Source organism: Girardinichthys multiradiatus, chromosome 15, assembly GCF_021462225.1.
Source record: "Girardinichthys multiradiatus isolate DD_20200921_A chromosome 15, DD_fGirMul_XY1, whole genome shotgun sequence".
NCBI lineage: Eukaryota > Metazoa > Chordata > Actinopteri > Cyprinodontiformes > Goodeidae > Girardinichthys > Girardinichthys multiradiatus.
This window is the reverse complement of record NC_061808.1, coordinates 8,286,438-8,358,526: the sequence shown is the minus strand read 5'-3', so window position 1 is coordinate 8,358,526 and position 72,089 is coordinate 8,286,438. Positions and strand designations below refer to the sequence as shown.

Here is a 72,089-nt window from a genome sequence, read left to right as displayed (position 1 = left end):
CTTGTGCCCACTACCAAGTACAGTGGAGGATCTTTGAGCGTGTGATGCTGTGGGCCAAAAGCCCTGGAAACACCTTAGAGTGCATGGCGTCATTTTTAAAAAAAACATGACATTTTAGATAAAAATCTGCAACAAGCTTTCATCTGGGCAATGTTCAAAAACATATCAAATCAAAACAGAAAAAGTTTATCAGCCACAACATCAACTTTGTTTCATGGCCAGCTCAGTCCTCAGACCTAAATCCCATAGAAAACATGTGGAGTGAAATGAAGAAAGAAGAGCATAAGAGGGGACACTCTGGACAGATAGTGCAAAGAAGAATGGCCAAAAATCCTTCTTTCTTTATGCCTTAGCATTGCACATTGTTGTAGAAGAAGACTATGCTCTCTGATTGGTAAATATGTTTTTTTGTGCTACTGCATTAAAAGATTATTGCATTTCAAGGGTTTTAGAACCTGATCAGGGGTACCAATGTGTGTGGATGGTAATGTAAATGTTTAGTTCATACCAAGAGAAGCTTTGCTGGTATAAATATTCATCTTGTCCTTCATGCTTTGGAGAGCATCAATCAGACTCAAGTGCAAGCCTTGGTGCTCTACTGTTTCCTGCAATTCCATCAAACAGATTAAAATTGACTTGTTTTTCAGAAACGAATAGAGAATCTGATGAGCTGTAGGATGTTATTATTTTACAAATAGATACATCTTAATAATCTAGTTATAACTATTAGAAAAAAATTGCATTTAAAGTTTTGCATTTTGCTTTATCAGATTAAAACTCACATGCCAGTCGAGCAGAAGAGCCTGCACAGACTCCTGAGATCTGTACGGACCTTTCCAGGATTGGACCTTTGTCCTGACTTTTCTCAGAAGATCCAGGACCGTGTGATGGGATTCCTCGTATTCCAGCTTTATTATTTCATATTTTGCAGTGATTCGGATGCCAGTCAGACTGTTTTTAAATGAGAAAAATTTTACATATTAATGTTAGCACAGTTTTTTTGTTCCATATGAGACAATTACGAACAATTATTTCACACACCGGTTCTTTATGTCATCAAGCTTTTCAGGAGGCACTGTTATGTTCCCTGATTCATCGACATTGTGGTAAGTATCGGTGAGCTTCACATAATGATTCATCTCCTCACCTAATGTCTGAAAAATAACATCAGATTTTGATTAGATAAAAAACATAAAAAATGTATGAGTCTAATAAATGTTAAGGGTTTTGTAATGATTCCAGTGATAATTTGCAGTATGCTTAATATCATTTCCTCCTGCTTTAACAGGAAAAACTACCTTTAGCTGATCTTGTTTTGCTCTTGTGTGTTTGGCAGCCACTGCATGATCTTTTGTTGTCCCTCCCTCCTCTTTTAACGCTGCCTCTCCTCTCTGCAACCACAACATGACGGAGTCCAGAGGAGGAGGAAGACTCTGCTCAAGGTCTGCTTCACACCTCTGGAGCTGAAGAATGACAAATTCACTGGGAAATTAAAACCTTCTGAACACATACAGAGAATGTTTTCTTTGTTATCACCGTTAAGCATCAATGATGTCGCAATACGAATGTTCTAACAGCAAAAACATTCTGCACATCTAGTATGGCTATAATGCAATAGAAGGCTTGGTCAAATTTTGTTGTTTAAAGAAAATAAAATTCAATTTCAGGGCAAAACTGTATTAGCTTTTTAGCATCTTGGTAGAAAAGTTTCAGTTTGTCTTTAAAATAACTCTGTGAATGGAGAAATGACTTCGCTCAGACGGAAATTTAGATTTCCTAAAATGTGTACATATTTTAAAACATTTTAACTATTTGTTAATTTGCTAAGAAATAAAAATGAACTTGTTTCAGTCCCAACCAGACGATACAGAAATAAATAAAAAATGGTGGCACCACTGAGTGTTAAAGAATAAGATACTCTGTAATAAGATACTCTGATCAAATATAAATGCAAAAAATGATTCAGTTACATTTATTTAAATTGATTTTGAAAGTTATAATACTTATTACCACAGAAGTACCAGTTGGAATAACTGTGCCACTGGTAACTGTTAAAAACAATAATCTCTTGTTTTTCCCCACTGACAAACTCATATTCAAATCAAAGGTTGGATAATTTTTGTAGTAATTTTCTAATAATTTTGGGATAATGTTACTGCAATTAAAGACTATTTAACACGTATTTATCACAGTTGCAAATTAATGCTGTACCTATGGAGGAAAACAAATATTATATTTTAAAACCCACTTGCTTGTGGTTTTGTGGTTCTGTTTGTGCACTGTGCCCAAATCTCAGAATGTACAACAAGAAATTTGGAAAAACTCTCAGGTTTCGCAAGCAGCTCCACAGTTTGGTATGAAATGAAATTTAATTGAAGAAATTAGGCAGGAGTGGTTAAAAGTTTGAGCTCTACCAGTGCTTTACCTCTTCCTCCAGCTGATCCCATGCCATCCTTAGAGCCTTATGTTCTTGATTTAGTTCTGGGCAGCGTTTTATGGCTGTGAGGAGGCCCATAAGTGATCTTCTCTGCTCGGCGAAGGAAGCAGTGAGCCTCTCATATACCTATAACAAAACCAGCAACTGTTGTTACCCAGCAATATAAAATAAATACATTTTATAAGTTGTATTCTTTACTTTACTTTATATTTTTCTGCGTATTTTTCTGTGGCTGTCCATGTTTCTGAGAGCTCCTGAGAGGCCTGCTGCAGCCAACAAGTCACATCCTTTGCTCGCACATTTGGTGACACCTACAATTTCATACTTAAAGTTGTTACAATGAGCATTACAGTGTTGACTAAGGTAAAATACAGCATTACAGCTGCACAATCACAACTGCAGTTTACAATTAATGGGGAAATGAAAGGCAAAAGATGGTGGAGGAGCATGTACCTGGTGTAATGATGAGATAGCAACTGCTGGAGCGAAGTGAGCATGCAAATTCTCAGGGGAGAAAATTGAAGGCTGTTCCAAAGGAAACAGCTATACCATCACCAGTTCAGAGAAAGAAAGATAGGTCAGAAGGAAGAGAAGATGAGTTTAAAACCTGCAGTTTCAGGTGGGATGTTTTAGAGGTTCAAAATGGGGAGAAACAACTGCTAAATTTCTCACATTTTATCAACTGACAATATAAGGCAGTGATTAAATCTAATTTAATTTGTAAAATCAGTGACATCAATAAAAAGTGTTATTGGTTACACAAAAAAAGCACATAGAAACAAATAATTATCTCCTAGGACCCAATTTAATTGGAAAAGCATATAAAGTTGATGTGTTACCCTTTAAACAAATTTAATGAGAATTAATAAGTAAAGTGACAAAATATGATAAAGATACGAACCTATAAAGCTAGAGTAAAAATCTAATAGAATCTTATTTTAAATCTGAAAGTCAGAGGAACTGAAATGAACTGAATGTTAAACTGAGGTTATGTTGTGCTTGCTAACCTGCAGGTGGTCATCAGGCGATGGCATGTCATTGGAGTACTGCAGAAACTGGGCCACATAAGTCATAATGGACTTTTCATCAGGATCCTGAACATCAACATCTGAGGTGAAACAAGAAAGATCTCTTGCCATCAGTGTATTTCTTTTCTCTCTCTACATTATTTTTGAAGTTTACAGAAAATTGGGGCGGGACATAAAATTACAAATACGTGAAATTAGACACACTTCATATTACAGCACAGAAATTAACCATGAACTACCTGCCTATTAACAAACTCCCTGCATATAAGTGGCATATTAAGTCTTAATTAGTTATCACTAAGCACTCTTTATTATTAAAATTGACATTCAATTGAATTAATCATTTCCTTTAGGGACCAATCAGGAGGTCCCTAAAGGCACTGGCATCTATATTGATTGCTACCTAGTTTTTGTAACATGTTATTAAAGCATATTAAGAGTAACCAACAGCACCTTGAGGCTCCAGGAGACGAGGAATATGGAGTTCCCTCTCAGCCAGGTGAAAGGCTTCTTCCAGGTTCTCCTGATTGCTTCTGTTCTGGACCCGTGAAAGATCCACCAGTTCAGGTCTGAGAGCCAACAGGATGGCCAGGAAAGCCTCCCCACTTCTCCAGCTTGTCTTAAAGTCTTTCACATTAACAGTGCAATGAACCCTGCAAGGAATCACAAGCCAAAAATCTATTACTGACATGTTACAGTATAACACATAGAAGAAAAACTGATAAAATGTAATCACTGAGAGCATAAACCAGTCTGTATTTGATAAAACAATAGAATAATCAAGGTTATTCAGTCCCCTGCTGAGAAACAAAAATCACAGTAAACTAGCTACAAGTTACAGAATTGAAACCAAAAATGCATATATTTGGACCCATTCAGACAATCTCAGTAAAAAATGAAAATAAAAGTGTGTATTTGTATTGAACATACTTTTTGCATTGGTCTCTGACCCACATGAGCAGGGCCTTTTTGGCGGAAACACGAAAGCGTCTATGGAGAGGTGATATTCGACCTGCAGGGACTGGACTAGCTGGGATGGGGCTGCCGGACCAAGAGTCCAGGCTCGCTACAGAGTCAAGGGAGGAATGACGGGAGCTAAAGGACAGAGCACTGGCCAGCTCCTCAATCTGAAACATGTAGGAGGTATGAAAAAGCTTTTAAATTACATAACATCTGGAATCAGAGCTCACTTTTGGGAGCAATTTTACATTGAACTGGAATTATGCTCACGTGACAGCGGAGAATGATGGTCCATACAAGGCCCAGAATGATGGATGGACGTCCGTCTATGATGTCTGGGATGTTTATGTTCACCAGCTTGATCTATGCATATAACAATTCCACTTAGCATGTACGCTTTGGGAGCATTTAACTAACCTCCTGAAGTTTTTTTTATTATTTTTAAATTGCAGTTTATGTGTACGTGATCTGCAAATTCCATGTTTGCATCTGGCAGAGGTTGTCAGATACTGCCAAATCAACTTTAAACATTTTAGTCAGCTGTTGCCAGCTGTTGCAATGTTTTTTGTAAAAGTAAACTTTAATAAACTTACTGATTTTTTCTTGAGAAAGTTCAGCGCCGTCTCAATGTTGGCCCTCTGCTGGAAAACTCCTCGACCTCTTTGTCTTTTCTGGGAAAACATTTTAGCAGTTGTAATGCATTTTTGCTAGGTTTTTTCTAGCATTACATCCCTAACAATGAGCACTAAATATTGTAATTTAGGCATCTTGGAGGGATTTAGAATCTATCCTCACCATTGATAGACCGCTCATCACTTCCAGCAGGTCCAGGAGCCGTGAACCATCTCTGAGGTCCAAAAATAGGTCTGACACATATGAAGGTGGGCATCTCTGAAACCATTAACAATCTAAATTTAGTAAAACATACTACACAAATAAGGGGGAGAGATGGGTGTAATTAATGACCTTTATTTTTCTCTTCCAGTTATATCAATTGTAGATGACCCTTAGTCATAAAAAACTGTTGTATATGCCTGAAGTGTAACACTAATGAAAGATTATCTTTCTTTAAAATCTGGTCATTTCACCTATGACCTACAATAGTATTTATTACATTTACAACCTTGTCAGACTGAGCAGATGAAGACGATTATGCCCAAATAACTCTACATTAGTTATTGTACTAACAGATCCTTCCAAATGTATTCACACCCCCTTGAACCTTTTTACATTTTATACAATTCCACCACAAACTTCAATGTATTTTATTGAGATGTTGTGTAATAGACCAACAGAAGTTGCTTAAATCTGGCCTCTCTGGAGAGAATGTCATTGTTGAAAGAAAGTCACAAGAAGTCTGCGTTTAAAGTTTGCCACAAGCCATGCAGGAGCATAGCCAACATGTGGAAGAGGGTTCTCAGGTCAAATAAGACCAAAACTTAACATTTTGTCCTACATACAAAACACTATGTGTGACAAAAGGGAAGGCAAGTCAATTTTATTTATAAAGCAGAAGCCATACACAAGACAATCCAAAGTGATTTAAAGAGGATATATCATTCAAAATTCTCTTTTTTAGCCCTTAAATACATTTTGTTGTGTACTTGGAGTCTGAAGGAGTGCAAAAAGTTGAATTTAGTCTCTCCAGGTGCTGCATAGATATTTTTATATTCTGTTTGGGTCATATTTTTCTATCTGTCCAGCTTCTATATTTTCCGTTATGTTTTTTGAACTGTTACATCACAGTATTGGCTGCAGAACTGCTAAACGAGGTCTTTGACTTCCGGCTAACCAATTTCGCAAGTCTAATATTTTTATTTCTCACTCTGATTTTGTAGTCCAAGCTCAAGTATGCCGAAGCTGCAAGTGGATAGGTCTAAATGTTCGGTTGTTGGGTGTATTAGCCCACACATTTCGTTACATTGTCCCCCAGCATCAGAACCTGTACGAAGTGCCTCAATAGTATTTACAGAGACCGCATCAAAATGAGTTGCTTTCAGATGCACCTCAGAGCAGGGGTAAAAGAGGAGCCGGTGGAGCTACAATAACAAAGAATTCAGACCAAAGCTTTGCAGTTCCGCTTCATATAGACCACAACTGAATGATTTCAGTGTGCAAAGGAAGGATTTAAAAACATGATATGTCCCCTTTAAAGGACATCAAAGGACAATAAAATAACAAAATATATAACACTGTGTATGACCCTAAAGACTCCTTTCTATCAAGAAACATTGTGGTCGTGGTAGCATCATGGTAAGCAAATGCTTTTTTTTTTTATAAGGGCTGGACGCCTGATCAAATTTGAACCTTTAAGAGGCTGCAATGCAAACAGGCAAAGGTTCCCCTTCCAACTGGACATTGACCCCAAACATAGAGCCAGAGACACAGCCGATAGGCTTGAATAAAAACATGTTCATGTATAAGAAATTTTCAAATCACAGACATACATCCAACTGAGAATTAGTGGCAAGACTTCAAAATTGCTGTTCACAGATGCTCTTCATTTGATCCGAGGAGATGTTTCTAGATGTGCAACGCAGGTAGAGACACACCCTAAACAACATGCATCAGTAACTGCAGTGAAAGGTGGTTCTACAAAGACTTTATTCAGGGATACTGAATTTAAAGGCACACCACACTTTTCTAATTTGTAATTGTAGAAAAAAAGAAAAACTTTTATCGTTGTCCTTTCACTTCACAATTATGGGCAACTTTATGTCACTCTATCACATAAAATCACAATAAATTACATGGCAGTTTGTGGTTCACAGGACAAAATGTAGATATTTCTACAGGTTTATGGTTTATGGGGTATAAATCTTTTTAAAACACACTGTACAGTGAAATATTATAAACCATTTTAACTGGGTACTTGGTGGGATTATCTCATTCATAATACATTAGACATCTAATGTCACCTTGGTTCACCTTTAAGGAAAAATACTAAGGAGAAAAGAAACTGATTTTGTACTTAATTGTGTCACATGGTAGAAGAAGTGAAAAGCCAGTGAAAGCATAACTATTATCTGAAGGGCATCAAGAAAACCCTAAAACATAAATGGTTACTGGATAATGGCACTGTTCTTTCAGCCTTTTGTATTGTCACCACACTAAACATTATGCTACGGAAAGAAAGAAAAAGCTTCCAGTTTCTGAAGTTCACAACGGGCTGCGGGTCATGAGTGCAGTCAATGTTACATGAAGCTATGAAGAGGCTGGGTTCAAATTACATGCTGTTCTGCTCCACTGAAGCGCTATTTATACTCTAGTTCCATGTCAGCAGCTCAGTTGCTCTGTCCAAAGGGAGCCGGCACGAGTTGCTTCCCTGATTTCTGACTAGTGAGTCAGCATGTTGAGCTCCAAACATAGCTTTGTACAACTTACAGCTGAGAAGCAGAATGATGTCATGCACATCTGCAATTGCTTTGTTCTTAAGTGAAGGTTAACACTGTATGTAATGCTTTATTCTTATTTGGAAATAACCTGATTGTTGATGACACAAATTGACAACTGAGCTGGTTTTTGCTACAGATAGCAAATATATTTTACATTTTTTGAATGCAAGGAAGATCTAGAGTTTGGAAGAGAAATGCAGTGCAGATAGAAACGGATTTTCCTCTTACACAGATATTTCAGGATCAAAATGTAATAAAAGCTCTGCAGACTTGGTTATTTGAAGCACCTTTTCCCTTAAAATCATTACTGCTCTACCTACTACATCAATGGGAAGCCTATGTGCTTTCTTGCTCTGACACAGAAAGGTAATCGTGATTTTCCAACAAACCTTGGCAAGCTGAGCATTTATCCAGTTGGTAAATGTCCTTTTCTGGATCTGTTCATGCTCCACTGTTAAAAAAAAGAAAGAAATAAAATTTTATTCACAGGCTTTCTGATTTCTGGAATTACTATGATGCACAGTTTTTCAACTTTTTTATAAATAGTTTGTTTTTCTCATGCATTTTCAAAACACCCTACTCAGTTCCACATTTCATCAATCAGAGTATGCGCAGTATTTCTTTTTTATGTGTTGTAATTTTTTTCCTTTACTCTCTTTTTGATAGTGTAGGTTTTTTTTGTTAGTTTTTTTAGCTTTTGTGTGTACCTGTATGGTGGCATTTGCCTTTTACTTCGCTGCTGACACAGCTAAATGTCTACCCTGCGGGACAACAAAGGGTATTTCCATTCTATTCTAAATAACACTATGACGCAACAGGTGATAGAATAACTTGAGCGGAGCACAAAATACACTAATGTGCTGTGATTTTACAGCTCTGTAAACCAACAATGTCTACTTAAGCCCAAGTGAAAATCGTTATCCAAACATCCTAGTTTATGCCTCATTGTACATTTATGAATATGTTTTACATTCATTTCACAATAATTCTCAATGCAAAATTAAAAACAGAAGTTTTGAACAATAAACTGAAATCTTGAAATGAATTGTAAAGGTACAAGAACATCAATCACTCACCCACTTCAGAGAAATGGACCTTTCTAAACTCCATGTTTATAATCTTTAGTTAATTTTGCCCATGAATTATGACAACAAAAAGGATCCATTTGAAACTGTGTAAAATGTATTCTATCCCACTGGAGCAGCTGCAGACCGGTTAGCTTCTTCATTTGGCTAAAGTAAATGCAAGACGGGATCGCCTCCTGACAGAGACAGACATGGATATGGAGAAAAACACACACTCATACACACTGTCAACAAGCTCACTCCCGGATATAAGGAAACCCCAGACAGACAGACAGACAGACAGACAGACAGACAGAGACAGACAGACAGACAGACAGACAGACAGACAGACAGACAGACAGACAGACAGACAGACAGACAGACAGACAGACAGAGACAGACAGACAGAGACAGACAGACAGACAGAGACAGACAGACAGACAGAGACAGACAGACAGACAGACAGACAGACAGACAGACACAGACAGACAGACAGACAGACAGACAGACAGACAGACAGACAGACAGACAGACAGACAGAGACAGACAGACAGAGACAGACAGACAGAGACAGACAGACAGACAGACAGACAGACAGACAGACAGACAGACAGACAGACAGAGACAGACAGACAGAGACAGACAGACAGACAGACAGAGACAGACAGACAGACAGAGACAGACAGACAGACAGACAGACAGACAGACAGACAGACAGACAGAGACAGACAGACAGACAGAGACAGACAGAAGACAGACAGACAGACAGACAGAGACAGACAGACAGAGACAGACAGACAGACAGAGACAGACAGACAGAGACAGACAGACAGACAGACAGACAGACAGACAGACAGACAGACAGACAGACAGAGACAGACAGACAGAGACAGACAGACAGAGACAGACAGACAGACAGAGACAGACAGACAGACAGAGACAGACAGACAGACAGAGACAGACAGACAGAGACAGACAGACAGACAGACAGACAGACAGACAGACAGACAGACAGACAGACAGACAGATATACAGACAGACAGACAGAGACAGACAGACAGAGACAGACAGACAGACAGACAGAGACAGACAGACAGACAGAGACAGACAGACAGACAGACAGACAGACAGACAGACAGACAGACAGACAGACAGAGACAGACAGACAGACAGACAGACAGACAGAGACAGACAGACAGAGACAGACAGACAGACAGACAGACAGACAGACAGACAGACAGACAGACAGACAGACAGACAGACAGACAGACAGACAGAGACAGACAGACAGACAGACAGAGACAGACAGAGACAGACAGAGACAGACAGACAGACAGACAGACAGACAGACAGACAGACAGACAGACAGAGACAGAGACAGACAGACAGACAGAAGACTACTACATCACACTAATTTCCTTTTTTCCAGCAAAACCTGAATTTTAAAATGGGCCTGATTCTGATTGTGTGAGAAGCTTTGCTGTTTGTTTAAGAGCCTGTTAAGGCAGATACCTCTAATCGGTGTAATTGCTTAACTCCACCCTGTTCACATAGCATTTGTGGACCAAATAATAGGAAATGTGGCACTTGTGTAACTATTTTCTTCGCTCAGTGTAAGCAAACGTTTAAATATGTTTTGTGGTGACAAATTTTGGAACTGAGGGTCTGTGCTAGCATCTTCAGTAGAGAAATACTTTAAGCCTTATGTGTCTCTCAATGCTTTATGTTATTTTTGTGGTAGCTCCTTTTATGGGATATTACACCTTCATAGGGCAGAAAGATGTCTGTGCTGAGTTTAAACCGTGAAACGTTGTTTTATGAAATCCTCTCCTAAAAGCCAAGAGCTTCTCTCTGTTAGAAAGAGATAGAGCGGGACAGTGTTATTTCAAGTTTAAGCCCACATCATCACTCCTCCACCACAAAACTGATGCTGTGAAGTGACTAAGGTGTGTATTTTCACCAAAGGTCAAAGCTTTCTGCTTTGATCTGTTATTGTCAAAGGAAATTTAGTAGAGATTGAGTGGTTTTTCCAGCTGCAAATCCAAGCCACACAAACTTGAGTTTTCTCCCACGATAAGTGAAAAAGGGAATTTTCTGTCACTTTTAGGGGCGGTCTATCAAGTGTCAAAAGTATCCCATTCAGTAAGTCGAAAAAAGAGAAGTCACTATGCAAAATGATTTATTCTGATGCTTAGATACTTTTAAATTGTTTGACAGATCAAATGTTTTGTGAAACATCCATAATTCAGATAATGTGTGATGGAATAACTTGTACTAAAAAAGTTCAAAGCAAACAATTAAATGTTAAAAAATGTAGATTGCTTTTTAGACCGGCACTTCTTAGTTTCTATACAATTTTACATTCAACATTAACAGTAACATGAAAAAACATTCCCCGTGTTTCAGATTTCTTTTGTTTGTCGTGATTTTTTTACTCACACTTAAATGTTTCAGATCATCATACAATTTTCATATGTGACAAAGATAACCTGAGTAAATATGAAATCAGCTATCAAATGATGATATCATTAATTAAGGGGAAAAATGCTATCCAAACCAACCTGGTCCTGTGAGAAAAAGTAATTGCTCCGTAAACCTATTAACTAATTGTGTCACACTTGGCAGCAACAACTGCCATCAAGTGTTGCGATAACCAGCAAATAGTTTTTTACATCAATGTGGTAGAAGTTTGGTCCACCCTTTTGTACAATTATCTTAATCCAGTCACATTGAACAGCCTGCTTAGGGTCATGCTACAGTACCTCAGTCGCCTTCTAGCCCAGAGTTTGACTAGGCCATTCCAAAATATAGATTTTGCTCTTCGAACCATTCAGAGGTGGACATCCAGAGCCATGTTAGACTGTCGTTATGATTACCTTTTTATCAAATACTGTGTTTATTTTACATCAGAAGCACACATTGCAAAAACGTTCTATGTTAGTCTAATCAGTCTATAGAATATTTTCCATAAAGTCCTGTGGATGTTTGTTGGTAAATTCAAAACATGCCTTTGTGTTGCTTCTGGTCAGCAGTGGTTTTCACCTTGGAACTATAGCCTTAGTTTGTGACCATTTCTAGAGTAAAATATTTGAATTACCTTTTAGCCTTCTTCATGTTGTCAGTAAAGTTCTATTCAAGTAATTTCTTGATTCTACAGATCAGGACGTAATCAGGTCTGGGTGGGGCTACTGAAACTGAACTAAAGAAAATTGGTTAATAACAGTTAATCTATGAATTATGTTTTCACATAGGGCCTAAATAAATGAAATCATCCTGGAAAACAGCATTTTGTATTTTCACAGGTTGTTTTTGACTGATATTAAAATGTGTTTTAATATCAGTGTGAAATGTGAAAAGTCTTTTTCAAGACATTGGATTTAAGAGTACACATGTTCATGAATATGTTCTTATTAGAAATTACTTCAGTAGTTAAAGAATTATCTTAGCTCTCTTTGCCATTTGAAACGATCAACTGTTGTTATTTTTCATTTGTCATGAAATAGTTGCTGGAACTAACTAGGGCTCCAACTGGAAAATACATTAAGTCCTCAATAAGCAAGTAGACTTTTTCACTTCTGGAAATACAATGTATTTTCCTGAATTATGAAAATGTCTGTTGGTCTCATCACATGACGAACAGAGAGCAAAAGACCAAAGAGAAATGAAAACTGACAGTAATCAGCAGCAATTATCAGTGTGTCCAGTGCAGATTATTGGTAGAAATCAAAACAACAACAAGGAATCACAGAGATTTATGGATGTTTTTATGAATAGAAATCCAAAGTCCTTTCAGACCATCTCGCTGTTGTTTTTATCACTGACCTCCATGTGAGACATAATGAATAATAAAAGCTCCATGGAAGCAGTGCCCAAGCCTAAGCTGGCCAAGAAGGTGACTCTTCACCATAGCACATCATGTCAAAACATCCACAGAAGAACAGAAATAATCTGACCTTGAAGGAGCATGTGCACATTATCAATGTCCAGGGGAATGCTTCCATCATCTCCCGCTGATCCTGAAGCCATGCTGTCGCTGTCTGCAACACAGTGAACCTCAGAAAGGTCTTGGATACAGTGCCTCGTTAATCATCTATCTAGGAATTGTTTACAGCAACACTAAAAAAACTGAACATTTTCAAAGAATGAGTTGCAGTCTACTGCTTGATTGGTCATGTCAGGAACACACCTAAGCTCACACACGCCCTCAATGTTACCGCAGACACACTGATACAAGCACACACATGCAAACACTTCAATAAAGAACCCAATAGCTTCTAAAATCCAGCTCCACATTTCCATAATATGGGTGTAGGAAAAATAACCTAATAACACCCCTTCAACATACCTGAAGCTGGGTGGAAGTCACTGCAGGCAGCTACGGTTCAGCATATTACAATGTTAAATCCATTTGAATGTGAAGATTGTTAAATAACTTTCCTCAGCTGTTGTCCTCTTCAAATGGCAGAGCTCGGCTTTGATCCACATTCATGAACGCCTTCAAACAGGACGTGGCCTTTAGGTGCTCATAACTGAACAAGGTGCCTCTTGCCCATTGGAGCACGGTGACATAAAAGAACAGAAAGTCCCACCTTTTTTGCTGCAAGTCCAAATGACCTGAGAGCTCTCACACAGACTTCATAACCCTTGGGCAAAAAGCAGTCACATACTTGCAAATCGCAGGCCTATTTGTCTCTGAAAGCAAAAGTATCACTAGCCTTGTGGGGATGTCTTATTTAGAAATGCAGTAATAGTGAAAACAGGGAAGCAGTTGAAAGTTGAAAACAGGGAAAGTGATAAAGACATTTGGTTTGAAGCATATATTAGAATCTAGTTCGGGTTCCTCTTAAATGTAAGAGCAAATCCAGTGTCTTGTATTTTTGATAGGCTTCTTATTGAAAAAAAGGACATTTAACAGAATGGTCATTCAGGTTTTGTCAGTCTTATTCATTTTAATTTCCTCTCACCTGACAAAAACAAGGCTGCATTAAATTTGTAGGTGGTTACACAGTGTCATATTTACCCTTGAGAGCTGTGCCAGAGTTTTATTTATTCCTTCACTATGGTGACCAGACAGAGCTTGTGGGGAATCTGTTTGCCATGCAGCAGCTGTAAACTGTAAGCATTGGTCATTGTAGTGGGAGAAAAAGAGAAACTGAACACCAGAACAGCAGGTTCTAAACTTGCTGATTTGTTTCTTTTAGGTCCAAGGAGTTATTGTGAGTGAATGAACTTGAGAGAAAAGAAAGTTACTGTGGGGCAGTATAGCTGTGTTCAGAGCACACTCATTACAGGTGCATCTCAATAAATTAGATTATCATTGAAAATGTAATTTATTTCTGTAATTCAGTTCAAAAACTGAAACTTATATGCTATATGATATAGGTTCATTAGACAAAAAAAAAAAAAAATACAATTCAAGTGTTTTCTCTTTATTTTGTTGATTATGCCTTACAGTTAAAAAAAACCCAACTTTCAGTTTCCTAGAAAATCACATATGACCAATAAAAAGGGATTTTGAATACAGAGATATTATGCTATGACCATGCTATGGGCTAAACAATCAGATAGTCAGTGATACCCTCCACAAGGAAGATAAGCTGCAAAAGGTTCTTGCTAAAGAAGCTGTTCAAGGAACTGTATCCAAACATATTAATGGAAAGTTGAGTGGAAGGAAAAAGTATGATAGGAAAAGGTGCACCAGCAGAAGGCATAATCTCAGCCATGATAGGAGTGTGAAGCAAAGCCCATTCAAGAATTTGGGGAAGATTCACAAGAGGTGGGCTTCAGCTGGAGTCAGCGCTTTAAGAGACACCACAAACAGATATATTCAGGACATGGACTACAACTGTTGCATTCTTTCTGCTGAGCCACTCCTGGACTAGAGGAAACATAAAGAACATCTTACCTGAACTAAGGAAAAAAGGACTAGACTGCAGCTTAGTGATCTAAAGTCCTACATGAAACAAAATTCTGTATTTATTTTAGAGATCAAGGTTCCAGAATCTGAAGGAAGATTTTCAAAAACTGTGACCCATAATCATTCAAATTAAATAAATGCTTGAAATATATCATGCTGTATATAATGAATCTATATGAGTTTTACTTTTTCAACTGAAATGCTGAAATAAAGTAACTAATTTATTGAGATGCTCTGCATATCCTCCCCTTATTTTGCGTAAATATGATTTTCTATTGCAAGATTATTTAATTTGATGAACCTTTGACAGGTTTAAGTAAGAATAATCTCTTAAATTACTCAAAAATTACACTACTATCTAATGACATTTTGTTTTTACTTTGGCACAACCACAAATGTTTAAGAAGTCAAGGAGAAATTACCAAAGACAAGCTACTAAATTATTGGTTTCAAAGATTATCCACAAGGTGGAGCCAAACGATCACCGCATTAAACCTTCTTCACCACTTGAGGGCGCAACAAGCCAAAAGGCAACTACAGCACCACACAACTGAGGGAAGAAGAAGCATTCCCCCACGACTTTGACGTTTAGCTAAAGCGGCTGTCTTGACCTTCCACTTGCAGCGAGACAAACTTAAAATGTGAGTAAATGTCTGCATTTACTTTTCTAAGAGATTATGATGAAGATTGTACAACACTTGTCGACTTAAATTATTGATTTTAAATGAATAAGTCGCTCTGTTATATGTTTGAATTGACCGCTCATGCAGCTATATGTAGCTAGTAGCTTAGCGTAATGCTGAAGCTGAGGTTAGCCAATGATGGCAAAGAAGTTTACTTATTAGCGGATTGATTCCTTCAAATATAATCGAGATAAGGTAGGGTCGTTTGTCCTTATGTATTCCTAAGTCTTTATGATCGGACTGTTATTCATTTAAAGATGACCAAGTAGAATATAGGAGTTGGGAATTTGGCATCAGTATCTTCGTAGCGTTACGGTTAGCACACAAAACAGAGGTTGAAAACAACACTATTATTTTCTGCCCCAGAAGGTCGTAAGAGGGCTAACAATTTAGAATGTATCTTCTTCCATCTTTACTGAGCGACATAGCAGCCATGTGTTCATGCTTTATGTTAAATAGTAACATTTCAAGCTTAGTTAGGAGTCATGCAAGCTAACATTTTTACAACATGGAATCAAGTTTAGTGAGGTCCTTAAACCAGACTGGGTTTCCAGCCTTGTCTAAATAGAAAATAGTTAATCAGAGGTTTATGGTAGCCTAACTGAATACATTGTTTTTTGTTGTTGTTTTTTGCCACAGATGGCTGGACGAGCCTTTGCTAAATGGTGGTCCACAGTGAGCCCATATTACACGAAGGCGTACCAGGAGATGTGGGTTGGACTGGGCATCATGACATACCTCTATTACAAAGTTTCCTACGGCGGTAAGTTGAAGAACTAGAGATCTGTTGTGGAAATGAGATAAACTTGAATCGAATGAGGTTTGATGTGACTGAGATTTACTTTATTCTAGCTTAAATGGTCTGTAATAAATCAATTTCCCATAGTGCTTTTCAAGTACACATTAAATATGTCACAGCCTGTGTAAGGTTTTAGACATGTTTATCAGTGTAACTGTTCATTTTTGTGTTAATGTAATTTAAATGTTTCTCTATTCTAGGAAAGAAGGCAGTGACGAATAGTAAGTCAATCAATATTTTTTAACTTATGATGTATAATTCTATTTAAGCAATATGATCGTTTGTGGGTGTAGGTTTTACCATAGTTTACTATCTCTGTATAGGGGGGCGCTACATTTAATAACCCCCAGGTCCTAACCTGAAAACATTTTTAATTTAAAATTACAAAATGAGGAGAGTTCTACAGAGCACTGGAAACTTTGTTGGGACCCTCTGTGGTCCAGTAGTTAGAGCAGACACTCCATCTCTTCGACATAACAGGCCACAGGTTTGCCTCCCAGCCCAGTCTGGTCTATCCTTTTACTCCTTTCTACCTCCCTATAGGCCGAACAAGACTTTAAAAATAATAAGGGCACTAGTGAAGGCTGCATGATATTTGGAGAACATGCAATAATGATAGGGCCTGAGATAAATAAACAAATAATTTTAAACTGTATTTGTTGTTCCGCTTTGGGTTCATGGCAAACTTAGACCCCAGATAAAAAGTAATCTGTCCAGCTTCTGTAAAAAATGTATTTAATTTATTTTTTTCATCTTAACAACAAGGCCAATACCTGCTGCTGTGACGTTGAAACAATGTAGTAGTTGTAGTTTCTTAATGACTTAACATTAACACCTCCTTTCCTTCTAAAACACTTTATACTGCATTAATCAACTAGTGTCACCAAATAGTTTACAGGCACAGAAACCCTGAATGCATGAAGCTTAAATAAATTACGGCCATGTATTGCACTCCACGCAGTTGTTTGAGGTATGGATACTGGATACAGTGGTCTTTCAATAACAATATATTTGCGATACATTGTGCAGCCCTGCCACTGGTGCTGCATAAAGTCTTGAAAAATGTCTGTTTATTAATTATTCAATTATTGAACTACTTAAATAGCCATGTTTTGAATATGTATTTACCAGTTTACAATGTGTGCATTCACTAGGGCTGCATAATATTTGGACAACATGTAATTATGATTTTATTAATTATTGCAATCAGCCGATTGGATGTGATTAGCCCACATTTTCCTTGATGATTTTTATTTTCATCATCACATTCCCCCGCAAAAGTAATAGTGCTTGCATTACTTAAAAAACAATTAAATAGGTAAATTAAAAAAAACTGTAATAGTTTACCTGTTAACCCTTAAGAGGTTCTTTAAAATCACACCCTATTTATCAGTAAGGGAATAAAAAAAACCTGCTGTGTTTTTCTTTCCCCTTTAAACATGTCTGTCTTTAAAACTACTTCAGCCTGCAATATTCATATCCTACAGTGCCTTGCGAAGGTATACGGCCCTCTTGAACTTTTCAACCTCTTGCCACATTTCAGGCTTCAAACATAAAGATATAAAATTAAATTTTTTTGTGAAGAATCAACAACAAGTGGGACACAATCGTGAAGTGGAATGAAATTTATTGGATGTGTCAAACTTGTTTAACAAATAAAAAACTGAAAAGTGGGGCGTGCAATATTATTCAGCCCCTTTACTTTCAGTGCAGCAAACTCACTCCAGAAGTTCAGTGAGGATCTCTGAATGATCCAATGTTGTCCCAAATGACTGATGATGATAGAATCCACCTGTGTGTAATCAAGTCTCCGTATAAATGCACCTGCTCTGTGATAGTCTCAGGGTTCTGTTCAAAGCGCAGAGAGCATCATGAAGACCAAGGAACACACCAGGCAAGTCCGAGATACTGTTGTGGAGACGTTTAAAGCTGGATTTGGATACAAAAAGATTTCCCAAGCTTTAAACATCCCAAGGAGCACTGTGCAAGCAATCATATTGAAATGGAAGGTGTATCAGACCACTGCAAATCTACCAAGACCCGGCCGTCCCTCTAAACTTTCATCTCGAACAAGGAGAAGACTGATCAGAGATGCAGCCAAGAGGCCCATGATCACTCTGGATGAACTGCAGAGATCTACAGCTGAGGTGGGAGAGTCTGTCCATAGGACAACAATCAGTCGTACACTGCACAAATCTGGCCTTTATGGAAGAGTTGCAAGAAGAAAGTCATTTCTCAAAGATATCCATAAAAAGTCTCGTTTAAAGTTTGCCACAAGCCACCTGGGAGACACACCAAACATGTGGAAGAAGGTGCTCTGGTCAGATGAAACCAAAATCAAACTGATTGGCCACGATGCAAAATGATATGTTTGGCGTAAAAGCAACGCAGCTCATCACCCTGAACACACCATCCCCACTGTCAAACATGGTGGTGGCAGCATCATGGTTTGGGCCTGCTTTTCACCAGCAGGGACAGAGAAGATGGTCAAAATTGATGGGAAGATGGATGGGGCCAAATACAGGACCATTCTGGAAGAAAACCTGTTGGAGTCTGCAAGAGACCTGAGACTGGGACGGAGATTTATCTTCTAACAAGACAATGATCCAAAACATGAAGCCAAATCTACAATGGAATGGTTCACAAATAAACGTATCCAGGTGTTGGAATGGCCAAGTCAAAGTCCAGACCTGAATCCAATCGAGAATCTGTGGAAAGAGCTGAAGACTGCTGTTCACGAACGCTCTCCATCCAACCTCACTGAGCTCGAACTGTTCTGCAAGGAAGAATGGGCAAGAATTCAGTCTCTCAATGTGCAAAACTGATAGAGACAAACCCCAAGTGACTTGCAGCTGTAATTGCAGCAAAAGGTGGCGCTACAAAGTATTAACACAAGGGGGCCGAATAATATTGAACACCCCACTTTTCAGTTTTTTATTTGTTAAAAAAGTTTGACACATCCAATAAATTTCATTCCACTTCATGATCGTGTCCCACTTGTTGATTCTTCACAAAAAATTTGAATTTTATATCTTTATGTTTGAAGCCTGAAATGTGGCAAGAGGTTGAAAAGTTCAAGGGGGCTGAATACTTACTTACTATCTATCTATCTATCTATCTATCTATCTATCTATCTATCTATCTATCTATCTATCTATCTATCTATCTATCTATCTATCTATCTATCTATCTATCTATCTATCTATCTATCTATCTATCTATCTATCTATCTATCTATCATACATCTCCATGAAGTTTTAACTTTGTGTTAATACTAGATTTACCTTATTGGTTATATGCACATTTATTATTATTTTTCCTGGCTAATAAATTTAATGTGAAATAAATAATTTACCCTCATCTTGTTTCACTTTTTGCAGAGCCTGCTCACTGAGTGTCCAACCATGCCGAAAATCTGTTCACCTGTGATATAAAGCTGTCTCATCGATACTGAAGTACTGCTTCATATTTGAATTTTTGTTAATATGAATCAAATAAAATTAAAGTGATCAACTTTGGTTGTTTTGTTGACTTTTTTTTTTTTTTGCCACCAAATACTCCAGATATTTTGTTTGCATTGATACAGAGATGGTTGACTAGATATTCTCTACAACTGCTGTAAATTACTAAACGTTCGTACAAAGTAAACCTGCGTTTCATATGGTAGTATCAACTAACTACTGATTTTTTTCTAGATAATCGATACATCTTCCAGAGACCATCTCTGGATTTTACACATAGGCTGGAAGTGAAAATGGAAGAAGGGAAATATGTTACTTTTAAACATGCAAGCATTTAGAGCTTGCTTGATTCAAATTGATTCTGGTCCTTTTAGACAGTTCTGTGCTTGTGTTTCAGTGTTCGTTCCATTTCGTGAATGAGTGAGCTATTTATAGCCAATGAATCACACTTTGGGTTTGCATTTTAACTAATTGAACAGAGAATAAACTTTGTATATCCTATTTGGTGCTGAGTGGGTGTTTTATGTGGTTAGTGATTCCAGGAAACTTTTTTTTTTTAGGCTCGATGCTGCTTGAGGAAGATAAATTAAAATCCCATCTAGTTTTTTTGAATCCATTTACCTGCTTTGATTAATAACGATGGATAAAACTTATCTTGGTTACATAATTCTGCCGAAGTCCTTACTCTGCATTACAGTCCAATGGATTTAGCTTCACAACTGCCTCACTGATGAAAATCAACGTTGTTTCTGAGAACAGTGCTTTGAACAGTCCTGCTTGGGGCCACAAATTCAAAGCTGTGGAAAATATTGATTTACACATAAACATACATATAGATGGCACTGCTTCGCTTAATATGGTGAAGTAAAAGGTCATGGGCTTTCCTGGATACTGACTGCTGAGGTCCTTACTAAAAGTCAGAACATATAATTCTGTCTCGGCGTGTTTGGAAAGTTCTTTTAAGGCTGAGATTAAAACATGACATTTGAGTGAAGAGGTGCTAGTCTGCCATGCAAGCAATTTTTCCACAGAAATGCTACGTCATATTGTATGGTCCATGTGCCTGAGGGGAAAATATTAATGCACAATTTTCCAGATTTTAACAAATCTGGGATGGAAAATCTGAAAAGTGTGGAGTGCATATTCAGGTCCCCTCAATGAATACATTCGAACCACATTTGGTTGTGATTACAGCTGCGAGTCCCTTCAACTGTTTCCACAAGTTGGCTCAGAAATCTGTTAGTGTAAGATGGTGTGAAGACTGGCAGCAAGTGTCCGAGAGGAACCGACCCAACCCGACTTCAGTTGCAGTCAAATGTGTTTGAATTTTTACGGTCGGATCTGGACCCGGTCGATCACTGACTCAACGGCAAATGTGTACTGCTGATAGAGGCTGGGACACTGCAACAAATGTGAGACAACTTTCTTTCTTTTTTTACTTTATTCGTAAAGATACAACAATATGAACATAAATGTCAAACAGTATATCGTTCAGAGTATCACCTAAATAATTACAATCAGATATTCTGATATTTAAGACTAATACATGGTAAATAATAAAGGGCCTTATTAAAACAAAACAAACAATATTGTACTGGAAAGTAATGGGACTTTATTTAATGACTTGGCCTTTCAGAATAAAATATTTTCCTAACAGAATAAATCTATTTATCATCCATTCTTACTGTTTATCTGCGCGACCCAACCCAACACATTATATTGTTGCGTTAGGATAGAAATAGTAGCAATGTCGGATTACAGCATGAAAATCATTCCAAAACCCACAAACAACCTCACATGTTCCAATCTTTCCACTTGAGTAAAACAAAGAATACAGTCAACACTAACCAGATCATATTTATTTGTGTGGTAAAGTTAACATATTTTAAATTGCATCTCACTCTCTTTATGGGTGAGTTGCACCGAACTGTAACCCGGCTGTATTCTGTGAATATCTTCTATTACCACCACCAACTGGTATGAAACGAGTTTTCATAAGAGTTTGATACGTTCAGTTTTTTTTGTTTGTTTTTTTTTCAGTCCTGGCATTGGGTTAACACATATTTATATGTTTCCGTGGAACTGCTTGAACTCTTAACCCCTTACCGAATATTGTGTAGCAATCGTTGCTCTTCTAAGGTCATTGCTGTTATCTTTCCATCCTGGCATTGTGTCAACGCTTGCCTGTATGTTCTGGAAAAGCAAACTGCTCAAACTTCTGTCAACGGAGGTAGTCATACTTCTGGTGATCAGTTAATTAGGTGCGTTTAATTAGCAACACCTGGCTGCATCAAGGGTGTACTTACTTTACTACTCTGCCGAAAGTCATGAAAACGTCTTGTTTTAATCACTGTATGCAAGAAGTCCAACTATTTGCACCACATGGTGCAAACTCGTTAGTGTTACAAAACACTGGCTACATTAAATGTTTGACTTGATTTTTACGCTCACTTGCATGTGTGGGGGCGGCAGCAAGCAGAAACCGGCTGACGGAGAGGGGGAGCGAAGCGCTCCCTCCCTCTCTCCCTCCTCTCTGTGCGCTCCGAGCGAGACTCCGCTCCTCTCTCCTACATTATTCAAACATGGCGAAAGTCTTTGCCATTATACCACCTCGATCACCGTGCTCTGCTTCATCGGTTCCGTCACAAATACAGTCACCATCTTTACCGTCACCGCTACCCTTATCTCCGGCACCGTGATGACCCGGGAGGATGGAGAAGTTGTCGGCGACCCTGTCGGAGATCACTTGGAGCCCCTTGGCGCTGCCGCTGGACGCAGTGGTCAGCAAGTACCGCCTGCCCACTCTGGTCCGCTTGGCCCACGGTAAGAGACAACCTGTTCCCGTGGGTGCTTCTTCCGCTCACCGTTTAAAACTTTTCGCTATTTGTCTACTGCTTGCTTACTTTGACTTTTTACCGCCTGGTTATAGTAATGACGCCAAAAAAAAATAAAAATAACCGTAACTCTAATTTTGCTGTTAGCGAACGAGAAAAGAAGTTAGGAAATCGGCGAAAAGAAAAAAAAATAAAATCTTTGCGTGAGTTTGTATAATTACAAAGCTGAAACATTAGATAACAATTGTAGAAATGTAATTGGAAAAATTTAGACTTTAATGAATTATCAAGTTCATCGATAGAAAATGATCGCTTCCGGTTAAAACTTTCAAAATAAATTCAAAAACCTCTTGTAGCCAAAAGTGTTTAGAAGAAACATTAAAAAAGGTCCTGTTTGAAAGAGACACGAAAAATAAATTACACATTAGTTCTTCCTAAAAAAAAAAAAAAAAAAAAAAAAAAAAAAAAAAAAAGTCAGATGTCAGAAAAAAAGTATTTTGTGGAAGCATTAAAGCATAAATTTAACTACTGTTAGCTGTAAAATGTTGTTTTTAGTAGTAAAAAAATACTTTTTACGGTTGGTTGGGTTGCCATGTGGTGTCATTGGTAAATTTTCTCTAAAAAAGGCTGAAAACATTAGGTCTTTCCCCTGTTGCTCAGTTTAGTTTGAAAAACAATGGCCATGACAGGCCATATTCAGGCAGCAAACTAGACAGGTCCTGGCAGTTTTACAAAGATAAAGATGAAAACAAAGCAAACTGGGCAAAGGGGAACCACGAAAACGAAACACTGACACACAAAAGAATAATAATCATTGTAATTAAAATGGGCCTATAGTTGGTAGCACTGTTTCCTTGCAGCAAGAAGGTCCTGGGTTTGACTCCCGGCCAGGGGTCTTTCTACATGGAGTTTGCATGTTCTCTGCATGCGTGGGTTCTCTCCAGGTACTCCGGCTTCCTCCCACAGTCCAAAGACATGCTTGTTAGGTTAATTGGTCTCTCTAGATTGCCCTTAGGTGTGTGCATGGTTGTTTGTGTGTTGCCCTGCGATGGACTGGCGGAGATAGGCACCAGCTCCCCTGCGACCCACTATGAAAGAAGCAGTATAGAAAATGACTCAGTGACTATAATTATAGTGATAATAAACTTTGGAAACAGGTTTTTGATCGTCTTTCTTTATCAGACATCTTTATCCTGCATTATTTAGGTTCCAGTTACAATTGTCCAAATAATGCTTTTAGGTTGATTTGAGTAACCCTTTTTTTCCTCTAAAGTACAGTTGTTATGCTTACTAAATTAAATGTGTTTAAATAATTTTTTTTAACTTAATTACAGAGATTAGACAGTTTTCACCTAAATAACAATATTTAAAATAATAAAGAGTAGCCCATAAAAATTCCCAATGGCTCAAAACAAAACACACCCTCTTTTTTTCAGAAAAGTGCAATATGTTTTGGAGTGGTGATGTTTACTGATTTATTTTATATCATCATTAAAATCATGTACACAGTAAATATGCTTCATTTTTATAATTCTTACATTTTTGATTTTTTTTTTCTAATGTTTGATGGGGAACAACATTTCATTCAGATGTGAACTAATTGGTGTATTTTAATGATGAAATGAAATTGCTTTTCTATTCTTATCGGTGACTGTAATAACTCATTAAGTGCAACAAATAAGTGAATTGGTCACTGATTTGATAAATTATTGGTGTCCTGCTCAATATTATATTATTTTTTTAAATCCTTTTTATTAACTATTAGATTACATACTCAACAATAATACTGACTAATGGTACTGTTAACGTCCACTCTTATGTTGAAATCAGTTGAGGTGGATTTCCGTTACCTTTTAGTTAAACTGGTTACTTTGTTGCCTTCGATTAATTTCTAGCAGGGCAGCGACTTCGGATGGCTTTCATATCAATCCACTGACTCGCCCTGGGAGGTGTCAACGAAACATTTTGATCGCGCAAACTGTTTGTTCGACACATGCTCTGTTGCCCGCACATTTCCCCTCTAACCGCAGATTTGCTGTGTTCACTATGGGAACGGGCGATGGGTGTCGCGGCCAAGTTGTTCCAGTCCAGGAGGCCCAGAGTGCCACAAAGTGTCTGTTGTGCTGCTGAAGTGCGACTCAATCCTATTCATATGTAAATGCTGTAATCTGTCGACGAATGGGGAGAATACTAACGAGGAGAGACGGCGAGGCAAACCTTCAACTTTTCTCCGTGGACAGAAGCGCGCACCTGAAAGTGCGGCGTGCTCCAGGAAAATTGCGCACCTCGCTTCTTGGAGGCGCACGTTTTGTTTTGGCCGCAACGCCGGTTGGTGTTTATTAACTGCGCCGTAGTTACCCCACAGACCCCTCCTTGTTTGCACTGCCAGCCAACCCACATGGCAGTTATGTACAACAGGGCAGGATGACAACTTTCTCAAGTCAACATCAACAAACAACAGGGTGATTCTCTGTATGTAGAAACTGCAGTGCGGTTGCGTGAGTGCGTAAGGATCTAATGTGATGGGGAATTTCCTGCAACATTATGAATGCTCCAGATTGCACGATATTAAATTATCTAGAAGCCTAACTGATTGCGTGGTAGCAAATACACTTGGCTTTACAAAGGATATCCTCAAACATCTGTTATGCCACAACAGGGAAGTTAGGTAATCTCTGGTTATCACAAGCAGTGGGGAAAAAAATCCTAAAAAAAGTACTGATCATTCCCAATGATTCATACTAGAAAATATGCAGATAAATAATGATGCAAAAAAAAAAAGAGAATATGTGGTTACAGACTTATATTAAGTATCAGATTTCATTCTAAAGAAAATCCCTATAAATATATTTTGTCTTCTTTTGGTTTCAAGACTTGATGAGGACCCACAGTTTAATTTCAGAACTGAGGTGAAGGTCTTTAGAAGTCTTTATAAGTGTCTGTTTAACTAAAACATTTTATGTTTCCACTTGTCTTGTTTCTGTATTGTTACACAGTGCTGTCACGTTACAGCCTTCTGCTTCATGAAATATTTTATCACGATTTTCTGCTATCACAAACCAGTTTGTAATTCTAAAGCGGAGAGAAAATGATACAGGGCTTTCAAGTTAATTTAAAATTTCAAAAGTGTGCTGTACATATGTATTTAGCTTGCCAGAGTTAATAAGTTGTAAATCCACCTTTCACTGTAATTAAACTTGAGAGTGTGTCTCTACCAGCTTTTCACGTCTACAGAATTATATTTTTGTCAATTCTTCCCTAAAAACCAGGTCAATCATAATCAGATTGGATGGAGAACATCTTTGAAAAACAGTTTTCAAGCCTTGTCATAAAAGATTGTTTTCAACTATTTCACTGTAGCTCTGGTTGTATGTTTAGGGTTATTATTTGCTGGAAGGTGAACCTCCACACCAGTCTCAAGTGTTTTGCAGCCTCTAACAGGTTTTCTTCCAAGATCGCACTTTATTGAGCTCTAACTATCTTCCCATCAAATCTAACTAGCTTCCCATCAGAAGAAAGGCATTCCCATAGCATAATGCTGCCACCTTTGTGTTTTATCTTAATCTGGATGGCATGACACCTGTAACCTGCAACTATATGTGTTACATTAACGCTCAGCTTGGACTAATGCTTTACTTGCACTGCCATACTTGCACAATGATCACCTGCACTGTTCACCGCTCTGGCATCCTATACTGCTCTATATTTACTCTCACTCACTTAAAACTGTGCACATATATTTATATTATATTGTAGATATGTTTATACTGTTTAATTTGAGTACTGTATTGCACCGACTACTCCAAAACAAATTCCTTGTATGTCCAAAAACGTACTTGGCAATAAAGCTTTTCTGATTCTGATTCTGATGATCAGGAATATGTGCAATGTTAGTTTTGTACCTCAAGTAGAGTTTTGAATGTGTTCCAAAATGTTGAACCTTCTTCTACATGTTTGCTGTGTCCCCTACATCGCTTGTTAGAAACTGCAGTCAAAACCTCTTGCATCTTTCTTTTAACAATGGCTTTCTTTTTGCCACGCTTGCATAAAGGCCAGATTTGTGGAGTACACAACTCCTGACCTGTATATCTGTGCAGCTGCTCACAAATTGACTTTATTTGCTAATTAGGTGACTCTGAATGCAGGTGGCAACTTTTATGCTTCTAAAAAAAGTTTGAAAACCATGTATCATTTATCCTTCCACTTTATATTTCTGCTGTTTGTGTTTGTCCATCACAAGAAACATCCTAATAAAATGCATTGAAGTTTGTGGCTGTAGTGAAACAAAATGTGAAAAAGTTCACTGCCCTCAAAAGCATGTGAACACCAACTGCACGTGTGTTTCTCTGATTGAATTGTACCACTGTGCTATCAGCTGAGATCAATGCAGTTGTGCAGTTGTGTATGTGTGCATAGGGAGGGGGTGGGGGGTTTAATAGTAGGATGCCAACTGCATAACAGGGTCCTGATAAAAAGCGGTTAGGGTTGGTGAAGCGTCACTGATGGTGGTAATTATCAACACTGAACCCTGAGTGCGTGTGTGTGGGCATATGAGGGTCTTTCAGCATTTTCCATCCCTTATCTCCTAAGAGAGACCATGAAAGTGAAATGTAATTTTTCCATCTCTGAGTTCTTATTTATCCCCACTTTGATTTTCTGCATTTCAGGCGAATGCGTGGAAGGGCTGTCAGAGGACGACGTGGTGCTCCTGCACTCCTGCCGTCAGTGGACCACTGTGACTGCCCACAGCTTAGAGGAGGGACACTACGTCATCGGGCCCAAGATTGACATTCCGCTGCAGTACCAGGGTAAGCATGGATGCTTAAACACACATGTTTCATCATGTTTCACTATTGCATATTGGTTGCTCATAACAATGGTGCCCATAGACAAAGAAATCACCAAGTAAAGTCGGTCAAAAGTTTAACCAGAATCTAAAAATACCCATTGTTTGCAAAATGTCCCATTCTCTCTGGGGGCAAAAAAATACTCATTTTATTTTCCTTAAAGGTCATCCTATTCCACTTGTTCTATTTCTACAGGGTACTGTTTGTTCCTTTTTAAAGCAGGCAAGATAATGTCAAAGGAAATTGATTTGCCTAGGAGCTAACACTGTTTCTGTGTTAAAAGCTGGTTTTAATTCATTGCTTAATTAATTCCATTAAAAATCTCTGGGTGATCCCATCTTAAATATCAGGACTGGTCACGTTTCTCTTAGTTTACACTCCAGAGGTGCAGTTAAGCTATAAGAAAGTTAAAGCCCATGTCCTGATGCTCAGTGTTTGTTGGAAAAAAAACACCCAAAACCTGAGTTTCATTTCTGGTTTAAGTGTGAATCCATGTTGGTATGTGTGAAGTTCGATCAAACTAACCTGAGTTAAGTTCATTTAAAAACTGAATTAAATGTCAGGTTAAATGTAAGTTACACTTAACTCAAGTTTAAGAAAAGTTGGACTTAGTTAAGTGAAACTAAATACATTTTAGTTTAATAAAGTTAGGTTAAAATAAAATACATTAAGATACACAAAAGTATATTTGTTAATTTGGAAGGTTGGTTAAAAGGTATGTAAGATGGTGGGTTATCTTAGAATGGACTATGTTAAAAGTTGATTTTAAAGTTAAGTAGAGCTAAGACAAGCCAAGTTACACTAAATTAATCTAAAAGTTAAGTTAAAGGGTAAGTTAGGTTGAAAGTTGTTTTAATCTAAGTTAATTTAAGGTAAATTCAGTTAATTTAAATGAATTTACATTAATTTCAAAGTCAACTTAAAATAAATTAGGCCAAGAGCATTCACAAAAAAGTCAAATGTAAGCAAAAAAGTTCAAGGATACATTAAATTAAAAGCTAAATATAGGTAAAAGTTAAAATATGCAAACTTAGGAGAGTTAAATTAAATTCAAGTCAATTAAAAAATAATAATAAAATAAAATAGATTAAGTCAATAAAGGCAAAGTTCATTTGAAAAACCTGCACTGTGGTCAAAAGTGACCTTTTTAAACACTTGTGCTGCTTTACTCAATAGTTAATTTCTATTTTTTCTTTTCTTTAAACCAGAATCTGAAAATGAGTGTTTTTTTTTTTTTTTGAAGATTGGCTTGAAATATAGATAAAAACATAATAAAGTAAACTGAAAATAAAAACTTGTGTTTTTTTTTTAATTAAATCTAAAATCTACCATTTTTAAACATTTTGGTAAAACCTGCGCTTGGTAAATTGGAACTCAGCAACAAACAGCAAAAAACAAACTTCCCAAAGGCATAGCATCACTCCTGCTTTTAATTTGGTCCGAATTTCAAGGTTGTGGGTTTCAAAGACGAAAATGTTTGATTTATAATTTATATATTAATGAAATATATATATATTTAATTTTGGTATTTATATTACATCACTTAACAGAAAGTATTTTTTCAGCATTACCTCATGTAAATAATTAAAGTCTGCTCTAAAGCATCCCCTATATGGTGCCTTTATTTGTTTTTTGTTAAACTTTTTATCCATCAGAGAAAAAACTGTTTTCCACTCGACCTCAGTCCCTCTGGAAAAGCCAAGGAAATGGAAAAACAAGAAAGTAACTAAATCCTAAACTCACATATTTTCCCCCTGCATGGTTACATTTTAACTGGCATTTGTGGATGTGTTTGTGGATAGATTTTAAAAGTATTCTGACCAAATTTGATGACTGATAATGATTTTCAGACATGTCAGGTGCAGATACACTGCAATTTTTCATAGTTCTCATTCAAACAGTAGAAAGTCTCTTTCCACTGTAATTCCCTCTGGCTTCATTTCCAAATCCCAAGAAATTTGCTTTCATTTACATTTTAACAGAACTCTTGGAAAATGTGCTCTTTATGACATTAGCTGTAGTCCTTATACATGTACACTGTTCACACTGAGGGAAGCGGATTAAATCAAAGCTTTTACTTGCAGTTGTACAAATCTGTGAAATGGGCATGTTTAAAAATGTCTTCTGTGCTTCATTTTACTCTGCTAAATCAACAGAACAATAGAGAGATATTCTAACTTTTGTTTAAATATACAGTAACAGCAACCTTCAACTAAAAATGGAAACAGCTTAAGCATTGAAGGAAAACATTAATATTAAGCTAATGAGCTCAAACTCTGTTAGAACTTAGATGAAATTCATTTACTTTAACTGCGCTTTTAACATACCACTGATTTACACCTTTTTCCTTAACATTTAACCTTAGCTTGACATATTTTTTTTTTTACTTAACTTTTAGGTTTCCTTAGCTTACGTTATTTTACGTTTGCTTTACTTAACTGCTTAGTTTAGCTTAAATTACCATTTACTTTTAACTAATGTTTTGATTTATTGTATCTTAATTTAACTTAATCTCCCCTATCTTTACTTATGAGTTTCTCTTAGTCAGCAAAGCAAAGAATTCTGTGAGGATCTGAAAAATGTCCTAGGCTACAGGAAGCGAACACCCTGAAACTGAGCTGCAGCACAGTGGCCATACAGCACTTTAACAGGACAGGTTCCACTCAGAACAAGCCTCACCATGGTCGAATCGCTGCATCATATCTATAGGTTGTCTTTAGAAAATAGAAGCATGGGTGCTGCAAGCATCTCTGCAGAGGTTTAAGGGGTGGGAGGTCGGCCTTTCAGCGCTCAGACCAAACGCAGCACACTGCATCAGCTTGATCTGCATTTCTGTCGTACCAGAAGGAAGCCTCTTCTAAAGATTATGCACAAGAAAGTCTGAAACAGTTTGCTGAAGAGAAGCAGAATAAGGACATGGATTTCTGAAACCATGTCCTGTAGTATGATGAGACCAAGATAAACTTATTTGGTCCAGATGGTGTCTACAGTGAGTGGCGGCAACCAGGTGAGGAGTACAAAGACAAGTGTGTATTGTCTACAGTCAAGCATGGTGGTGGGAGTGTCATGGTTTGGGACTGGATGTGTGCTGCCGGCTGTGGAGAGCTACGTCTCATTGAGGGAACCATGAATGCCAACATGTACTGTAACATACTGAAGCAGAGCATGACCCTCTCCCTTTGGAAACTGGGCCACAGGGCAGTATTCCAACATGATAACGACCCTAAACACACTTCGACAACCACTGCCTTGCTGAAGAAACTGAGGGTAAAGGTGTTGGACTGGCCAAGCATGTCTCCAGGCCTAACCCTACTGAGCATCTGTGGGAGGTGAGCAAGGTCTCATAACATCCACCAGCTCTGTGATGTCATCATGGAGGAGTGGAAGAGGATTCCAGTGGTGACATGTGAAGCTCTAGTGAACTTCACGTCCATGAGAGTTGAGGCAATGCCGGAAAATAATGGTGGCCACACAAAATATGGACACTTTGGACACAGTTTGGACATTTTCACATAGGAATGTACTCACTTTGGTTGCCAACAGTTTAAACATAAATGACTGTGGGTTACACTGTTATACAAACTGTACTTTACATGGTGTCAGTATCATTTCTGTAGTGTTGTCCCACAAACAGATATAATACACTATTTACAAAAATGTGGGGTGTTTACTCACTTTTGTGAGATACGCTATTCTTGCTGTACCACTTTCATTCATATATCCAACCTGCTACCACGTCATCTCTCCTGCCTCCTCCTGCTCATTGACTTGTGGTCTTCCTGCTGAATGAGTCTAGTCAGTATGACCTCACCCGAGCTCATCCCCACAATCCCATTCTTCCCTCTCAGTACAGGCTCATTATTTGCTGTGTAACTGGATCTTAATGCCTCATCTCCATTGCTTCCTCCTCTGATGCAGCACTGATGTCACCTCACACTACCGCCGCCTCTCAGGCTCCGTTTCGGAAGAAAGAATGAGCACTTGTTCGGGAGGGGGATGCTGAGATCATCGTCATTTCAGGCACCTCAGTATTTCTCATTGAAAAGTAAATGTAGAAACCCTATTAATAGACATGTTTACAATTGAAACATATTGTTCTTGAAGTTCTGTACAATAAAAGTAAAAAGGAGCTGCAGTCCTTCAGAGATGCAGACTGTGGGGTTTTACCTAACTGCAATAAGGTTTAAGCCCCTTATGTCAAAATTATTTCATTGAGAGACAGACACAGCAAAAAATAAAGTATTAATTCAGGGCTGCATCTTATTAAATGTGGATAATTAGATAGATAGATTTTTGTAGAGATTGTATTTTCTTTTTTTCAGTATGACATTATGCTACTGCAATAAGTGTGGAAGGCGCCTCATAATCAGTAGCTTTAGCAGCTGAACTGATGCAAGTCGTTTTTGCGGATGATGAATTAAAGTAAGTAGAAAATCCATTTAATACATTTAATGTGAGTAGAATCAGATTAAAAGCGTTATGAAGAATTATGTTGTTTTTGCAGATGTAACAGCAGTGAGTCATTTGTATTTATGATGATTTTTGTGTAACTTGTGCACATTTATGTTTGATGAGTGGCTTGTTCAGGCTACCACTGGGGGTGCCATAACTTGTTACTCTACATTATAAAAGATGTTCCTTAATGTTACAGGACCCGGCAGAGCTACGTAAACCTGATGCAGTGATGTGGCACAGCTTAAGGATCACTTATGTGCTTTTAATTATAGCAGGTGTTTTGGCATCAGAGGCCAACTGACAGGGATGAGCTAACGTCTGTGGGATGACTTCATACAGGAAGTCTAAATAAGCTTCTGATGAGAGCAATATAGGTTTCCCCTTGGGGATTGGGCAGCAGAATGTCTCCCTCCTTCTCATCCTGGCTATCTGCATCCTCCTCCTGCTTGTCAGCAAGAGTCAGGGAAGACACAAGTATAGATCAGAAGAGTTATATAAAATCATTTTGGTTTTAAGGTTTCAGCAAACTCATCCTTGTAATATGGAAATAATAGCAATAACTATGTTTAAGCCCTTAATAATCCCAATGTTATTTTTAATACACTGCTAAACAGACTAAATTTAACCAATGAAATTGATGCAACAATTTGCATGCATTTCATTGGGTACATTTTGATTAATCTATGTGAAGTGATGTAAATTTAACAGCTAAGAGACACAGGGTTGAATTTCAAAACATTTTTTTTAAATGTATAGTTAAGCCCAAAATTATTCAAATACCTGGTTGATTTAGATTTAAAATGATTTTCATTCCACCAAGAAGTAGAAAATAAGGCATTCATCTCTAAAAGGTTAATAAAACAATGTTAAATGAGTATTAATTCTGAAAAAAACATCTCTTTTTAACTATATTTTAATAAAAATTTCATAAAACATTTATACCCTTCTCAATCATCAATGGAAATATCCATATTAGCATTACAGCAATCAGTCCTTTCTTATAATTGCTAAGCAGCTTTTTGCACATTTCCTCTAGTATTTTGAAGGTTTATCTTTGGTGGAGTTGCAACTCTTTGATTGTGGATGGCCTCCTTGCCATCACCGTAATCTTTAACTCCTTCCTCAGATTCTCTGTGAGATTCAATTCAGGACTTTGTCTGGGTCACTTCAAAATATTAATATTACTTCTAGTCAGATGAACATAAACCCAAATATACCATAATTTTGGCCTAAATCAAGTTAACACCCCCAAAAATTTTTATTTATAACTATTCTGCTTTATAAACACCTTTAATTTAGAAACAGCAGCAATGTTTTTTTAATAATCAAATGGAAGAACAGATAGTCCTAGACAGACGCCAAAATAGTGCTTGAAAAATGTTTGAATTTCAACATTTTAAAGCTGAAAGCGTCCTTAAAGGGGGTTAGAATTATAGTCTTCTATTGTTTGCTGGATAGAAGCTGCTTTTCCTTGGGGTTCAGCTTGAATAAGGAGGAGGAAGGCGGTGCTGATAGATGATAGTGCAGTTTGGTATTCTACTCTTCCTTCTAGATAAAAAAGAAAGAAAAATAATGTGGTCTTTTTTCACACATCCAACACTTTGTGAGAAAAAGAACACTCCTCTAAGACATGTCATTAATTAAATGCAATCCAGTCATAAATAAGGATAATGTGAGTGTTCTTTGAAATCTGGTTTTACATAACAAAACTGATATGGGAAATGGGAAATTTGTGCTTTCCATACACTCCTCAAACCTTCATCAAATAAAGTTGCAGAAAGCACAGAAATATTATCTGTACAAGCTCGAACTCATAAAGATTACAGTCAGATGAGAGGATGAGAAAAGAAAAGCGATGGTCTTAGAGAAAGAGTTGTGTGTGTGAGTGTCTCCATGGTGATGTGTCTCTGCTCTGCGTGAAAATGGGGGCCCTTTTTTGGTTGCCATGCCAACCCCGCCGGCTGTCAATTGGCTAAGGGCTGGTGCCAGGTCAAAGGTCAGCGAGGTGTCTTTGTATTCTCCTCCATAGTGTACGCCATAGATGTAAATGTTCCCACAAAAACAAACTTCAATTTTTTTCTCAAGTTTGTTTACTCTTCCTCCGTCCTCCATTGTTCTCTTCCTGTGTCTTCCTGAAGTATTTAAATTTACCTTCCATCCTGTTGTTATTTCATGGTGCTCTGCAGGCAAATTCAAGTTACTGGATGAGGATCGTGACGTCAGGGATCCGGTCCAGTATTTCTCCAGTGTGGAGGAAGTTGCTGGAGTCTTCCCTGACCGGGTCTTTGTCATGGAAACAATCACTTTCAGCGTCAAGGTGAGCACCAGTCATTTCCTTCAGGGTTCACCTGTAATACCTTCTCTGTTCTGCTGCGGATAGTTTAGAACAGGGTTCTTGCATAGTCTGGAAAGTAATAGAAAAAGGTATGGATAAGTTTAGAAACAGGAAAAGAGAATGGCTGCTTACTCCATCCATCCATGACATAATGTAACACACACCATTCAGCCCTCTGTCTATGCTCTATGATCACGTTCATGTGAATGTTGTTCTCTTCGAGGTGGTTTCTGGGGAGTTCAGTGAGGACAGCGAGTCCTACAGCTTCACTCTGCAGGCTGGAGATGAGCTGTCACTCATGGGGAAGGCAGAGCTTCTGTGTGCCACACCACCAAAGGAAAAGACGGGACTGAGCGCACTTTTGAGACGCTTGGGAAAGACTCCAAGAAGTAAGTAGAGTTCAAAGTTTGTACAATATTTGACACACACAGAACTATAAAAATCATTTTAGTAACAGGCAGAACTGAAAAAATTTATTTCTCCTTAGTCTATTTTTTTTTTTTTTATATATGTAGATTCTGTACTTGTTCGGTAGTGAAAATATTACAACCTTGTTTCTAAAAACATATAGCACTGTTAAATTTAAATTTAAAATAAAGAACAAGGAACTAAGCTTTGAAAACTCCGTCCAAACTGCTTTAACTCACCAAATTTTGTTTGCTTGACTTCAGATTAAACGTAGAGGTTTTCTCCTTGTGTTCCTAACAGCACAAATCTCAGCACCTCTCTATTATTGCCAATAAGAGCAAGTCTCCCGGGGTTTTATTCATTATAACTGAAGTCATGCACTTCAGCTATGACTGATGTCACGACTGCCACATGTAAAAATGTTCTTAACGTTTTTGTAGGTAAAGTGCCCTCTGTAAGGCATGTCACTCGAAGGACAATGAATGTATGTGGTAGTAATGACCTGATGATCATCCCGGCTCAATCTCTGTTCGACCAGATTGAGCTGCCTTTGTTTGCAGATCTCTGCAAATTGCGGGATCTTTAAAACCTATGAACTTCCCTTTGGGTATTGTCCCTACCAGAGTGCTAGAATTTGTTTTTAGTACAGTTGGGCCAGCTCTTCCTTTTTTTATTAATATGTGTTCTTCTTTAGGAATTGTCACTGCTACTTTTAAACATGGGTGGTCGGACCTCTACTTAAAAGGCCGAGTTTGGATCTCTGTACTTTCACAATTTAGACCTTTATCTCACCTGCTCTTTCTTTCTAAAATCTTTGAAAAAGTGGTTTTTAATCAACTGCAGTTCTTTTTAGAAACTAATTTTACCGTTGAAAAGTTTCTGTCTGGTTTTATATCCCATCACAGCACTGAGACTGGTCTCCTAAACGTCCACAATGATACTGCGTGGTTTTGGATGCTGCATGTCCAATTGTCCTCCTCTTCTACTGCCCCTCTTTCTTGTGGTGTCCCACAAGGCTCCATCCTTGGCCCATTACTTTTTTCTCTTTACATGCTATGACTTGGATCAATCATTGCCAAACACAAACTGTCCTTTCACTGCTATGCAGAAGACATACAAATATATCTGCCAGTAAATTCCAACAGGGATGAAGCTACTGCTTTTTGTTTGTCTGTATCTCAGATATTAAGTAGTGGCTGGCTCGACATTTTTTACATTTCAGTGAGGACAAAATTTAATGTATTGTGTTTGGGAACAGTGTAGCAGCTGCCCTTGATTCTTCTTTCAGCTGTATCCCTACTGTTAGAAATATTGTTGTGCTCTTTGTCTTAAATTTCAAACCTGACGAACAAACAATGTGATTAGGATGAGCTTCTTTCACCTACGGCTCCTGGCCAAAGCCAAAAAGCTTTTTAAATCATAATGACCTTGAAAAGGCTGTGCATGCTTTTATAACGTTGTTTCATACTACTGCAATTTGCTGTATTTTGATATAAACCAGTCTCTATTGAGTCTCCTCCAAACCATATAGAATGCTGCTGCCCATCTCATAACAAACATGATCACATCATACAGATACTTAAATCCCTTTACCGGCTCCCTATTCGGTTTAGGGTTGATTTTAACTCAGGAGGGTTTCGGAGTAGAGCCGCTGCTCCTCCACATGGAGAGGAGCCATTTGAGGTGGCTCAGGCATCTATACCGGATGCCTCCTGGACGCCTCCCTTGGGAGGTGTTCCAGGCACGTCCCACTGGGAGGAGGCCCAGGGGACGGCCCAGGACACGCTGGAGGGACTATGTCTCTCGGCCGGCCTGGGATCGCCTTGGGCTCCCCCTGGAGGAGGTGTCTGGGGAGAGGGACGTCTGGGTATCTCTGCTGAGTCTGCTGCCCCCGCGACCCGGTCCCGGATAAAGCGGAAGACGACGAGTAAGAATACGAGGTTGATTTTAAGCTATATTGTTTGTTTTTAAAGCTCTAAACGGTTTGGGCCCATTGTGTTTGTGTGATCTTTTAACTGTTTATGCTAATAGCCGAGTCTTGAGGGCCTTAAATCAGCGCCTGTTGAAAGAGCCCAGGTCTGAATATAAGCACTGGGGTGGTCGAGCCTTTTCTCTGGCAGCTCCTAGATTTTGGAATAAACTCCCGGCAAAAATAAGACTGATCTCTAAGCTGAGCCTCTTCAAGCCTTAGGGCAAGACTTAAGACATATCTATTTAGGGCGGCTTTTATTACCTAGTAATGTGGCAGTTTTTAACTAACTGTTTTATTCCTTGTGTTTTATGTGTTTTTTAATTTTTTAATTTTACTCTTTCTAAAGCACTTTGTTTACCCTAGTGATTATTGTAAAGGGCTGTACAAATTAAAATGTACTATTATTAACATGTTAGGCTGTTATAATTGGGAAAAGGCTGTCTTTCTTGTTTAAGAAAGATTAACAACTTTGTTAAAAAAAAAAAAAACTTCATGAGCAAACAGTTCTGCAATTTAAGAAAAACTGTTGTCAATAGAAATTGCAAAGAATTTGAGGATTTCATCATCTGCAGCACATAATATTATTAAAGGATTCAGAGAAACTGGGAGGATCTTTGTACACAAGGGACACGGTTGAGAATCAATTTCTAATGGTAGTGATTTTTAGGCCCTCTGGCTGTGCTGCATTAATAAAAAATGTTTAAACTCTGGCATGCAAGGAAAAAACACATCTGTAAACACGATCCAGAAAGGCACCTGCCTTTGCTTGGCTTTAGCTCGTCCAATATGGACTGAGGTGAAGCGGAAAACTGTCTCGTAACTTGATGAATCTGAAATACTTTTTGGAAATCATAAACATTGCGTGCTGCAGGCTAAACCGCCTGAGAAAGACCATTGGAGAAAACATCTCACTTTAAAAACTACATCAACAGGTCTCCAGGGCTCCCAAATTCTTAGGATGTTGTATAAAGACGAGCTGATGCAACACACTGGTAAACATGTGCGTATTACTGGTATTGAATTCAATAGATTTTTTCTAAATATTTAATTAGTTTATTTGTACTATTTCTGATGACTTTGAAATTGTCAGTCTTTGGTTTTCTTGCACCAATTTCATCTGCAGCTTACATGCATTTTTCCAACACTGCAAAGCTGAAACTTTATATTTAGATATTAAGAGATTGCAATTTTGATGTTTTTGTTGCTGCAGTTTGTAACACGTTAAAGCTTATTTGTGTACAATAAACCTTAGGTTTAAACTCAGATGGTACTAGCTTCCACCATCCACTGTAGCTCTAGCTGTATTATTAGTGTCCTGGTGAATGTTGAACCTCTGCCCCGTCTTGTTTTTTGCTCCCTGTAACAACTTTTTGTCCAGAATGTACCTATATTAGCTCCATCCATCTTCCCATCAACTCTGACCTGCTTTTCTGTCTCTACTGAAGAAACAGCTTCCCCACAGCATGATGCTGCCACTACCATGTTTTACTGTATAGATGTTGTTTTCAGGGTGATTTTTTTCCTTGGTGTTCTTGATCCACACAGCTGATTCAGTATGAATTAGGAGACTTAATTGGTTCAGAGCAAAGGGGGCTGAATGCACATAAGCCACTCAACTTTTGAATTGATAATCACAGAAATTCCCCATAACATACAATGAAGTTTGTGACAAAATATGAAAAAGCTCAAAGGGTATGCATCTTTCACTGATTCTTTTTTTCATATATTTACATTTTGTTTTTTAAGAAATTACTGCTTTTTGGTGGTGAAATTAAAATAAAAGCTATTTGGTTTCCATATCCAGAAGCAACTCACCCCATGATAGCAAAGTTACAGCAAATACTGTCTAGAAGACATCAAAGTTAGGTAAAGTGCAATAGCAATTGAATCCCATTCCACAGCCAAAAGAACTCCAAGATAATTTGATAAAATTATGTTTAACTTGTCTAGTTTAGTAAGAAAGGGTTAGAAAGTCACAAAAATGGTGAGTCATTAAGTTCTTAAAAAGTTCTTAAGTTATAAATTTAACAAACTGAAACTTTCAGATATACTGATTTTAGGCTTAGGTTAAAACATTAACCATATAGTAACCATACAGTCAGTTTTTCACACTCTTGCTTTCTCTGATTCTTCAGGTAAAACGCCCTGTCTGGTCTGTATGAACCATCGCACCAACCAGAGTGTCAGTTTGCCCTTTGGCTGCCGCGGACGCTTTTGTACTCGTTCCCCCTTGGAGCAAGGCATGTTGGGAGGGGAGCACACGGTCCGCAGCATCATTGAGAGAGTTCGCCTCCCCGTAAACGTTTCTGTGCCTTCCCGGCCCCCACGGAACCCCTACGATCGCCACGCCGTGCGAGAAGGCCACCGTTACAAACTTCTCAACATCGTCAGCAAGACGGTGGTGCTCTGTTTGGTTCTCCGACAACAGGAAGTTTCTCCCTCGCACTTCCTGCTGCTACGCTGCATGCCCCGTTTTAATGTGGCTGAGGCTTCTCTTCAGACGGCAGCACTAGAGAGCCTCCTGCTGAGGCACGCCTTCGACCCGGACGCCTACTCCCGGGCTGTGAGAGAAACACGGCCAGAGCTGGAGTGTATGACAGAGGAGTGTGTGAGCCCTCGCCGCTCTCGGCTGTGTGTGTCGGGTCAGGACTCGCTGGCTCCGGCACTGCAGCGCCTCTCAATGTGCGGGTATTTAGGTGGGGTTTCAGAAAACCTATCACAACGCTGCAGGGACTCTGTAGGAGAGCGGCTAGGGGAGGGACCCGGTGAGGAGAGGGAGTATGTGACTCCTGAGTGGGGTGAGGATGAGTTGAGGACCAGTGAGGAGATCCCCTATGAAGAACTCTGGACCAATCAGAATGCAGAGAGTTTGGGGAAAGAACCAAACCTTATTTCCTACCACACATCTTCCTCCTTGGACGGTTCCCTTGGAACCATGGTGACAAGAGTGTCTACCCCACCACCTATACCTCCAAAATCTGATGCTGTGAGTGTCCTCATATACTGTCCCTTCCTTGGTCCATCCGTCTCTTATCTATTTCATCTATCCACAACTGCATCCGGCTTTTAAAAGTCTAAAGGCTTGAATTATTTATATATAAGAGCTTTTAAACCTCCCTTACACACTTACAGAGACAAACTATTTTCCTGGAAAGGTTTCTCTACGCAGAATCTGTGTTTAGAATCCTCTATTCATACAGAGCAGTGACAATTAAAAAGAAAAAAACAGCAGGTTTGGGCCACTACATTACACAGGTTCTGATGCTGATTTGGTTTCTTCATAGATTTTTAATTGTTTTAATTTATTTTAAAAGTGAAATCTAGTTTTATCTAAGATCGTAGAAGTTTTTTCCAATAATTCTTAAATCAACGTTTTGTCCAGTTAGTGATAGGGCTGCTCTGTAAAGACATAATGTAAGACACCTGCCTCTGCATGGTTGAAGTGATTAAAGGATCATTGAGGAACGTATAAATAAATAGGCTCAGTAAAACACCCCAAGGAAGGAAGGAAGGGATTAAAGAAAAGGAAAGGCAAGGAGGGATGGCATAAAAAATAGTATGGCAGGAAGGGTGGGGAGGAAGGAAAATGGGTACTGATGCAGGGTAGGGAAAGAAAGGAACAAAAGGAGTGAGGAAGGAAGGACAGATGGAAGGAAAGGAAAGAAGAAGGAAGAAACCAAGGAAAAAAAGGTGTAAGGAAGATAGAAAGTGTAATGAAGGATGCAGGAAGTAGGAAAAGAGTAAAGAAAGAAAGAAGGAATACTGTGACACTGCTTGCAATCATAGATGAGTTCTCAAAACATTTATTCAAACTGAGTGTTTACATTCATTCATATCATAGCTTTAAATTGTTTTTTGTATCTTGTTTTGTGGCACAAGCCTTTTTATGACAGTGGCTGAAAATTAAAGATTAAATATTAGAGAATTAAAGAATATATAATCTTTAAATATATAGTTTATACTTTTGGTAAGAGCTGGTCCTCAGCATTTGTGTTAATCTAGTTGGGGTGTTTAGAAGGGCCACATTATCATGCTTTGTTTTATTTACTTAACTGTTTTCTTTCTGAGAGGTGTGGGTGAAGACATCTGCTTAGCAACTAAAGTATAGCCTCTCAAACAGTCTTCTTCATTCCCTGATATTTAGCCTGCCAGGGTGAGGGGTTTGCACAATGTGTGTGTGTGAGAAACCCGCTCTGTGTTACAGAGTTTGTTTGAGGTGTAAAGGTCACCAAGTTTGACATTTACCAAGCAGAACACACACCCTTATATAACCACCCTGAGAAGTCTTGGGTGTTAACTTTTTTGCTGATGCGTGTGTGCGTGTTATAATGCATTTGTGTGTCTTCATGTAGGTGAGGGAGGAGTGCCGATACCTGCTTGCCCCTCCGGTGCCACCTCGCTGCTCTAAAGGAGGCTCCATCTCCAGTCCGGCCCCCAGCCCCCCTCTTCCACCTCGCTTCCCCAAGACCTCTGCCTCCCTGAGACCAAACCTCTCCTTCTACTCCGCCGGACTGCATGACAGGTGCAGTAAAAGTTGCATACTTCAAAAGCCATTTTCCATCCAGACTGAACAATTATCAAGGTTTTTAGGCTTTTGTTTTAAAGTAATGATGCTTTGATGGTATGAGCAATAGAGGAAACTCTGCAATGAGCTCAGCAACAGAGAATACTAACTGGAACGTTTGATGATGGCTGGATTCTTCCCCTTCTTAACGCTCAGCAAGTAAAAAGAAATAAACTTTTTGGGTGCATTGGTATCCAGTTACACCGTAAAAAGAGAACAACCAGGGTCCCACAGGAAATCAGGGTTCTTACACTGCCTGGATTTAATTTAGGAATTTATTTTGTCAGAATAAAAATTCAATTCAAGATTACACTACTGATCGCAAAATTAAATAAATATCAGTATTAATATAAATATTGGAACAGAAAATGCAGCAATACTTGTATTTTCAGACTATATTACCTGTTCCATTTTCTAAATGTTGTATCCTTGCATCCGTCCATCCGTCCATTCTTCTTCACTTATTTTGACCTAATTAGTCTTTAGGAACCCTGAGAAACAAACCTTTCATGAAGCTTAAAAATAAAAGCAATTTTCAGAAGTTAGACCCTTAGAATATTAGAAAATGCAGATTACCTGCGAAGCAAAATTTGTTGTACAGGGAAAAAAGAAATCATCAACATTCAATGAGAAAGATAACAAAGGAACATAATATGAAGGATGTCACGTCATCTGTGACACTTCAAGGCAGCGTGGCAACACTGAGATCAATGCTTTCCACAGAAATGACTGCACTGTTGTTTGACAGTAAGACAGGAGTAGCAAGATGAAATTTGTACTGTATAGAGAGACACTCTGTGTTTAATAATGCATCACTAGTGATGGTAAAAATGCAGCAAAACTGGTTGCCCTGTTCACAATGCAGAAGGGCTTTTGGTTTTTGAAGGTAAAAATGAGTGTCCTTATAATAATGTCCTGATCTCAATCAGACTGGGCTGCATTTCACCTACTGAGGGCAAAAAGTCAAACTCAAAGACCCACAACTATTAACTTACAACCAGTTGCAAGGCATACAAAATATAAAATATAGTCATTGCCAGTTACTAAGCTGCTTGCTGATAAACTATAAATGTGAAAAACATTACCATTTTAATTAAATTTAAAGTAGTTTAGCTGTTGATATATATGTTCTTGAAGCTAGTATCCCACTTAGAACGTGTGCCTGCGTCCAAGTAGATGCAGAATGAACAGTTTTCAAATTGAAAACTTTGTACGAACATTTTCTGCTTCTTTGCTTTTAATATTTAGGCTGCTGTGATAGTGAAAATAAAATAAATCCAGCTTAGAATTTTGAAAGTTGAATGTATTTTGTTTGGTTTTTACTGTACTTTATTTTTCTCAAACCATTTTAGCTTCGTCATTAGTAAACTAGAAAAGCATTCTTAGAGCACAGGCATCCACCAAGGCAAAGGGCCATTGACGCATGTCAGCTTTTTTCTGTTCTGAGGAGTTATACTCCGGATGACTTCTGGCCACTGCATGTCAGCTGCTGACAGGGTGATAAATGATGACAGGGTGATAAATGAAGTGGCAATTCCAAGTTGTTCCACCGTGGTTCGGCAATGATAAAGAATCCTTCAAAAGAATCCTGGATCCAGATGGTGCTCCGCATCACCACCAAAATCTAATCATCTGTTTCTTGTTCTAATATGCACCTTGTCTGAAAATGGCAATCAAATTCCTTCAAAACCTTTTGATATTTTTTGCAAACAGACGGACGGACAGACAAACGGCGACAAAAACATAAACTTCTTAATGAAGATAGTAAAAAAATGACCAGGTGTAGTTTAAAATAAATGTAGAATCTGGTAACGGACAGATTATTTGTACAATAAAACTGAAAAAACAACTTCCTTTTGCTCTGAAACTTATTAAAACGGTTTGGGAATTTTTTGAACTGGTAGATTGATCAGCTTTTAATAAGAAGGTCGCTGGTTTGATACCAAGCCCCCACATTCAAAATGTAAAACTGTCTCCACAAGTTGCTTATCTTATCGTTAATAGGTTTCTGACAATGTAAGCTGCATTAACAAAAATTAATTTACAATGTTACGTTTTTTTTTTTTAAACCAGAAAGTTGCACCAGTAGCATTTTCATCATAAGGGTTTTTATAGCTGAAAATTAAATACAGTAAAAATATGGTCTCGTGTAGCTGTAGTTTCACATATGTTGATGGAATGATTCCTAACATTAGTATATGTGTCTGTGTCCCAGCTGCTCGCCCTCTCCAGACGCCACCCTCTACTGTTACCCGTGTTCCTGGGCTGACTGTCCTGCTCCTAATCCAGCCGGTCCTGATCCGGTCTCTGCAGTCCCTGCAGACAGTACATCTAGCTCGCAGCCTGCACAGGCCACCTGGGCAGAGCCGTGGGTAGATTCATTTACATCCCCCACACCTCGACTCAGGCCACCGCCCCCACAGAGCAGGTTTGCACCATTTGGTGCATTAAACCCCTTCAACCGCCAGTCGCCTTGCCCTTCACCCGAACTTGCTACCAATCCTACTAATGATTCTTCCAGAGGCGCAGAAGGTGGTGGGACATCAGCAAGTGGCACTGACGGATCTTCCCCTCCTCCTGACCCCACCTGGAGGCCTCCTGCTGACCTTTCTGCACTATCATTGGAGGAGGTGTCGGCATGCCTGCGGTTCATCGGCCTACCAGAGGCGGCTGTGGCCGTCTTCCAGAGGGAGCGGATTGACGGCAGCCTTTTGGTGCAGCTGACTGAGGACATTCTGTCACATGACTTTCACCTGAGCCGTCTCCATGTGACCAAAATCACACAATTTATACAGGGCTGGAGGCCCAAAATCTAACCCTCAATATCCTGATAATGTGCCTGTTGGCTACTCAGCCTTCCTGAATGTGCCTTCCACTGTGACCTACTGGCTGCTGAGCCCCACTGCTTAAAGCCTAAGGAAACCACGCCCCACTGTGGTTAAACTGCAGAACTGATTCCTGACTCTATTACTGCAGATTCTTTTCTCTGAATTTCAGACTGGATCTAGTTTACTAACATTGGCTCCAGATGAGAATGAAATAATTAAAATGTCCAACTTCCAGATTTTCACAGAAAGACTTTTAGATGATGTATGGAGTCTTGTGGCCATCATTCTCCAATCCAATAAAAATCTGATTTGACAAAAAAACATTATTAAGCATGAAAAGTCTTTTGACATTTTTTTTTAGGTTCTCAATGAGCTTGAGTAAAAGGTCCATTAAACACCAACTTTTTACCAGTAGGATGAGTAATACTGAGCATGTCCTTGTAAACTGGTCTCCTGCACAACCTTCTTTGTCTCCTTGAGCTTCAGTGGTGTGTAACTGGAACAAATAACAAAAAGGTTTTCATAGGAGCTAAAACAACTAGGTAAACTAAATTAATAAAATAACAAACTATCAAACTGTGTTAGTAATAGAACTCTATAAGTACAAAACTGAGGTTGAACAACCTGTGAATGTTCAGCCTTGTTTATCTGGGCTATTCTGTGCTTCATAGCATTGGCATTCTTCATCAGTATTCATCTTTGCTGGGTAACACAGCAAACTCTCATGTATAATTTTAGATACATTATTTTATTCCAACGACACATGAATTTTATAGTTTGCCCAAATCACAAAAAAATCATTCCTTATGATATACCTCGGATTGCTTATTCTGATATGCTTTATGTACCCAAAATATTTAACTACATTTAAATCTCTTTTTATTATTATTATTTCACACCATTTGAGGCTTAAACTATAACAATATAATGCACCAGAGTAGACAATGCAAATTCAAAGACCTATATTCAAATTGGTGAAGTTTAGGATTTTTTAACACAGTTCCTATTATAAATGTTGATTCAATACGTTATATAATTGGCTGAGTAATCCAGAAGTATTAAAACAGTAGATATATATATATATGAACATAACCATAATCAAAGACTTATTTTCTATTTATAGGATAATAAAATGGCCAGATGTTTCCAGATGGCCATGAAGATGTGATTTCTGTTTTCTATACTTTGTTTTATCTGTGATTGTATCGTTGCCATGCAAGCTGCTGTTGCTGCATTAGGTCAGATACACTATATTGCCAAAGTATTGGGTCACAGTGCCAAATCAATGGGTTCTGGTGTTCCAGTCACTTCCATGACTGCAGGTGTATAAAATTTGGTGTGGAGAAACTTGACTGACCTGCACAGAGTCCTGACCTCAACCTTCTTGAACACCTTTGGGATGAATTATAGCAGAGGCTACAATTCTGGTGTTCTCATCTAACTATGAACACATTCCTAAACCTTGAGGAAGAGGAACAGGACGTCATTAAAGTTCATGTACATGTAAAAATAGGCGTACAAATACTTTTGGCAAAATAGTGTATATTTCACTTTAAAATGTTTATGTTCCCAAAACTCAGTGGTCTTCTTGATGGATCAAAAGGCTGCTTAATGAGGGTTTTGGCTATCTGTTTCTTGTGTTATTTTAAAGACTCTGGCATACCCATGAAATATCAATCTCTTTACCCTGTAACTGCATGACCACCATCAAAAGAGAGATGCAGAAATAAAAGAGTGATATTCTAAATAAACTGAAACTGAATGAGCTTTGACATGTTTAATTAGGCTAAACTCTACAACATGCAGACAAGAGGCTTAGTGATGTTGCCACAGTAAATGATACAACAGGCTTGAAGAAACAGGTCACTCAGTAAGGTCCAGTTTAATCACTGTGCTGACAATACCCGTTTTGAGCGAATTACTAGACATCTGTACGAGTGACTATTAAATACTGAAGCTGCTGTCATACTGTGTGTCTTGCCATGTTTTCTTGCCTGCCTAAAAACAAGTTTTACATGGGTCTAATTGCAAAAAAAAAGTATTTTCATTTCAAGTCCTCTCATATATGCAGTTAAGTAAAGCTCACGTAAAGACTATAAGTACATTTTTCCATTAAGTCACAATTGTTTATTTTTATTCTTCCATAGTTTATAATTGCCTTACTGTCCAGGAAACTTAAGGTTTCCTGGACCTCAAGGTTTTCAAGTTATTGTTAACTATATCAGGAAATAAATACAACACCCCAGCCTGGTCAGGCACTGCAAGTTGTAGGTGAGCCAAGTTGAGTGAATCTTCATAAGTGCAGACTAAGCGTCTGCCTAGCATAGCAAGAAATTAAGTAACCTTACTGTTGGGACAGAGCTGTGACATTTGCATAGCACTTAGATAAATGTGTAGCAATGACACATGAGAGGCTTGCAGTGTATTTGGCCCCTCTAGTATTCCACAAACTTTACATTGCATTTCTTTGTAGGCTATTGAAATGAAAAGCAGATACACAATGTGACTGGAAAATCAAATGAAACCCTTTTTTTTTACAAGCATTGCAACAGAAGACCTTGCTAAACCAGGTCTTCATACAACAGAATTCAGAGATTGAAAAACATTCACATATCACACCCAGTCCCACCACCTAATGATTATCTTTTTATTTCTCATTTAAAATATTGCAAAACAATCAGAGCAAGACTTCTAGCAAGGCTTCTGAGTAAAACAGATTAGAACACTTAAGTAAAGCTCATGTCTTTACTTGGACTAATGTATTAAAAAATAACTACCAGTCTAAATATGGAATTATCACTGATTCATTTTTGTCATAATTAAAGAAGTGCAGATCTCCATTCTAGAACTATTCATATGAAATACACCTAATAAAGATCAGAATGAGAATCAGAAAAGCTTTATTGCCAAGTACGTTTTTGGACATACAAGGCATTTGTTTTGGCGTAGTCGGTGCAATACAATACAAATAGGGGTTAACGGCGATGAAAACCATAGAGGGGTGTTAAACATGCAAAAGTGGCTAAATGCTACCGACTTCAACACTTTTGAATCTTCATTCAAAAGGAATTCCTTTGTGAATAAAAGTGACAATTTTTGTAGTGGATTAATGCAAATTTAAAAATTTACATTTTTCTTATACACACCCTGAGTCTTAATGTAAAGATATATAAGCAGTTGGATGGACCCTATCCATTTCATGCAAATATGTTTAACATAAACCAGTTAAAGGTGACCGTATGTATGATGCTTTCCAAAAGCACTTTTGTAAAGCCTCAAGCTCATTGAAAGTAAGATACTTTACATCATAATGGATCTACACATATTAACTAAAAAAACTGAAAAAAAACCACAACAGCATTTAAGCTTTATTTTTTATTTGCAAAGAATGTTTGATTTTGCAACAGAAAGGTTCTTTTGAAAAATGTATAACTCTGGATGGTAACTAAAAGTTGCTTAATGGTCATTAATTTCCGTTGCATTTGTTTTGTATTGGATTTTTGCATTTGTTCAATTAGGAAAAGTCCACTTCAACATTTATGACACTAAACTATTTTTCTTCTCTGCAGGCATCACCCTGAGGAACCTTGAAGAAATGAACACAAGTCCAGAAAAACTAATTTATATCATGAGAGTTGCATTCCTTTTTTACTGTTGCCCAGAAGAAGACATCAGAAAGGAACACTGTTTTTCTTAAGTGCAGCTATAAAGAAATGCCACAGATAAAGTAGAACATACCCAGAGGGTGGTCCAGCTGGCACATTACTTCCATCTCCAATATTGTAATCTGATATCAGCCCAAATGATTGTCTTGACCTTAATATACTCAAGTGTAACCCAGCAGCCACTAGCACAAGACTGTGAAGCTTTTAAGTCTTCATGTGTGTAACTATTTAATATGGATGTGTGTCTGTATACCATTTAAAACAGTCTCTGTGTGCCACCTGCTCCAGGCAGCAGTGCGACCAAAACTTCTGGGGTCCCCAGGATTAAATAATGTGTTTTTTTATTTATTTATTTGCTGCCTTTTCACTAACAAGTTGTAACAAAATCAAAACTTCAGGCCAAATCTTTGCCACACAAGCAGATTTGTGACCTTCCAGATAGACATGCGTCCTCATTGCTCCTTTGGGACTTAATAAAGAAACAGAGCTTTATTATCTAGTTCCCAGAATAGTTATGCCAGCATTGCTGTCGTTTGAATAGATTAGCATTAACAATTTTATACAAACAATGTTGTTCTTTGGTAATAATTCACAATTTATTCATTTGCACTTTCAATTTCATATAAGAATTATTTATATTGCTTTTAAAAGCAATATAAAAATGAGAGGCAGTAATACCAGTTCAAGAAATTGCTCAACAAAGAAGGGAAAACGGTACAAGAACAATAAAAAAAATAGCAAAACTATGGGAATGTGGACAAAAACAACTTGTTAAAAAGGCAGCTAAGCGGATGGTACTGATGACATGGGTGGAACTCTACTTTCACATCATTGTTGAAATGTTAAAATTACTTGTTTTACTGATTAAGATTATCTTGGTTAGTGCTGCCAGACATCTGTGAACTATTAAGAAATAGGACAAAAGTATATTATATAAAAATCCATCTATTTTTTATACCCACTTCCTCCTTACAGGGTCACGGGGAGCTGCTGCCTATCTCGAGCGGACAGGTCGCCAGTCCATCGCAGGGCAACACAGAGACACACAGGACAAACCGCCATGTGCACACTCAAACCTAAGGACAATTGACAGAAACCAATTAACCTAACAGTGATGTTTTGGACTGTGGGAGGAAGCTGAGGTACCTGGAGGGAACCCACGCATGCACCGGGAGAACAAGCAAACTCCATGCATGCAGAAAGACCTCTGGTCGGGAGTCATTATCATCATCATCATCATTTGCTGCCTGGTATACGATAAACAAAAATTATAAATCCACAGGGGTTACTCAAGGATGGTAAACAATAATTATAAAACCCTCGGGATTACTCAAAGACATTATTTCCACTGTGAGCAGACTGTAATATTATATTTTTTAAATATATAAAGCAGTGGTCCTCTGCATTCTCCGTGTGATGACTTACATTTAAATAAAAATGTCCTAATTACTAGCAGTAACTATTTGGCACAATTTATTGTAACGGTAATGGTAAACATACATCTCATAAATTAGGCATATTATCCAGCTACAATACAATTAATGCAATGGTGTTCAGTCAGTCATTTTCTACCGCTTATTCCATAGTGGGTTGCGGGGGAGCTGGTGCCTATCTCCAGCAGTCTATGGGCGAGATGCGGGGTACACCCTGGACAGGTCGCCAGTCCATTGCAGGGCAACACACAAACAACCAAGCACACACTCATTCATACACCTAAGGGCAATTTAGAGTGACCAATTAACCTAACAGTCATGTCTTTGGACTGTGGGAGGAAGCTGGAGTACCCGGTGAGGACCCACGCATGCACGGGGAAAACATGCAAACTCCATGAAGAAAGACCATAGGCTGGGAATTGAACCCAGGACCTTCTTGATGCAAGGCAACAGTGCTACCGTGCAGCCCTGCAGTAATGTTGATTTAGTTAAAAAGAATAAAAAAAAAAAAACAGTATTGGTTCAGTGACATAAAGGATAATTAAATAAAACTGTCGATATTATGTCAACTGTACGGTAAAATAATTATTTTGACGACTGGGGGTGCAAGAGCATTAATTGTTTACACAAAAGATTGAAGAAGGACTTTTGGTCAGCCTGGCAATTGCCTAAACGTACATTTTTCAACTTTAGATTTAACAACATTTTGATAATAATCAACAAAAATGTGTAAAAAATATATATATATATATATAAGTATTTAGCGTAGGCATGTAATGTACGGCCTGCGAATAATTATTTGTTTTATCCATTACAGGCATTTGTTACAGGCTCCTTAGTTATTCTTTGGGTCCTTTACAGCGGTTTTTGTAGTCCTGTGCAGTCTGGTCGATCATTCAACGGGGAAGCAGTGGTGGCAAAGAAGCAACCCAATTTAAGGTAATATGAAACGCCGTCGAGGCTGTTCATAAAAAAAACTGAAAGCAGAAAATGCGTTTAATTAGCTCAGAAAACGATGTCTGAAGTCTTGTCTCGCAACGAAATTGGAAGCTGACAGCTAGCTACGCTCTTACGTTAGCTTGTATAGCTTCATCGTTTTAGTCCTACGCTCCCGTGTCTTTTTAATTGCATTAAAATGCTACTTCAAGTAATGAAGTGTCTGTTTGGACTATTTAGAGTTTTGACACTGTTTGAGCCAATGATTATTCTGTTTTTATTCCTGTCATTATGTAGGAGAGGAATGTAGGTGAAAGGTCGCTGCAGCAGGAGGTTGGGCAGGGGTGACCCAGGAATATGTCAAACTCACGCACATTCATAATTTATATCAAATTAACTAAAATGAAAGATAAGAAGTAGGGATCATTAACTGATGTTGAAGATTAGTTAGTTGGAAATTAGCGTATGATAGGAGTGTGCTTTTAGGCTTTTTTTTCAGCACCTCTACCTGTTTACATTAATTGCATAGGCTTTTTATATGGCAATATTGTTAAATGAATCACCAAATCTTTATTGCCACAAGGGAAAACTCAGGTTTTACACCAAGATCCGGCTTTACAGTTGAATTAAAAAATTTAGCACATAGTCTCAAGTACAGTACAATGACCTTTTGCCTTTACAAATATACATTTAATATTACTTCAGAGTGTAAATGTGTCACTATAGAGAAATTTCCATGTAATTTCATAATTTAAATATGATTTTTGATTACAGATAAAATAATAATGTTTTATGTATAAATATAAACAATTAAACCTACATTGTTCCTACAAACTCAGATAAAGCATGAAATATGATTCAAGATTTATTGTTTAGGTCTGAATATTTATGAAAAATGAAAACATATTAGGGAAAATATTTGTGTTTCCAGATTGCTTAAAAGTTCCATCCAGCTATCTCTTTTCCCATCAGTCTTTCCATCCATCCGTCCGTCCATCCATTCATCCTCCCTTCTTTACTGTGAATTTTGTAGGTTATGCATTTAAAGCCTGAGCACCATAGAAAAAAAGATCTGCCCTAAATTAATTGTGAACTTTATTATTTACATCATATTTTTAAATAAAGACCTCTAAGGTCATGTTCTCTTTGACATTTAAAATTTCAAATATTTTTTCAGTCTAGAACATAATGGCCTCCATGTTGCTGAATACAATGCGAACTGGCGCCGTCAACCCCTCCTGGGCGATGCGCTCTGGTAAGTTGTCCCAGTATTATTTTTACAGTTTAATTGCACAACATAAGTTCCTGCTATCAGAAGAAAAACACAACTTCCTACCATTTTATTGCTTTATACTCTTGCAAGGATTGGACATAAACTTAAAGCCACTCCCACTCTGTCATCTGTTTTCTGATGCTTTTTCTGTAGCTACAATAACACCACTAATTATGATAAGTCCAATTTTGCTTTTTGTCATAGTTGCACGCTCTCTCAGTACAACAACACAGCTCCAGGTTCAAGGTAACAAATACTACTATATTAGTACCATAGATTTAATTATGCATTAAAACATGTTAACGTCTTTCTGTATTACACTGTATAAACCAGCATAATTGTATTTTAACATTTTATCTTTAGTATTTTGATGACAAATGAAGGATAACAAGGGGAATACTTTTTTTCCCACTGTTTGCACTGAATTTATAAGGAAATCAAATGCATTTACCTTGACAAAACATGAGACATAACAACTTCCTGTGACGACAAGGGTTAAATGATACAGAGGGCACTTTCGGCATTATTTTTCCCAGTTCAAACTAAGAGCAAAAAGACACTGGCTCGACCTGGGGTGAAGAACATCGTTCTGGTAGAAGGAGTTCGAACTCCTTTCCTGTTGTCTGGAACCACGTAAGTTTGTTTTAACTGAGTTTACGTGCTCAACTTTGTGGCTATTACTTGTTAATGCTATTTCTACAAAGGTGTTTTTAGATATATTAATTGTGAAGAGCGTTATAGTTGCACTTCTGTTTAAACAGCTTGATTATACAATCTTTCATTCACCTTTGATGACAGGTATGGTGATTTAATGCCCCATGACCTGGCCAGAGCAGCTCTTCAGTAAGTTTATACTTCTGTATTCGAGTTCGCTTTCAGCCAAAAATGTAACTGATGAGAAAAAACTAAGAAACGTTTGCTTGCATATTGTGAATAGTGCCTTTATCTTTTAAATGTAATTTAACACGAGATTAATGTCACTCTTTTAGCTGATGCTTGTCCTGTTCTGAATTATTCACTATGTATGAAAGTACTATTTAAAGAGATAGTTCAGCATTTAAACCTTGTGGTTTTGATGGACAGATTTTTGGGATTCATGTACAGAGCAGGACGAAAATAAGATTTTCCTTGCAGTAGCATCATTTCACTCTGAAAAAAATGTGAGAACTCTGCAACATTTAATTTGAAGTACATTTATTCAGTGAGGAAAAAATCCCATGTTTAGAAATAATTGTCTTCAACATCATGACAGCTGTTGATGAGCTCTACTGTTGATGATTTGTACAACCCCCTTAGCCAATAGGATTACACTAAGTCTTCAATAACATTTCACACTTTTGGAGCAAACAGAAAGAAGGACCTTTTGACCATTAGACAATCTTTCTTGATCTTCTGCAGTCCTTGGTCCTCTCCTCCTCTCACTCTTTTTTTTCTTCAGCTCTTCCCAAAGATTGTACATAGGATTTAGGTCAAGGGAATGATACGCCTGTGGAAGATGTTAATTTTGTCTCCGGTGACCCATTTCTGTGTGGATTTATCACATTACAGGCCCATAGCACCACTGATGTTGGACAGGAAAGGGTTTTTTAAAGGCATCATACCCAAACAACTGACTGGCATGCAGCTACTCTCTAATGGTTGTTATGGACACTCATTGATCCCAAGAACCCAGTCTTTGTTGCAGTTTCCTAACATTGACCTTTGGAAACTTTTTGACCTTCTTTACCATCCTGCTTACTATGTGTGGAGACTAGATAAATATGGGTCCTCGCCCAGCCTTGGGGCCCGTGGTAAAAAGAAATGGGCCTTTGGGTGATGTCAAATTTGTACCCCAGGCAAAAAATGTAAAAGATTACTAATTAGAACTTCCTAGAAACTTAAGCATAAATGAAAAGAAATACATTAGTTACCGTTATTTGAAATAGAGAAATGATTGTTGGCCAAATTATATCTGGCCAACAATTGTGCCAGATATTAGTTATAAACAATTATTTCTTAAGGTATTCTTCTTATCTCTCTGAATAAATGTAATTAAATTAAACGTTGGATTTTTCTAAAAAAAAAAAGAAAGAAAAGCAGTGTGAAATTATGCTAGCAAAATTTTGGTAACCCACCCATCTAATATAATAATATATGAATGAAAATAGTTTCTATTTGGATTCCTTTCTCAAATTAAGCTGTGGGGACATTTTTAAAAATGCTTATTTACCATCTTCCTTGTGTGTCTCTATAATTTCTCTACCTGTGTTTGTCTAGGGGTCTGCTAAACAGGACAGGTATCCCCAAAGATGCTGTAGATTACCTCATCTATGGTACAGTCATTCAGGAAGTCAAAACCAGCAATGTGGCCCGAGAGGTATATACGCAGACAACCTCACATTATACGTTTGCTCTGGATCTATACCTTAAGAATAACCTCTCAGAGTAAAGTGCTTTTTCTTGTTTTTCAGGCAGCATTGGGGGCAGGCTTCTCTGACAAGATTCCAGCTCACACCGTCACCATGGCCTGCATCTCCTCCAACCAGGCCATGACCTCAGGTAATCTGTTTAGAGTCTTTTACCACTGTTCTTTATCGCCGGGTGACATGTATTACATTGTGGGACAATTTAGCTGCTAAAACATTTTTTTCTCAATTCTCTATTAAAGCTTTTTACTAGCCTACCTTGTCATAGTTGTTCTTCTCCCTATGTTACCTTTAATGTGCTCTTCTACTTGCCTCTTCAGCTGTTGGACTGATTGCTGCAGGCCAGTGTGACGCCGTTGTAGCCGGTGGGGTGGAATTCATGTCCGACGTTCCGATCCGTCACAGCCGAAAGATGAGGAAGACTATGCTGTCCCTCAACAAGGCAAAAACTGTCGGTCAAAGGCTAAGTCTCCTTGGCAGCATCCGGCTAGCACACCTGTCCCCAGAGGTGTGCATTTACTATTAAAGATCAATTCAGAGTGCCTTTTTTTTTTTTTGGTGACACGGTATAAGCATTGTTGATTATGTGCGAGCAGCTTCCTGCTGTTGCCGAGTTCTCGACAGCAGAAACTATGGGTCACAGTGCGGATCGTCTGGCTGCTGCGTTTGGGGTCTCCAGACTGGAGCAGGACGAGTTTGCTCTGCGGTCGCACACGCTGGCTAAAAAAGCTCAGGATAATGGGCTGCTGGAGGATGTTATTTCCTTTAAAGTACCAGGTAAATCTTGATCCTTTCTCAAATTAACACATTAAAACCTTAAATAAAAAGTTTACTCTTATATTACTTTGATATGGTTTTGATTATAAAGGATTAGGGATGCAGCTATCAATTATTTTAGTAATCGATTAATCTAGCGATTACCATATTTTCCGCACTATAAAGCGCACCGGATTATAAGGCGCACCTTCAATGAAACGCCTATTTTAGAACTTTTTTCATATATAGGGCGCACCGGATTATAAGGCGCATAGAATAGAAGCTACTGCAGTCAAACGTTTGACTGGGGTTGCGTTATGCATCCACTAGATGGAGCTGTGCTAAAGAGAATGTCAACAAAACAGTCAGATAAGTCAGTCAGTCAAACTTTATTAATACACTACAAACCAGCGTTCTGATAACTCCATTCACTCTCATGGTAAGGTCTCCTCTACATAGAATTCTATTGAATAGAGCCAACCGCATGTTAGGAATGAATTGGAGTCTATGAAGTTGAAGTTGAAATCAAACGTTAGTTAAAACGTGAAAGAGAACTTTTCCCTGATTCAGTAAACACGTAAAAGAAACAGTTTGATGCACTAAATCAAATGTTAGTACATTCATAATATAGTAGCGTTAACTGTTGAATTCTCTCGCTGCTGCTCTATTCTCATGTTCGACTGCGTAGCTGACAGCCTTGAGTTTGAACTCAGCATCGTAAGCGTGTCTCTTGAAAGGTGCAATTTTGGGGTCGTTATACACACACAAGTGGTGTTGGACTAGGAGTAAGCACAGTACAGGTGTTTACCGCTATTACTTCGGCGACGCCCCTGACTACGGTAGCCGTAATGCTGCAAGCGGTGCGGCTTTGTAGTTTACCAGTCGTACTGAAACATTTTGACAGAGCGCCGTGTACAACCAGTATGGATCAACCAATTAACCAATTGATCCATATATAAGGTGCTCCGGATTACAAGGCGCGCTGTCATTTTTTGAGAAAATTAATGGTTTTTAAGTGCGCCTTATAGTGCGGAAAATACGGTATTTTTTAGATTAATCTAACAAGAAATACTCTAAGTAAATTATCATACTTCAATAAACAAGTGAACTTAAAACTTACTAAACTTTGAAATAAATAAAAAACAAACATGTATTGTGCACTTTTAATGTATTGTAAATTGCAAAAACATAGAAAAACTCAATTCAGTGCTAAGAACGTGGCATTTTAAAAATAAAGCCTTTAAATAAAAAAACAATGCATTTTGTTGCATGTTGCAAGGTGCAATTGTACAAAACATTTGTAAAAACTAACAATGTGTAGGTAAAGCTATGTCATTTGAAAGGTTATGGATACACCATATTCAAAGACTGGTTTTCATCTTAAATACAAATTGTAAATATTTTTTTGGACAATTTTGGTCTTATTACTGCTCTGAGTGGGTTGTTTCTCTCAGCAAATATCATGTTTCAGAGTCTTTATACTCCAGCGAATGATTGGATTCGATAATTAGTTCATGATTTTTTAAATTATCAATTAATCAAGGTTAATCCGATTATTTCAGCCCTATACAGGATATATATATATATATATATATATATATATATATATATATATATATATATATATATACACAGGGGTTGGACAATGAAACACCTGTCATTTTAGTGTGGGAGGTTTCATGGCTAAATTGGACCAGCCTGGTAGCCAGTCTTCATTGATTGCACATTGCACCAGTAAGAGCAGAGTGTGAAGGTTCAATTAGCAGGGTAAGAGCACAGTTTTGCTCAAAATATTGAAATGCACACAACATTATGGGTAACATAACAGAGTTCAAAAGAGGACAGATTGTTGCACGTCTTGCTGGTGCATCTGTGTCCAAGACAACAAGTCTTTGTGATGTATCAAGAGCCACGGTATCCAGGGTAATGTCAGCATACCACCAAGAAGGACGAACCACATCCAACAGGATTAACTGTGGACACAAGAGGAAGCTGCCTGAAAGGGATGTTCGGGTGCTAACCCGGATTGTATCCAAAAAACATAAAACCACGGCTGCCCAAATCACGGCAGAATTAAATGTGCACCTCAACTCTCCTGTTTCCACCAGAACTGTCCGTCAGGAGCTCCACAGGGTCAATATACACGGCCGGGCTGCTGTAGCCACACCTTTGGTCACTCATGCCAATGCCTAACGTCGGTTTCAATGGTGCAAGGAGTGCAAATCTTGGGCTGTGGACAATGTGAAACATGTATTGTTCTCTGATGAGTCCACCTTTACTGTTTTGCCCACATCTGGGAGAGTTAAGGTGTGGAGAAGCCCCAAAGAAGCGGACCACCCAGACTGTTGCATGCCCAGAGTGAAGCATGGGGGTGGATCAGTGATGGTTTGGGCTGCCATATCATGGCATTCCCTTGGCCCAATACTTGTGCTAGATGGGCGCGTCACTGCCAAGGACTACCGAACCATTCTTGAGGACCATGTGCATCCAATGGTTCAAACATTGTATCCTGAAGGCGGTGCTGTGTATCAGGATGACAATGCACCAATACACACAGCAAGACTGGTGAAAGATTGGTTTGATGAACATGAAAGTGAAGTTGAACATCTCCCATGGCCTGCACAGTCACCAGATCTAAATATTATTGAGCCACTTTGGGGTGTTTTGGAGGAGCGAGTCAGGAAACGTTTTCCTCCACCAGTATCACGTAGTGACCTGGCCACTATCCTGCAAGAAGAATGGCTTAAAATCCCTCTGACCACTGTGCAGGACTTGTATATGTCATTCCCAAGATGAACTGACGCTGTATTGGCCGCAAAAGGAGGCCCTACACCATACTAATAAATTATTGTGGTCTAAAACCAGGTGTTTCAGTTTCATTGTCCAACCCCTGTATATATATGTGTGTGTGTGTATGTCTTTATCCTGAGTGTTTGCTTAATGAACAGAGTTCGTTCGGTCTTGAAAAGTTAGCAAAACTGGGGAATTATGTTCTAAGTTACTCATTTATCTAGAAGACTAGAAATCACAATTTAAAGAATTAAGTTCCTCTCACATTGAACTACATTTAAATTATTTCCTTTTTCTTTTATTTGCCACATGACAATTTGACTATTTGTCACTGACTGATTTGGTTTTTCAGTTGCTGACTGAGAAAACTCCCAAATCCTCATTCAAAAATAAAAACGTTTTAATTTCACAGCATTTTGGCTTTTAATCCTTCCTAGATCAAGTGGACTGTGGTTCTTACTGGAGTGTACAAACTAAAACATGCCTGTTGCTCAAAGAACAACCTGCTCAGAGCAGTAATTAGGCCAAAACTGTACAAAAAATATATATATTTTGCTTTTAAGATGAAAAACCTTCTTTGTCTGTAAATATGCTCCTCAAGTGGCATAGTTTTAGCTTCACCTGGTCCAAATTCTGTAAAAAAATCTATTAAGCACCTTTTGCTATTCAATTATTAATTGATAAATCAAAAAACTAGTTGACAGAGTAATTGATTAGTAAAATAATCGTTAGTTGCAGCCCTGCTCAAATGTCTAGAATATCATAAATACTGACAAAAAATGTTTAATTCATATTTTGGAAAGCATGGAATTTTAAGATAGAAATTTTAGCAGACCTTTTACCTTAACCACAATACCTCAGATACTCAGATAGATTAAATTTAAACCTGAAAAAATAACACAAACTGTGTCTGCAAAATATATTCTAAATCTTAACAATTAAAAACTAAAGATAAGATGTTTTTATTGTATTGTTTAAATTATACCCGTTCCTACATGGTTTTGCAGGTCGGGACATTGTATCAAAGGACAACGGCATTCGTCCATCATCCATGGAGCAGATGGCCAAACTAAAACCTGCCTTCATCAAGCCTCATGGCACTGTCACTGCTGCCAACTCCTCGTTCCTGGTAAATGTTAGCTCTCACTGTACTGTCTGGATAAACTGTGTCATGGACAAACAAAAACCTATTAACTCTAAATGTGTTTGACTGTAACATTTCCCTGATAATCATTTCTGTTATTGAGACAAACATCTTACGCTGAAATTTTCCCTGACTGTAAATAAATGATTTGTTTATGTGTTTTCTCAGACTGATGGTGCCTCTGCTGTTCTCATCATGTCTGAGGAGAAAGCTTTGGCCATGGGCTTCAAGCCTAAAGCATATCTCAGGTAGTAGGACTTTCTCAGTGTTTTACAGAAGTTTTCTCTTCCCTCCTGACTGAACTTAAGATTTGCTCATATCTGTGATATTTTCACGTTGGCAGAGATTTTGTCTATGTGTCCCAGGACCCCAAAGATCAGCTGCTATTGGGGTAATTTTTTTTTTCATTTCACTTTCAGGAAGATCCTCAAGAAATAAGGAAGCATACTATTAATTGTTACGGCTCATCTGTTTTTTTTTTACAGGCCAACTTACGCTACACCTACAGTCCTGCAACGGGCCGGCCTGTCATTGTCTGACATTGATGTATTTGAGTTTCATGAAGCATTCGCTGTAAGTTCTCACAGTCAGCTGTTTGACAAAAGAACATTTGGTAAATATTCTTCAATGGAAGTTCAGGAGAACTTGTTTCTGTTATAATGTTGTGTTTTGTGTGTGTGTTTTTAGGGTCAGATAATGGCAAATCTGAAGGCGATGGATTCAGATTGGTTTGCCCAGACGTACATGGGCAGGAAATCAAAGGTAAAAAGTTAGGAAATTGAGGTTGGTAGTTCTGTAATTAGTCATAGGATTTATTTGGATGTTTTCATGAACATGAACTTTAACCTTGCACATTTGATTGGAATTGATTGAATTGATTGTCCTCCAGATGGTGTGTGGCAAACTGTAAATGTGACAAAATGACTATGATGTTATGACTTTGAACGCTGGCTTTCCTCTTGCCACTCTTGTGCAGATCAGGTTTGTGAAATGAACAGCTGATAGTTTTCCAGATAAAAGATTATCCCACCTGAGCAACAGTATCTGTAGCTCCTTCAGAGTCACCATGGGCCTCTTGGCTGTATCTCTGATTAATGCTGTCCTTTCCAGCCCTCTAGGTCTGACTGGAAAGTTAAGACTTAAATATGCAATTGTTCCTTACTCTTTCTGTTTCAGATGATGGGATGACTGGTGCTCCATGAGATGTTCAAAGCTTGAGATGTTCTCTTTTTTACCTGGTCCTGCTTTAATCTCTTGTATGACTTCATTCCTGACCTGTCTGCTGTGTTCCTTGGTCTTCATGATGCTGCTTGTTCACTAATGTTCTCTAACAAATCTCTGAGGCCAGAAACAGAGCGGTTGGATTTATACTGAGATTAAATCACACACAGGCAGACTATTGTTTAGGTGGTTTCTGAAAGCAGTTGGTTGCAATGGGTTTTAATTAAGGGTGTCATGGTAAATTTAGATTAAACAAAAGCCATACTTTTCAAATTTTCTTTGCAAAAACATTTTTAAAAAAACCATGTATCATTTTCCTTCCACTTCACATTATGTGCTTCCTTCTGTTGGTTTGTCAGATAAAATGTCATTGCGGTTTGTAGCTGTAATGTGACAAAACTTGAAAAAGTTTATCAGTTCTTAATACTTTAGCAATTTGCCATCATATTATTCTTTACCTTATTATCTGTGCAGGTTGGGACTCCTCCTTTGGATAAGTTCAACCTGTGGGGAGGATCTCTATCTTTGGGCCACCCATTCGGTGCTACAGGCTGCAGGCTGGTGACCACCGTGGCTCATCGGCTGAAGAAGGAAGGTGGACAGTACGGTCTGGTGGCAGCCTGTGCTGCAGGAGGACAGGTAACCTTAACAACAAAAAAAAAACTATCAAAATATTTTATTGTAAGTTCTTTTTCCTATTTTTTATTTTATTTTTGCATCTTGCAGGGTCATGCCATGGTGATTGAGGCCTACCCTCAGTAATGCATGCTCCTTAATTAGATCTTGATCTTCATCGTGTCTGCTGCCAACATACTAGCTAACATGATCAATTGAGTGTCTGTAAAAGCACCACTTTGCCTTGATCGAACAGGTTGGATAAAGGATGTGAATGTGTTTGATGGCTCTTGTGTAAATTAAATTTAGCTTGGAGGCTGTTAAATTATAGCAGAATGCTAATGAGGAATGTTTACTTTGTTTTCTGGACTTCTAGTCAGCATTTTCTCTGAGTCTGATGTAACATAGCAAAATTTAACTCAGCTCATAGGAGCCATGGTGATCCTAATGTTTATATATGCTGTAATATTTTTTTCATACAAACTGTTGGAAGTAAATGGTGTTATACTCACATGATTGCTGGTTTGTTGATCTTTTGCTTTTAGAACAACTCAATGTAGGAAAAGTACAGCTCAGTCATTTTTAGGTCTCAATTTTTTTAATTGTGATGTAAGCTTTATAATGGTATTTATAATTCATGTCAGTTTGGTGAGTAATATTTACATTTATGTTTCAATAGCTCTAAAGAAATAAGTTTGTTTCAAATCTCTTTGCAGTAAAACTTTATAGAGACAGAAATTAAACTAAAATCAAAAAGCCCTATTTATTTATTTGTTCCCCACATTTAGATGGAAATGTTTTGCTGTAGTGATTAAGGCGCAGCCACCCAAACCAATGAGAAACAAGAGGTTAAACATGTTTGCAAAACCTTTTTGCTTTGGGAAGAAAACATTTTTAGTTTGGAAAAATGAAAGATATTAAGTGTGCACAAACTAATCGTATTTTAAAGGAGATGTTTGGATCCCTTAATTGCTTGCAAATTGGAATACTCATATTTTATAAAATGCAACTTAAATCTAAGCTAATTTTGTTTTAACATGGAGGTAAAAAGCATGTTTAGTTTTATTACAGACTTATTCAAACCCTTACAGTATGATGCAAGATATTAAAGAAACATTTGCTAACACCTTCCTGAAAACAATGAGCAGTTCATAGCTGGTAAGGGTGTCACAATTGGATATAAGAAAATGGACCAAAGAGAAGCATATATTTAATTCAATTCAGTCTATTTATATAGCGCCAATTCACAACACATGTCGTCTCAAGGCACTTCACAAAAGTCAGGTACATATATATATATATATATAGATAGATATATATATAATGTGTGGTGTTGTAATTGTTACTCTCATCTGTGGCCCCTTCGAGATCTCTCTCTCTCTCAGCAAAGTCCAAACTCAAACTAATTAAAATGTATCAATATTTTACTTTACTGTAGGCTGTCTGTATAAGGCAGACATTAGAATCACTTGACAATGTAATATATATATCAATTGTTAAAGAACTGCCACGTATGAAATAATGATAAATAATTTTCTGATGCATAACTTTTCATCTTCAGTTGCCGTCTTTTCTTTTGAACAAAGAAGTTATTGTTCTCTGCTTTTTGGTCAAGTTTTGATTTCATTTAAATTAAAAATGTGACAGTTCGGTTGTTTTCGCGATTTTATTTGAAAGTGTAGATGGTAAGTGATTTATTGTTCGTCCTGTCCTAACGCAAGCGGAGGTTTTTTTTATGTCTGTGCACCACCTGTGTAAAATCTCCCAGTCCATTAAATCGAACGCACCGATTTCCTTGGTAACCGTTCTGTTTCGGAGGTAAGTGCGCATGCGCTCTCGTGTAGTGTATGTGAAATCTCTGGTCATAAGCGGTGTTTTCGAGCTGTACTGTGTTGTAATTCAACAAAATAACATGAAACACAACGAGTTAATCTTCCTTTACTTTTAACTGGGGTATTTAGCAGCGAGCAGACAGACATTAAACGTAGCGGTGTTCGTTTTAAAGGCTGGCCGTTCACAAAAACCTCGATCTCCGAGGGGAGAGAAGCAAAGAGCGTTGAGGCTCTTTTTGCACCCATAACTGGTTCTGGATAACGGCTTCATAGCAGACAGCCGTTCTTCCCTCTTCCCGGTACTGCGTACCGGCGCAGAATCTTTTAGTGGTACACAGTACTGGATCGTACCGACTCACTTTCACCCCTGATCCTAACCATTGAACAGTGCAGTCAGATTCAGTTATTCAAATTGGATAAAAAGTTTTTCTATCTAAGGAAACCCAGCAGATTGCATCGAGTCAGAGACTTGTAGCATTCACTCCTCCCGGATGAGCATGTAGAGACAATGGACAGTCCCTGGCGTTGACCCTGCAGCAATTATTTAGCACCGAAAAGCTACAAAGTTGTTTAATAGATTGTAATGCAAAATAATTAATGAAATCTTGGGAAATACCCATGTTTACAGTTAAAAAATGAATACGTTTTTGTAAGCCCTTAGGTGATGATGCTATAGAGAAACTATCCTCTCACCTCAATCAGCAAAGCCAGATGGGTCAAAAATCATTATCAACCTTGTGCACTGCTGAATCCAGCAACTGTAACTTTAACCTTTATTATCCAGGCAGCAAGCCATTTCTCAGCTCAAATTTCTTAAGGGATGAGCCCATATGAGAAGGTGGACATGTGTCCTGATGTCGAATGATGTTTGACATGCTTACAAATGCTTTATTAATAAATGGTGAAGTTGTTAGCATCTATGATTCAAAGGGGTGTATCAGTGTCCACTGCAGGGGTGACTTACACTGGGATGCAGATGGGTTTAGTTTAAAAAAGAAAAACATGCTGTAAAGTCAAGGTTTTCCAATATGGGACCTTGTTTTCTTCAGCAGCTCAATGCCAAATCTCATTCTGTGACTCATCAGTACCGATTATTTGATTCAAAAGTTTGTTCTAAGTAGACAAGCCCAGATCAGTTGTTGATCAGCTCCTGTTTAAATTCAATGTTGCATCAGAAAATGATGGACAGTTATAAAACGTTTTAGGAGTATGTCAGAAAACAATTTGCTACAAGTTAAAGGAAGACGTTCAGCATTATGCAGTTTCTTCAAATTAGATATGAGCTGGTAGAAATATTTTGATATTTATGTTCAAAATATTTCCTTTTCATGCGCTAGTTTATAAAGTCACATTCTGACTTTTTTTGTTCAAAGACAGACAGAAGGCATTGATGCATGGACAACTTCAAGCAGTGTTGATGGTCTATGTTTTATTCAGCAGAAACAGGAACTATTGTGAGGAAAAGATCAATGTATATAAAGCTTTGTGTTGAGGATGAAAACAGAATTTAGGCAGAAGGGTTGTGGAGCCCCTTAAAGAAACCCTTTAAAAGTCTAAACAGACTTCAAAATTTGCATTGCCAATTTTTCCCCCTTTTTTTTTTTTTTTCATTCACATGCATATTTTTTAACTTGCATCGAGTCCCCATACCAAGATGTGTCAGCAGTGAACCGGCTTTGGATTCCTTTGCGCTTAATTGATTGTGAATAATGCTGCTGCTTCTGACGAGCCGACTGATGTTAATGAGGAGGTAAAGAGAGGATGCTCGGGCTTCCTGGTGATTTTAAAGCAACATGGAAATGGAAAACCGGGAGAGTGACTGGCAGACGACTTAAAAGTTCAACTTGCACCTGGCGTTCTGATATCTGAGTGTTCATCCTGTGGAAAAGCCCAACTTTCACAGCCGCTAAAGGTTTGTCTAATTGACAGCGGATGGGTAAATTTATATCAACACTTTGCCTGTTCCCTGCTTTGGTGTGTGCCATCCCCTCAGCGCTCAACGGGGAATCTCCGCCCGGCACACGCCTCTCAGGTTGGGGGGCTTGTTAACACAACTTCACTCAGACGCTTCCGTTTAAAATGTATTAAAAGATTTAATTCTTCCAGTTTAAGAAATCCCTGACTCTGAGCGGGAGGAGCTGATTAATGCAACCCAGCCTGTCAAACAGGCAGGGGGAATAAAAACCAATGTTTTACTGCCGAGGCAAAACGGAGCTCAAATGTAAATAGCAGGGAGATCGACAGAGAGGGGTTTTGTGTTTATAAAGCTTCAAACCCGCCTCAACCCTGCGAGACACCGGAGACACGCAGACACACACCGACGTTAGCGAGCCGCCTCGCTGCCTCAGCGGGGCTTTGATCAGACGGAACCTTTTATGGGGAATGACTAGTGAATGCACCCGCTGCTGTCACTACAAATCTAGCTCACGGAGAGCGAGGGGAAGCGGGGAGGTGAGGAGGGAGGCAGGGTGATGGGAGGCAGGGAGCCGGGGAGAGACTCGGAGTGCAGCGGTGACTTTCATCTCGTCCTAGCCGGCTCACGCAGGGCGACACCTGCTGAAAGCTGCACTTAACTTCCTCCACCTGCATAGGCGCGCATGCGTGTGTGTGTGTGTGTGTGTGTGTTGTTGAACAAGTTAAGAAGAGCCGTACTGTACCCGGGACTGATAGTGTAAAGAATGCTTTACTGTACAGCTACAATTTATTTATTTTGAACATTTTTTAGAGATTAAAAGTTGCAAGAACGATATTGCTTTTATAAAGTTCACACTGCATTTTCAATAAATCAAAAATATGATGTTTCACCGACAGAATCCACAGTTAGAGCCGAAGTTTAGGCTAAAATTATTTATACCCCTGGCAGATTTAGATTGAAAGTAATTTTTGAAATATTACCAATACGTTTCTTATGAGTGTAAGTAATAATTTTCTGGAGTGTCCCAGCCAGAGTACCAATCTGTGGAGGGAGTTTATGATTAGGATGATGGAAAAGATTCCCTTTCGGAGTCAAAGGCTTGGAGCTCCTCACTATATATGCATTTTCTATAATCACAATTTTTAAATAAAATTGAAATAAAAACAAATATTTAGTTTTTTGAAATTGATACTCCCTTTTATATTGCTTTATAATCCCTTAACAGACACATGTCTCTCAAGTGATTATGTCGGTAGATGTACCAGAGCCAGTTTGGGTCCCCCACCAGTACACAAAAATTACAAGAGATTAATATTTAGGTACACATCAAGGTTTTTGTCCACATGATGCAAGAATTTTCCAAGACATCCTTTGTAAAACGCTCGGTATAAACATGGCATCGTTTCTAGATCTTTATCATGTTACGTCTGAGATGCCTGGGGTTGTAAACTACTGTTTGCAAAACACCCATTTATAAAACAACAACAACAGAAAAACTATTTTGGAGCTACTGGCAGAGTAAGCGTTAGCTGATATGCAGGCCTGCCTGTGGCAAAACAATGTGAAGAAGAAATAGAATTGGATGGATTGACTATGCCAGTTTAATCAAGGATTAAACTGGCATAAAAAATGTATGGGTGTATGAAGAAAAAAATATTCATTAAGATACTACATAACTGGGTCTGCATAGGATCTCCTCTGTATTAGGCTGCTGATTACTTTAGTAAGGAATTTGCATCATGAGGGGAATGAGCTTTTTGCTTCAATTTGTTTAATGTCATGGGGTGATGGTGGCAGCAGTAGTAGGGGTTCGTCCCATTACCGGTGGGTTGCTGGTTCAAACCCCCACTCTGTATCAGTCGTTGTGTCCTTGGGCAAGACACTTCACCCGCCTTGTCTGCTGATGGTGGTCAGAGGGCCCGGTAGCGCCAATTGTATGTATTACTTCTGTTCAGCTGCCCCAGGGCAGCTGTGGCTACAATGTAGTCTACCACTGAGAGTGTGTGGATGACTGATTGTAGTGTAAAGCAGTATACAAGTACAGGCCATATACCATAATAAAAAGTACCAACTAAGTGAAAACCAGGTTAATTTTTGACCACCTCAAGTTAGACTTACATGAGTTTAGAACGTGGTACAAACCGATGTACCATGGTTTGTACCACATCCAACTTCAAATTGCTGTGGCATCCTAGTGATCATGTCATTTTGAAATGGTCAATTACCCAGTTAGTTTAGCTTCTTGAATTTCCATGCAGCAAAGCAGAAATGTGAGTCAGACACTTTTTCCTTTAACTTTCCATTTTATTATGATGTTAATCAGGTTCTGATTCTAATCCATATTTTATATTTAGATAGGTATAGATATTTGGTTGATAAGTCGATTGAAGCACTGAACTGGTTTAACATCAACAATATAGCTAAGAAAGGTGTAATACCGGCACACAACTTCTCAAACAGTTTTTATTCAAAGTAATACAGATAAATTAATAGTGTATGCCAGTCAAAACTCCCATTGCCAAAATTGTCATAGCAACATGCCCAATTATAACTCGACACTGACAGTGGATAAAAGATGCACTTCATAATCCCTAAACTGCTAAGAATAACTTTGACATGTTATAGACAGGCAATGATCCAAGCAATAAGGTCTTTTAGTAGTATGTGTAGATTTATTTCTTTTAATTTCTGGTTTTGTTTTTAGAAATAAGCAGGTTAGTTTAATAAGAAAATTTTAACAGGATTTAGCATCTTTTCCTTGATTACTTGCTATATCATCAGAAGAACTCCTGTAACATTGAGTACACATTTTAGATTGTTCTTCCTATGGTGGTTTAAGCACAAAGCTTCCAGGGTCACCTGTGCTTTTGAGACTAAGGAGCCATCTTTAAATCACCATCTAATTCATTTCCATTTTGCCTGCTAATCTATTAGGTATTAGAAGGTGATTTTTTTCATCACATTTCTAAAAGGGTGTGATAGCTTGATAAGTGTTTATTCACATAAGAAGTCGTCTGAAGTGCGTTGAATCACTGTGTAATTGTGTCATGGCTGATAGTTGTTCATTATAATCGCTATTAAGCAGGAAAAAGCAGTTAATTTAGACCTCCAGACTGAGGCTGGTTTCTTCTGTTTGGTTGTGGGCTTTCTTAATCATAATTCACCTCTCCTCGGGCATTTCTGAGTGAAACACAGCACTTGTTTGTCCTTAACTGACATCAAGTAAATGACTTAGCACAAATATTTCTTTTCTTTTAAATGCAACAGCTTCCAGTGAAAGAAATAAACCATAAAATATCTTTTTTATGTCTTTCTGTTCCGCTTCTGATCACATGACATTCATTAAGTACTGCGTATGTTTATTGTTTTTTCTACAATGTGAATTCTTATATTTATGTGGATCATTTTGGATAAATCAGAACTACAGTCTAAAATTATGATTTTAGTTTTTTTTACCAGAATAGTAAATAACTAAAGTTCTGTGGGAAAATAAAAAGTGTTTTTTATGCAAAAATAAACAGCATTGTTCAAATTTTCAGTGCATTTTACTGGGATTTTATGTAATAGACCAACACAAGTAGAGCATAATTGTGAAGTGGTAAGAAAAAATGCACGTTTTATTCTACTTGTTCTACTGTTGTGCCATACTCTTTCCATTTTCCGATGATAGATTGAACAGCGACCCTTTAGATGTTTAGAGATTGACCCAACTCTGCTTTAAACTTTCCCACATCTTTACCTCTGACCTATTTGGTGTCCTCTCTGGACTTAATGATGCTTTTTGTTCACTAATGTTCTCAAGGAAACCAATGAGGCCTTCACAGAACAGTTGAATTAATGTTGAGATTACTTTACTCATGGGTGGGCTGTATTTACTAATTAGTTGACATCTGAAGGCAACTGCTTGCAAAAAAAACTCAATTAGGGGCATCAGAGTAAACGGGGCTGGATACAAATACATGTAATACTTTTTCCAAACGTATATTTGCAACAAAATGTATAAAATCCTGTGTCCTTTTTCTTCTAAATCACAATCGCACAAAATCCAAATAAAATAAAAAACTTATTTCATCATGAAAAAGCAAAAGGTGTATAACTAGCTTTGAAAGGCATTGTTCGCAGAAGAGCTTGAAAGAAGAATGTGTGAGTTCATAGTAAACTTTATAGATTCAAACAGTTATTTTCCACAAACATCGATGTGCAAAACAGAGAAAAAAATGAAACATCAAGCCTCTTTAAAAAATCATTTTTTTTTTGTAAGGGTTCAGGCTAGCTCAGATTTCAAAACTGATTTCTGGATTTGATTTTGCAGACGTAGCATGCAATCTGAGAGATTTTGGTACCATTTACAGAATGGGTTCTGCTTTGTATTTGGATCAGGTCAGACAGTTATTGTCAACAGTCCATGTGGACTACATGCAGGTTTAAAATCCCTGACTTTCATTTGCGAAATAAATTTAGGAATCAAAATAACTTTCATGACATGGAATAAACAGAGTAATTGTTACCCTGTGTCTCCATTTATTTAATTGAGAATAGGCCGGTACTGATTTGTCCATAACCTAAAATTAAATTGTATCATACCTCCAATGATATTTCATTATTACTTTATTAATTCGTTAATCAATCATGTTTTTCAAATAAAACTAAAAAGTACAACTTTGCAAACAAAAAAGCAAAGTTAAAAAAAAAATCATTAACAAAATTTAAATGTATCTTTTAATTACTCTGTATGGTTTACTTGGCCTCCTCTTTTTGTTTTCTTTTATAAAGTTACAGCTGAGTGTTTAACAGGACAACATAAACACATCCTTTTCCATCCTTCACAGATTCTGCAGCGCTCTGCCCTGCATGTATAAATCAGAAACACCGTAAGAATCGAAACATGGATTCAAACAGGTGAAGTCAGCAACTATGAACCATGGCAAAAACTACCAATCCTGTTCTGATCTGGGATTTGATGTGTGCATGCTTTTCTGATTCTGGAGGAAACTTTGGGGTCTTCAACAACCTGCAAAACACACATAAACATACAGCCTCACAAATGTATGTACTGGTTGGACACTGTTTTATACACAGGTGGATGGCAGGGGCAGTGTGTGGAGGAAGTGGATTATGAGCAACGGTAATTGGCTGCCCAGAGAAGCCGCCCACATGTGTGTGTGTGTGTATGTGTGTGTCTGTCTGTGTGAGAGCTCTGTCCGGAGTTCATTATGTCCTCATAACGGTCAGTTAGGGTTGTCCGCCAGGCTCAATCTCCTGTCGGGATTGTAAATGTTATCGATCAGACAAACACGCCGCATCCATAACGAGAGCTGAGACACTTTTCGCACTCTCTCACTCTCTCACACACACACACACACACACACACACACACACACACACACACACACACACACACACAGAAACACGGGTACAACTCATTAGAAGCCATACACAATCATAGAGATAGCCTCATTAACACTCCCGAGTCACACACACTAAACATCCACACACATCCAGTTGTCAGCCAGCACACACACACTCATTTAGTTGAGTAAGAGATGGTGTGTATGTGTGATGGGATGGGAATTAAGGATAGGGGGGCAGAAAATGTGGACATGAATGTTGTGCGTGCGTGTCTGTGTGTGTTTGCATGATCACCTGTGTTTGTGCCTTTTTTGTGAAAATGACATTTCCTGTTTGTGTGTGTGTGTGTGTGTGTGTGAGACTGTGTGTGCATGCTGCAGTCTGTCAGCCCCAGCGTCTCGTGTCAGGGCGAGAGGCAAGACATTAACAACTTCTGTCATACTGCTGACAAAATGGTGGCAGAAGATTTCCCATGGTGCCCTGATGACTGCTGGCGTTTGTCAACAAGCCCTGTCACTGCGGCGATGAGGGGAAGGCTGGTGAGGTGGTGGGGATAAAGGAGTCGGGAGGGAGGGGGAGGGTTAGTGACAGGCTCCCGGACCCATTCCCATGAGCACCAGGGGAAAGATAGAGGTGTGCGTGTGTGTGTGTGAGTGAGTGTGCACACATGTCAGTGTGTGATTGTGTTTTGTGAGGGGAGTGGGAAAGTTGGGAGGAAGATGGGGAGGGGAGGGTTGTCTCTCAGCAGCCTTCATACAGAGACTATGAAAAAACCCAAAATGAGCTGTCACTGCAAATCCCAGGATGCCTTGCTGTTTAACATAGCAGCAACAGCTGCAGCAGAGGCTTGAACATTGTGTGTGTAGGCCGGTAAGCTCATAGGCTAACAAACACACACACATACACACACACACATGCACACAGATAATTAAGCAGAGCAGAAGCTCCCCCTGACGCGAGGCAGAGCTCATCTGCATTTTGGCCTCCGGCGCGCAGTTAGGAGCAACGCCTGATAGAGGGAGAGAGAGAGGGCAAGAGAGAGAGGGATAGAGTGAGTCAGAGAGGGAGAGGGAAATAAGGAGAGAGAGGGTAAGGAGCCAATTAGCCAGCTGGATGGATGAGTGACTGACAGCACTCTTGACACACTGCTGTCCAGGCTTTTCTGTTACTCACACTCACACACCTTCCATCCATCTCTCCCTCCTCTGCAGCCTCCTTCTCTCTCTGTATACGTGCAAGAAGCTGTGTGGCGGTCTCTTGTTCTTGCTTACATCCTGTGGTCTGTTCTGCATGAGGCTTGCCCCCCATCCCAGTCCCTTGCAGGACTTGAATGTCCCATGACCTTATCCAATGAGAACACCTGCTCAGCTGCACGCCCAGGGCTCTCTTTTGCACTAAAATCCAAAGGCATCAGACGCTGAGGTCCCACCATTCTGAACTCAAGAACTCCATTCGGAATAAAAGTTTTATCAACAGGCTTCTGCTTCTTTAGCATTAAGTAATGCAGTGTTCTGTTCGTTAGTTTAGCATTAGTGGTTCTGAGTACTTTTAGGTTCATGGTCCAGCATAGTTATCAAAATTCTACTGCCCTGCAAAGAAACTAAATATAAACTAAGTTGGCAAAAGTTTTAAGACACCCCTCTAAATGGTGTGATCCAATCACTTTCATGGCAACAGGTGTATGAAATCAATAACCTAGACATGCAGATTGTTTCTGCAAACATTAGTGAAACAATTTGTTGCTCGCAGGATCTCAGGGCATCCCAGCCTGTTACTGTGATTGGATGCCCTGTGTGCAAAAAGTTCATTTATAAAATATCCTTGCTACTAAACATTCCACAGTCAACTATAATTGGTACCAAAACAAAGTGGAAGTGATCGGGAATAACAGCAAGTCAGTCACGGAGCAATAAGCCCCATAAAATAACAAAGCTGGGTCAGATGCAACAACACTAAAGCCCCACACTCTGAAACCCTTTTCAGTTTATGCATAATGTCATTTCCAGCTGGCACATGGTGCAAGTTCTCTTCCGGTGCATGACTATTCATATGATACAATACAAAATACATTTATAAATGACTTATAACAGTATTTTGAGCTTAAGGTTAGAGTTGAGTGTGATAAATTTATGAACTGGAAAAGTGCTGAGTGTGGTGTGACATTAGAACAACATCCGGGGCTGGATACTTCTGGGGACAGGGTATGCTGAGGCACCTCAGTTTAAGAAATTAAGTCTTAGAAGAATCAGTAGCTACAGACCTCCAAACTTCATGTGGTCTTCAAATCAGCTCAAGAACAAGGCCTATAGAGTTTCATAAAATGGGTTTCCATAGCTGAGCAGCTACATCCAACCCTTACATGACCAAATGCAATGCAGAGCACTGGAGGCGGTGGTGTAAAACACGCTGCCACTGGACTTTGGAGCATTGGAGACGTGAAGAATCCCTTTTCTCTGTCTGGCAATCCTATGGACAAGTCTGGATTTGGTGGTTGCCAGGACAACCATAGTTCCCTGTCTGCATTGTGTCAAGTGTAAAGATTGGTTAAGGTGGAATTATAACTTGGAGTTGTTTCTCATGGTATCCTTCTAAATATGTGGGAACAGTTTGTGGACTGCCTTAACGGAAAAAATGGACTTCCTATAGCTGCAAAGTCGGTCAACTCAGTATTAAATCATATACATTATGACTGAGATGTCATTGAAGTTCATGTGTGTGTAAAGACAAACATCTCAATAGTTTTGGGGATATGGTGTAGCTTGAATTTA

General features: G+C 38.4%; 3 protein-coding genes across 3 annotated transcripts; all 3 read left to right on the top strand.

The window, feature by feature from the left end:
- Nucleotides 1-15,308: 15,308 nt before the first annotated feature.
- Nucleotides 15,309-19,797, top strand: atp5mj (ATP synthase membrane subunit j). The gene is made up of 4 exons (XM_047388425.1): nucleotides 15,309-15,442; nucleotides 16,124-16,247; nucleotides 16,484-16,504; nucleotides 19,664-19,797. The coding sequence occupies exons 2-4, from the start codon at nucleotides 16,124-16,126 to the stop codon at nucleotides 19,675-19,677; spliced, it is 159 nt and encodes a 52-aa protein (XP_047244381.1). The 5' UTR covers nucleotides 15,309-15,442; the 3' UTR covers nucleotides 19,678-19,797.
- Nucleotides 19,798-22,053: 2,256 nt separating this feature from the next.
- Nucleotides 22,054-45,953, top strand: gareml (GRB2 associated, regulator of MAPK1-like). The gene is made up of 7 exons (XM_047388585.1): nucleotides 22,054-22,567; nucleotides 27,246-27,386; nucleotides 34,067-34,197; nucleotides 34,439-34,604; nucleotides 38,731-39,581; nucleotides 40,948-41,117; nucleotides 43,375-45,953. Exons 1-7 carry the CDS (start codon nucleotides 22,456-22,458, stop codon nucleotides 43,973-43,975), a joined length of 2,172 nt encoding a protein of 723 aa, XP_047244541.1. The 5' UTR covers nucleotides 22,054-22,455; the 3' UTR covers nucleotides 43,976-45,953.
- A 3,948-nt stretch (nucleotides 45,954-49,901) lies between these two features.
- hadhb (hydroxyacyl-CoA dehydrogenase trifunctional multienzyme complex subunit beta) lies at nucleotides 49,902-60,736 on the top strand. Its single transcript, XM_047388983.1, has 16 exons — nucleotides 49,902-50,024; nucleotides 51,199-51,276; nucleotides 51,499-51,540; nucleotides 51,831-51,927; nucleotides 52,093-52,137; nucleotides 53,551-53,650; nucleotides 53,745-53,832; nucleotides 54,020-54,207; nucleotides 54,296-54,476; nucleotides 58,253-58,374; nucleotides 58,558-58,637; nucleotides 58,733-58,780; nucleotides 58,875-58,962; nucleotides 59,077-59,151; nucleotides 60,085-60,249; nucleotides 60,337-60,736. The coding sequence occupies exons 2-16, from the start codon at nucleotides 51,210-51,212 to the stop codon at nucleotides 60,370-60,372; spliced, it is 1,422 nt and encodes a 473-aa protein (XP_047244939.1). The 5' UTR covers nucleotides 49,902-50,024; nucleotides 51,199-51,209; the 3' UTR covers nucleotides 60,373-60,736.
- Nucleotides 60,737-72,089: the final 11,353 nt, after the last annotated feature.

What these genes read in the sequence shown, in the direction of transcription:
- gareml (XM_047388585.1), top strand. Translation starts at nt 22,456, where the DNA reads ATGGAGAAGTTGTCGGCGACCCTGTCGGAGATCACTTGGAGCCCCTTG. An exon ending in CATTCCGCTGCAGTACCAGG is followed by an intron (nt 27,387 to 34,066) that starts GTAAGCATGGAT and finishes GGTGCTCTGCAG; the next exon opens with GCAAATTCAAGTTACTGGAT. An exon ending in CTTGGGAAAGACTCCAAGAA is followed by an intron (nt 34,605 to 38,730) that starts GTAAGTAGAGTT and finishes CTGATTCTTCAG; the next exon opens with GTAAAACGCCCTGTCTGGTC.
- atp5mj (XM_047388425.1), top strand. Translation starts at nt 16,124, where the DNA reads ATGGCTGGACGAGCCTTTGCTAAATGGTGGTCCACAGTGAGCCCATAT. An exon ending in TTACAAAGTTTCCTACGGCG is followed by an intron (nt 16,248 to 16,483) that starts GTAAGTTGAAGA and finishes TCTCTATTCTAG; the next exon opens with GAAAGAAGGCAGTGACGAAT.
- hadhb (XM_047388983.1), top strand. Translation starts at nt 51,210, where the DNA reads ATGGCCTCCATGTTGCTGAATACAATGCGAACTGGCGCCGTCAACCCC. An exon ending in AACACAGCTCCAGGTTCAAG is followed by an intron (nt 51,541 to 51,830) that starts GTAACAAATACT and finishes TATTTTTCCCAG; the next exon opens with TTCAAACTAAGAGCAAAAAG. An exon ending in CTGGCCAGAGCAGCTCTTCA is followed by an intron (nt 52,138 to 53,550) that starts GTAAGTTTATAC and finishes GTGTTTGTCTAG; the next exon opens with GGGTCTGCTAAACAGGACAG.